We start from the raw sequence: 70,410 nt of genomic DNA, 5'->3' as shown, positions 1-70,410 counted from the left end.
GAAATAGTAGCGCCCAACAATTGTGCCAAGAAGGCAAGTTGAAAATGAACAATTATATGTTTGTCTTTTATCTGTGGATTCTAGGGAACCTGGATGGGGGCTGGTAGTGCAGTCCATTTCCAGAGCTTAGGCAGGGTAGCAAAGCTACACACAAGTTCCTCCAGCATCGAGTCTGCCTGCACAATGCCATGCTTCCTACCATGATGATTACTGAATCTCTGAAAGTGTAAGCCAGCCCCAATTAAATGTTTGCCTTGATAAGAGTTGCCTTGGTCACGGTGTCTCTTCACGGCAATGGAAATCCTAACCGTGACATACACCACAACTGGTGAAAATTATAAACGTTTTGGGCTTGTAGTCCCAGAGGATTGGAGTTCATGATGGTAAAGTGAAGGCATGGTAGTAGGAAGAGCTGACAGTTTACATCTCCAAAAACAAGTAGAAGACATAGGAAAAACTCAAGTCTTTTGAAGCCTCAATGCCTGCTCTCTGTGACACACTTCCTCTAACAAGATGACATCTCCTAATCCTTCCCAAACAGTTCCAGCTGGATACCAAGTATCTAAACATATTAGCCAACTGGAATCATTTTTTTATTGGATTTTTTTTATTTACATTTCAAATGTTATCTTCTTTCCTGGTTTCCTGTCCGTAAACCCCCTATCCCATCCCTCCTCCCCCTTCTTCTATGAGGGTGTTCCTCCTTCCCCAACCACCAACCCCTTCCCACCTCCCCGCCCTGACATTCCCCTATACTGGGTGGGGTCCAGCCTTGGCAAGACCAAGGGCTTCTCCTTCCATTGGTACCCAACAAGGCCATCTTCTGCTACATATGCAGTTGGAGCCATGGGTCTGTCCATGTGTACTCTTTGGGTAGTGGTTTAGTCCCTGGGAGCTCTGGTTGGTTGGTATTTTTCTTATGACATTGTAAGTCCCTTCAGCTCTTTCAATCCTTTCTCTAATTCCTCCAATGGGGATCCCACTCTTAGTTCAGCGGTTGGCTGCTAACATTCGCCTCTCTGTATTTGTCATGCTCTGGCAGAGCCTCTCAAGAGACAGCTATATCAGGCTGACAGGAGCCATTATTGTATAAGCCTCCACAGAGCCCAACCACCAGCAGCTGTCTCCATGACTGGTGTAGCCCTTATAATCTTACAGTAAACACTGCACTATTGAAAAGCAAACACTGACTAAAGTCAGCAGCAGGGTAAATGCCAAGAATGGAGCTGAACAACTACAACTAGAGGGCTGGATAATGAGTTAAGGGGCAAAGAATACTTTGTTTCTCTAAAGGATCCAAGTTTGGTTCCCAGCACCCATCTCGGGTGACTTACAAACTCATAACTCTAGCTAAAGGAATCTAATACCCTCTTCTGGCCTCTGAGGACATGTATACATACATGGCAGGCATTCACACATACACATAAACACAAAATAAAATAATGAAAGAACTGAGACTAGGATATCTGGGTGTGAATCTACCAGACAGAAAAACAACTTACCCTGCCAGTATAAGGCACTACAAAGAGGTACAGTTCTGCCAAAATCAGCACTCTGCCAGTAACACTGAAAGGTTTTCTGGTGGGTGGGTCTGCCACATCTCTTTAAAGCTGCCCCTTGGGAAACTGACTCCCTTTCTCAAAGGCAGCATGTGGCCTATTGATATCTGAACAAGAGAGCAAGGGTACCCTGACCTGGAAACTCTAATAGGAAGATTATGCCTATGGAAGTCCTCAGCTGAAAGGACACAAGCTGAATTTGACCCGTCTACTGAGCCTACCATTCCTCTTCCCTCAAACTGGTAAGCACAGGCGGAATCATGATATCTTACTAAAGGAAAAACTTTAGACATATAGATTCTATTTTTATAGGTGTGTGTGTGTGTGTGTGTGTGTGTGTGTGTGTGTGTGTGTGTGTGTGTGTGTGTTTCCCTCTATTGGTTTCTATGTGTATTTTAGATATATAGGACTTGGGAGGGTATTACATTTATTTCTATGCATGCACATGTATGCACACATGTCATAGCACACTTATGGAGGACAGAGGACAACTCATGGAAGTCAGTTATTTTCTTCTACCACTAACAATTCAAAGCAGGTGGATAGCATTGCTGAGGATGATAACAAATGCTATCCTTTGTCCTCCACATATACATACATAGCACATATGCACAAAAATAGACCTGTAGATATGGAGGTAGTGGTTTCACAACAATGTGATATGCTTAATACCAAAGAACTATACATTCAAAAATACTTGCATTGCTAAATTTTGGGTTTTGTATATTTCATATTACTTTGATTTCCCATTATTTGTTTTGAGACAGAGTTCATATAGCCCAGGCTAGTCTCAAACTCACTAAGGATAACTTTGAACTCCTGATCCCCTGTCCATTTCCTGAGTACTGGTAGATAAGCATGAGCCACAAAACCCAGTTTAGACAGTGCTAGGCTTCGATGCATGATAGCAAACACTTTACAACTGGGCCACATCCCAAGTTCTTGTTTGTCATTTTCATGTTGTATTGGTTTGTAGTGGAGTCTCATTTTATATCCCAGGCTAGCCTCTAATTCATTATATGGCCCAGAGAGAATTTGAATTCCAAATCCTTCTGCCTCAGTCTAATTACACATGTACACCACCATGCCAGACTCTCTACTATGTTTCTGAATGGGATAAAAAGACTGAAGTCATGAGTGCACAAGGAGATGCCTGTTGAGATATTCATAAAGCTACACATAATAAACTTGCCTACCCCAGAATCACTATGAGTACATAAGTAAGCACTGCTTTGTGAGACCATGGAATCTCTGGTGTCACTGGGCAATAGAAAACTCCTTTAGTGCTAGGAATAGCACTCAGGCCCTCCTGCATGACACTGTGCTATATGATTGAACCACCAGCTAGCCCTTTTAAGGGCTAATCTTGGTTGTCAGCCTAACTATAATAAAACTGGAATCGAAGCTGCTGAGTGCTCCTGTAAGGGATTTTCTTGATTAGATTATATGAAGTAGAAAGACCCACTTTCAGATACTAACCCAGACAAAAGGGCATGGAAGAAAAACTGCTTTTTGCCTGCTTGCTGTCAGTCTTACTGCCAAGTCCATCTACCTTGTTGCTAAGGCATTACTTCAACAATATGAGAACAAATTTCTATGGATTTCAAAGTAGAATACATTCCTCAGCTTTCCTTGAATTTTCCAGACTTTCAGTGTAGATTCAGACATTCAGCCTTGGGGACTGAGCAACTGCAGGATTGTTTGACTATCCAGATCACACCCTGTAAGACCCTTAATAACCCCTATATATTCACTGTATCAATCCTGTCCATCTAGAGAACACTGAATGATTTGCCTTCTACTATACCCTCTTTTTTTCTGTTTTCTGTTTGGTTTTGTTAGCCTTTTGGTGGTGGTGGTGGTGGTGGTGGCGGCGGCGGCGGCTGCATTTGTTTTGGAAACAGGGTCCCGTATCCTACACTGGCCTCAAACTTGCAGGATAGCCTCAGAATGATCCTGAGCCCCCCGATCCTGCCGCCTCCCTGCCCCCAGCGCTGGAATCATACATGTGAGTCGATGTTCATGGTTTTATGCAATGCTGAGAACTGTATGTGGGGCATGTTTCAGCATGCCAAGCAAGTACTTGGTCAACTGAGCAATATCCATGCAGTCCACAAGACAGTCTCTCTATAGGTAGCAGCTGCAAAAACTGTCTTCTCTGCTGTCTATTTACTTGACAATACTGCCTGTCCTGCCACAGGCATGGTAGGCAAAGAGGGATGCTGTCAATATTACCAGGAAGATAGTGAGTAGTCATCAACTGAACAATATCCTCGGCCCCATTACACATAAGTGACCCCACACATATGCAGTCGCCCACTGAAAGCAATATCCTTATGTGGTACGTGACTGCAGACACACACACATATATCCTACAACAAAAGAGCACAAAGCTGAGAACTGTCAGAAACAGGTGGAAAAGGGTTAAATCAGCAAATGCATAAAGCTGGGGTGTGTAGCCAAAGAGACCAAGTGGGCAAACTAAGCCCAAAGGCAACTAACACCCTAAAAGTTAGACAAGGGAAAGAGTGCCATCTAGCTTCTTCCTGCTGCATCCCACTGTGTTCTAAAGGGCTGGGGGAGTGACTACTATTCACTTCTCTCTCCTGATAATACTGACAGCATCCCCCTTTGCCTACCATGCCTGTGGCAAGATAGGCAGCATTGTAAAGTAAATAAGACACTACAAAAGACAGTTTTTGGGGTTGGGGATTTAGCTCAGTGGTAGAGCACTTGCCTAGCAAGAGCAAGGCCCTGGGTTCGGTCCTCAGCTCTGGAAAAAAAAAAAAAAAAAGGAAGAAAAGACAGTTTTTGCAACTGCTACCTATAGAGAGAATCTCTTGTGAACTGTAGAGACAAATCATATCTCAATTAAAAGCTGATGGCCTGTTAGCTGAGGCAGGAAACAGAAGGGGAATGATCTGGCAAAGAGAGAAACAAATTCTGAGATACAGTCAGGTGTAGGAGGAGCTTCACCTGGAACTCTGAGACGAAGTTCGATCCATGATACTTAGGAGAGGTAACCACCCACGTGGTACTCATAGAATAGAATAAATGGGATATAGAAGATACGAGCAAGTCAGGGAACAAGCCAAAGCTTATGGCCTAATTATTTATTCATAAATAATGAAGTCTCAGAGTTGTTATTTCTAAGAGCTGGGGTGAGGGTGAAAAAGCATGAAGTTACAGCCATTATCAACAGTGTAACTTGCACAGGCATGGCTCACAGGTGACTATCTTCCTGCTACTATGGGAACCAATTATTTCTTAACTGTGTGTCATGCTAGTTGGGACTTTTAGTGTCAGTTACATAAATTCTCATAATTTCATTGTTCTTTACACCATTGGATATGCATACTCCTCTTGATTATCCATTGTCCACTGTTGATGGATATCTACACTTTGTTGTGCTTAAATATACACTTAAAACAAAGCAATACTATTCACAATTTCAAGGATGTCCTTCAAAACTAACCCTTCCCCAGTTTCCACCATCTTACTGAGGCAAGGAAAAACAATTCTTCCCTCTCTTCTAGATGGTGCCACCAACAGACAAATGTGACAATGCAACCTTCAGTCCTCGCTCTGGATTTCAAATGTGAAATTCACACAATGTAGTTAATACAAGCTATGCTTAAAATTTAACAAAAGACTTTATTCATGACTGCAAAGAAATGGACTGGCATAGATGTCCATTAATAAAGAAGTGAACAATCAAAATTAGATGGAGCCTGGTGGCAACAGCTTTTAATTCTAGCACTTGAGGCTGAAACATGCAAATCTCGGTGAGTTTAAGTCTAGTCTACATAGCAAATTCCAGTATAGCCTGGGCTATATAGTAAAACACAGCATCAGTCAATCAATCATTCAACAAGCAAGCAAAAACTGGGAGTGTAAAACACAATGGATTTTACTCAGCTATAAAAAAAAAGGAAACCATGAAATGCACAAGAGAACTCACTATTGCTCTCAACAAAATTAAGCAAAGTAACTCAAACTCAGACAAAAATCACCTGCCTCATGTACAGAACCAGACATACACATATGTATATGTCTTTATACATGTATACATTCTGAATGTTTTAAATGCATATATAAGATGCAAAACCATCTTATAACATATACATATATGTATGTATACACATATACATATGTATATGGCTTAGTGTTGGTAGAAGCTTTGAAACTAGACAGGAGAACCCAACAGGAGGAAAGAACCATTAAGGAATCAGGGAGGTAGGGCAACTGGCCACCTGTACCATGAAATAAAAAAGATGGTTATGAGGGACTGAAGGTACATTCAGGATTTGGGACATGAGAGAAGACAGGTGAGCAGAATCAATAAAACAAATTTGGTTTGAAGTGTCATAATGAAACTATGTTAATTTAAATTATGGTAATCAAAATTGTTAAACCAAACAAATAAATTAAAAACTTAAAACTTAGCAAAGCAAGCTGGGGTGTAGCTGTTAGTAGAGCTGCCCAGCAATGTACAGTCCTGCGCTCCATCTCCAGCACCACATATATTGAGTGTACACACTACAATCTCAAGAATGAGGAAATGAAAAGAGGAGGATCAAGAGTTCAAGATTATACTCAGCTGTAGGACTACGCATTGGAACTGGAGAGACAGCAGTTGAGAGCACTGACTGCTCTTCAAAAAATCCTGAGTTCAATTCCCAGCAACCACATGGTGGCTCACAACCATCTTTTTGGTTTTTTTTTTTTTAAGATTAATTTATTTTATTTATATGAATATACTATAGCTGTTTTCACACACACCAGAAAAGGGCACCGGATCCCATTACAGATGGTTGTGAGCCACCATGTGGTTGCTGGGAATTGAACTCAGGACCTCTGAACGAGCAGCAGTCAGTGGTCTTAACTGCTGAGCCATCTCTCCAGCCCCACAACCATCTGTAATGGGATCTGATGCCCTCTTGTGGTGTGTCTGGAGACAGCTACAGTGTGCTCATAAATAAAATAATCTTTTAAGACAATGTATCAACAAGGTCAAGAGGACATCCTGTGTCAACCTGACCACTGCTGAGACACAAGGGCTACAGGGCCATGTGTATCCTGGGTTTTGAGGGTTCCACCCAGGCTCAAAGGGGTGCAGTTGTCCAGATTGCCATGAGTGGACTCTTCAGGTTCAAATCCCAGTTTAGAGCTGGGTGTAATGGCAAATGCCTTTACTCTATCACTTGGGAAGTTGAGGCAGGAAAATCAAAAGTTTTAGGTCAGTGTAGGTTATAGCAAAAGAATTAGAAAAAAAGAAAGAAAAAAAAAAGAAGGAAGAATGGAGCTAGGGAAATGGTTTCAAAGTTAAGAGCACTGGCTGTTCCTCCAGAAGACCCAAGTTTGATTCCCAGCACTCATGTAGCAGCTCACAGCCATTTGCAATTCCAGTCCTAGGAGATCTAATGCTGTCTTATGAAGAGCATGAGCACCAGGCACACGTCTGGTACACAGATATGTAGGCAGAAAACACATGTAAATGTTTCTAAAGGAAGGCTGGAAGATGGCTCAGTTCAAGTGTTTACCTTATAAGCCTACAGACCCACTAGAACTCACGTGAAAAAGCCATGCATGACAGCACACTTGTAATCCCAGCAACTTGAGTTCAAGCCTATGAGAGACACTATCTCAAATACAAGGTAGAATGCACCTGAGGAATGACACCCACCTAGAGTTGTCTTCTGACTTCCACACACACGTGCATACACATCCATTGCACACGCAAACTAGTGAAAACCCATGACATGCAATTTAAGGCCTGAACCTGAAAAGGTAAGGAGGACAGACTGCACAGGCTGGCTACACAGTGAATTCTAGGCCCACATGGACTAGAAAAAATAGATGTATACATACAGGTGTATAGATCTCAACTCAGATACTATGTGGTCCATGTAATTTAATTCCTCCACCTGTACTAATGAACACAGGGAATGGAAGTAGCCCTTCCTATTTCCTAGCAACTGTAAAATAAACACGAGGTGGTTAGCCTTCATGATGGGAACTGCTGAACTGTAAAACAAAACACTGGCACACAGTACAGTCAGGAAAACAGTGTGTTCATGAAAATACCAACACAAATATCACATATACAGCCACATGTGTCCCTCACTCTTGGAAAGCTGAGGCAGGAGGATTACTCCAGGTTGCAAGCACAGATTACAGTGAATCGAAATAAAAAAAATTTTTTGCAAACGCAAAAAAACCACTTCAGGTGTGGTTCTGCATGACTTTAACCCCAGCACTCAAAAGAGAGAGGCAAGAGGCATCAGGAATCCAAGCCGTCCTCAGCTACAGTGATTCAAATGCACCCTGTGATATGAAATCCTGACGGGGGTGCGGGGGAGATAGGACCAGGGATAGACAGTGCATCAGGTAAAGATGCTTGCTTCCAAGCCTGGCAGCCTGAATTTGACTCTGGGGATACATATTTGAAAAAGGAGAACCAACTCCTGCAAGTTGTCCTTTGACCTACACATAGCCACCATGGCATGCAAGCACACACATTCACACACACAAAATATAAATGTATAAATAATGCATATGCAGAGAAATGTGTGTGTGTGTGTGTGAGAGAGAGAGAGAGAGAGAGAGAGAGAGAGAGAGAGAGAGAGGGAAGAAGAAAGAGGAAAGAGGAAAGAGGAAAGAGGGGAAGAAGAGAAGAGACTTGTACATCTATTTGTATGAAAACTCCGGATCAGGAAGATCCCTAGAGACAGAAGGTGGATTAACTGCTTTGGAGTGGAGGAGGGGCAGGGGGTTGGACTGAAGAAGAAAGGGGATTGAAAGTAACTGCTAATGGAAATAGGGTTTCTTAACTTGCTTTTTTTGGTGGTGGTAGTGACAGCTGTTGTTGTGTTAAAGAAACAGGATGTATACAGTCCAGGCTAAACTTACCATTCTCCAGCGTCTTCCTGCAAAGTGCTGGGATTATAGGAGTGCACCACCAAGTCCCACAGGATTGGGGTTTCTTTAGGGTGATAAAAACCTCTCAAAACGATTCTGAGGTATGAGGTTGTGACCGCACAAAACTGTGAATATGCTAAATACCACAAGACTGTGAGGTTTCAAACAGTTAATGGTTAATTTTAAGTTACATGAATTTTCCTCTTCAACAAAGAAAAGGAAATAATGGTCAAAACAGGACAAGGATACTCAACAGCCCTCCCTGCCCTCTCCATCTTCCCATGCATGACCCTGGCACACCCATTCCTGGCTACCTTAATACCACTTACAGCCTTCACTCACCACATGCCCAAACCTGAACCCACATGGATAGCACAACAGAGCTGAACGTCTGAAATCCATCACTAGGGTGGGAATGGCACTCCAGTTGCCAAGGAATCCTTCCTGTTTACCAAAGTAGGCTACCCTTTACCCTAAGTATGAACAGTAAAAATAAAGGAGAAAAAGATCTGGCTAGGAATGTAGCTCAGCTGGTAGAGAGTCTGCATACACGAAGTGTAATCTGTATTGGAACTTAAAGTAATCCTCCTGCCTCAACTTACTCTTTTACTCTTACCACTCTTTTTTAAATTTTTTTTTTAAATCTGACCACTTGTTTTTTTTAAATCTCGCCACTTGTAATACATGGAATTACAAGAATGAGCAAGCACACCTGGCTGTATGTATACATTTGCATACACAAAGCCTTGGGCTCCATCCCCAGCACACCATAAAACCAGGCATGGTGGTACATATCTATAATTCTAGCACTGGGGAAGGGGGGGCAACCAGAAACTAGAGTACAAAGTCATCCTCAGCCATATAGGGAATTCAAGACCACCCTTGGTTACATGAGAACTGCTTCCAAGTAAGAGATCCTAACTGGGTGGCCTCTGCTTTGCACCTTGGGACTTCCAATGTTAAGAAAACACACAACTATTTAAGTCCAGTAAGCACATGAAAGAAGCCAACTCTCAGGTAAAAGATGAAACCAGCTGGGACAACCACACATTGCAGAGCCACAGCGGCCCAGATGGGGTGGAACTCAATAACCCCAACACTGGGGAAACTGAGCCAGAGAGATAAGGCGTTTGAGGCTAGCCTTATTATACACAGTGACACTCTGTTAAAAAGAAAAAGAACCCCACACCCGCGGATCCCGGCCCGCAGAAGCTCTCTGCTCCCAGACCCCGAGAGAGAGAGAGACCTCACCGCCTGGTCAGGTGGGCACTCCTGAGGCTGCAGAGCGGAAGAGACCACCAACACTGCTCACCCCTGCCCATATCCCTGGCCCAAGAGGAAACTGTATAAGGCCTCTGGGCTCCCGTGGGGGAGGGCCCAGGAGCGGCAGGACCCCTGCCTGAGACACCGCCTGAACCTGAAGGAAACAGACCGGATAAACAGTTCTCTGCACCCAAATCCCGTGGGAGGGAGAGCTAAACCTTCAGAGAGGCAGACAAGCCTGGGAAACCAGAAGAGACTGCTCTCTGCACACACATCTCGGACGCCAGAGGAAAAAGCCAAAGACCATCTGGAACCCTGGTGCACTGAAGCTCCCGGAAGGGGCGGCACAGGTCTTCCTGGTTGCTGCCGCTGCAGAGAGCCCGTGGGCAGCACCCCACGAGCGAACTTGAGCCTCGGGACCACAGGTAAGACCAAATTTTCTGCTGCAAGAAAGCTGCCTGGTGAACTCAAGACACAGGCCCACAGGAACAGCTGAAGACCTGTAGAGGGGAAAAACTACAAGCCCGAAAGCAGAACACTCTGTCCCCATAACTGACTGAAAGAGAGGAAAACAGGTCTACAGCACTCCTGACACACAGGCTTATAGGACAGTCTAGCCACTGTCAGAAATAGCAGAACAAAGTAACACTAGAGATAATCTGATGGCAAGAGGCAAGCGCAGGAACCCAAGCAACAGAAACCAAGACTACATGGCACCATCGGAGCCCAATTCTCCCATCAAAACAAACATGGAATGTCCAAACACACCAGAAAAGCAAGATCTAGTTTCAAAATCATTTTTGATCATGATGCTGGAGGACTTCAAGAAAGACGTGAAGAACTCCCTTAGAGAACAAGTAGAAGCCTACAGAGAGGAATCGCAAAAATGCCTGAAAGAATTCCAGGAAAACATAAATAAACAAGTAGAAGCCCATAGAGAGGAGACACAAAAATCCCTGAAAGAATTCAGGAAAACATAAATAAACAAGTAGAAGCCCATAGAGGGGAGACACAAAAATCCCTGAAAGAATTCCAGGAAAACATAAATAAACAAGTAGAAGCCCATAGAGAGGAGACACAAAAATCCCTGAAAGAATTCCAGGAAAACACAATCAAACAGTTGAAGGAATTAAAAATGGAAATAGAAGCAATCAAGAAAGAACACATGGAAACAACCCTGGATATAGAAAACCAAAAGAAGAGACAAGGAGCTGTAGATACAAGCTTCACCAACAGAATACAAGAGATGGAAGAGAGAATCTCAGGAGCAGAAGATTCCATAGAAATCATCGACTCAACTGTCAAAGATAATGTAAAGCAGAAAAAGCTACTGGTCCAAAACATACAGGAAATCCAGGACTCAATGAGAAGATCAAACCTAAGGATAATAGGTATAGAAGAGAGTGAAGACTCCCAGCTCAAAGGACCAGTAAATATCTTCAACAAAATCATAGAAGAAAACTTCCCTAACCTAAAAAAAGAGATACCCATAGGCATACAAGAAGCCTACAGAACTCCAAATAGATTGGACCAGAAAAGAAACACCTCCCGTCACATAATTGTCAAAACACCAAACGCACAAAATAAAGAAAGAATATTAAAAGCAGTAAGAAAAAAAGGTCAAGTAACATATAAAGGCAGACCTATCAGAATCACACCAGACTTCTCGCCAGAAACTATGAAGGCCAGAAGATCCTGGACTGATGTCATACAGACCCTAAGAGAACACAAATGCCAGCCCAGGTTACTGTATCCAGCAAAACTCTCAATTAACATTGATGGAGAAACCAAGATATTCCATGACAAAACCAAATTTACACAATATCTTTCTACAAACCCAGCACTACAAAGGATAATAAATGGTAAAGCCCAACATAAGGAGGCAAGCTATACCCTAGAAGAAGCAAGAAACTAATCGTCTTGGCAACAAAACAAAGAGAATGAAAGCACAAAAACGTAACCTCACATCCAAATATGAATATAACGGGAATCAATAATCACTATTCCTTAATATCTCTCAATATCAATGGCCTCAACTCCCCAATAAAAAGACATAGATTAACAAACTGGATACGCAACGAGGACCCTGCATTCTGCTGCCTACAGGAAACACACCTCAGAGACAAAGAAAGACACTACCTCAGAGTGAAAGGCTGGAAAACAACTTTCCAAGCAAATGGTCAGAAGAAGCAAGCTGGAGTAGCCATTCTAATATCAAATAAAATCAATTTCCAACTAAAAGTCATCAAAAAAGATAAGGAAGGACACTTCATATTCATCAAAGGAAAAATCCACCAGGATGAACTCTCAATCCTAAATATCTATGCCCCAAATACAAGGGCACCTACGTACGTAAAAGAAACCTTACTAAAGCTCAAAACACACATTGCACCTCACACAATAATAGTGGGAGATTTCAACACCCCACTCTCATCAATGGACAGATCATGGAAACAGAAATTAAACAGTGATGTAGACAGACTAAGAGAAGTCATGAGCCAAATGGACTTAACGGATATTTATAGAACATTCTATCCTAAAGCAAAAGGATATACCTTCTTCTCAGCTCCTCATGGTACTTTCTCCAAAATTGACCATATAATTGGTCAAAAAACGGGCCTCAACAGGTACAGAAAGATAGAAATAATCCCATGCGTGCTATCGGACCACCACGACCTAAAACTGGTCTTCAATAACAATAAGGGAAGAATGCCCACATATACGTGGAAATTGAACAATGCTCTACTCAATGATAACCTGGTCAAGGAAGAAATAAAGAAAGAAATTAAAAACTTTTTAGAATTTAATGAAAATGAAGGTACAACATACCCAAACTTATGGGACACAATGAAAGCTGTGCTAAGAGGAAAACTCATAGCGCTGAGTGCCTGCAGAAAGAAACAGGAAAGAGCATATGTCAGCAGCTTGACAGCACACCTAAAAGCTCTAGAACAAAAAGAAGCAAATACACCCAGGAGGAGTAGAAGGCAGGAAATAATCAAACTCAGAGCTGAAATCAACCAAGTAGAAACAAAAAGGACCATAGAAAGAATCAACAGAACCAAAAGTTGGTTCTTTGAGAAAATCAACAAGATACATAAACCCTTAGCCAGACTAACGAGAGGACACAGAGAGTGCGTCCAAATTAACAAAATCAGAAATGAAAAGGGAGACATAACTACAGATTCAGAGGAAATTCAAAAAATCATCAGATCTTACTATAAAAACCTATATTCAACAAAACTTGAAAATCTTCAGGAAATGGACAATTTCCTAGACAGATACCAGGTATCGAAGTTAAATCAGGAACAGATAAACCAGTTAAACAACCCCATAACTCCTAAGGAAATAGAAGCAGTCATTAAAGGTCTCCCAACCAAAAAGAGCCCAGGTCCAGACGGGTTTAGTGCAGAATTCTATCAAACATTCATAGAAGATTTCATACCAATACTATCCAAACTATTCCACAAAATTGAAACAGATGGAGCACTCCCGAATTCCTTCTATGAAGCCACAATTACTCTTATACCTAAACCACACAAAGACACAACAAAGAAAGAGAACTTCAGACCAATTTCCCTTATGAATATCGACGCAAAAATACTCAATAAAATTCTGGCAAACCGAATTCAACAGCACATCAAAACAATCATCCACCATGATCAAGTAGGCTTCATCCCAGGCATGCAGGGATGGTTTAATATACGGAAAACCATCAACGTGATCCATTATATAAACAAACTGAAAGAACAGAACCACATGATCATTTCATTAGATGCTGAGAAAGCATTTGACAAAATTCAACACCCCTTCATGATAAAAGTCCTGGAAAGAATAGGAATTCAAGGCCCATACCTAAACATAGTAAAAGCCATATACAGCAAACCAGTTGCTAACATTAAACTAAATGGAGAGAAACTTGAAGCAATCCCACTAAAATCAGGGACTAGACAAGGCTGCCCACTCTCTCCCTACTTATTCAATATAGTTCTTGAAGTTCTAGCCAGAGCAATCAGACAACAAAAGGAGATCAAGGGGATACAGATCGGAAAAGAAGAGGTCAAAATATCACTATTTGCAGATGACATGATAGTATATTTAAGTGATCCCAAAAGTTCCACCAGAGAACTACTAAAGCTGATAAACAACTTCAGCAAAGTGGCTGGGTATAAAATTAACTCAAATAAATCAGTTGCCTTCCTCTATACAAAAGAGAAACAAGCCGAGAAAGAAATTAGGGAAACGACACCCTTCATAATAGACCCAAATAATATAAAGTACCTCGGTGTGACTTTAACCAAGCAAGTAAAAGATCTGTACAATAAGAACTTCAAGACACTGAGGAAAGAAATTGAAGAAGACCTCAGAAGATGGAAAGATCTCCCATGCTCATGGATTGGCAGGATTAATATAGTAAAAATGGCCATTTTACCAAAAGCAATCTACAGATTCAATGCAATCCCCATCAAAATACCAATCCAATTCTTCAAAGAGTTAGACAGAACAATTTGCAAATTCATCTGGAATAACAAAAAACCCAGGATAGCTAAAGCTATCCTCAACAATAAAAGGACTTCAGGGGGAATCACTATCCCTGAACTCAAGCAGTATTACAGAGCAATAGTGATAAAAACTGCATGGTATTGGTACAGAGACAGACAGATAGACCAATGGAATAGAATTGAAGACCCAGAAATGAACCCACACACCTATGGTCACTTGATTTTTGACAAAGGAGCCAAAACCATCCAATGGAAAAAAGATAGCATTTTCAGCAAATGGTGCTGTTCAACTGGAGGGCAACATGTAGAAGAATGCAGATCGATCCATCCTTATCACCCTGTACAAAGCTTAAGTCCAAGTGGATCAAGGAACTCCACATCAAACCAGACACACTCAAACTAATAGAAGGAAAACTAGGGAAGCATCTGGAACACATGGGCACTGGAAAAAATTTCCTGAACAAAACACCAATGGCTTATGCTCTAAGATCAAGAATCGACAAATGGGATCTCATAAAACTGCAAAGCTTCTGTAAGGCAAAGGACACTGTGGTTAGGACAAAACGGCATCCAACAGATTGGGAAAAGATCTTTACCAATCCTACAACAGATAGAGGCCTTATATCCAAAATATACAAAGAACTCAAGAAGTTAGACCGCAGGGAGACAAATAACCCTATTAAAAAATGGGGTTCAGAGCTAAACAAAGAATTCACAGCTGAGGAATGCCGAATGGCTGAGAAACACCTAAAGAAATGTTCAACATCTTTAGTCATAAGGGAAATGCAAATCAAAACAACCCTGAGATTTCACCTCACACCAGTGAGAATGGCTAAGATCAAAAACTCAGGTGACAGCAGATGCTGGCGAGGATGTGGAGAAAGAGGAACACTCCTCCATTGTTGGTGGGATTGCAGACTGGTAAAACCATTCTGGAAATCAGTCTGGAGGTTCCTCAGAAAATTGGACATTGAACTGCCTGAGGATCCAGCTATACCTCTCTTGGGCATATACCCAAAAGATGCCTCAACATATAAAAGAGACACGTGCTCCACTATGTTCATTGCAGCCTTATTTATAATAGCCAGAAACTGGAAAGAACCCAGATGCCCTTCAACAGAGGAATGGATACAGAAAATGTGGTACATCTACACAATGGAATATTACTCAGCTATCAAAAACAACGAGTTTATGAAATTCGTAGGCAAATGGTTGGAACTGGAAAATATCATCCTGAGTGAGCTAACCCAATCACAGAAAGACATACATGGTATGCACTCGTTGATAAGTGGCTATTAGCCCAAATGCTTGAATTACCCTAGATCCCTAGAACAAACGAAACTCAAGACGGATGATCAAAAGGTGAATGCTTCACTCCTTCTTTAAATGAGGAAAAAGAATACCCTTGGCAGGGAAGGGAGAGGCAAAGATTAAAACAGAGACTGAAGGAACACCCATTCAGAGCCTGCCCCACATGTGGCCCATACATATAGAGCCACCCAATTAGACAAGATGGATGAAGCAAAGAAGTGCAGACCGACAGGAGCCGAATGTAGATTGCTCCTGAAAGACACAGCCAGAATACAGCAAATACAGAGGCAAATGCCAGCATCAAACCACTGAACTGAGAATAGGACCCCCGTTGAAGGAATCAGAGAAAGAACTGAAAGAGCTTGAAGGGGCTCGAGACCCCATATGTACAACAATGCCAAGCAACCAGAGCTTCCAGGACTAAGCCACTACCTAAAGACTATACATGGACTGACCCTGGACTCTGACCCCATAGGTAGCAATGAATATCCTAGTAAGAGCACCAGTGGAAGGGGAAGCCCTGGGTCCTGCTAAGACTGAACCCCCAGTGAACTAGACTAAGGGGGTAGGGCGGCAATGGGTGGAGGGTTGGGAGGGGAACACCCATAAGGAAGGGGAGGGGGGAGGGGGATGTTTGCCCGGAAACCGGGAAAGGGAATAACACTTGAAATGTATATAAGAAATACTCAAGTTGGGGCTGGGGATTTAGCTCAGTGGTAGAGCGCTTACCTAGGAAGCGCAAGGCCCTGGGTTCGGTCCCCAGCTCCAAAAAAAAGAACCAAAAAAAAAAAAAAAGAAATACTCAAGTTAATAAAAAAAAAGAAAGAAAAAAGAAAAAGAACATGACAGCGGATTGTTCGGAACTACCAAGTATTAGGTAGTCCTCTAATAAGAACCCAAGCACTCCAGGTAATTCCAGATCCCAGATGGCTGCATTTATAGCCCGGCATGGACCCTGGCACAATGCTGCCCCACTGTGGCCTGTGGCAGACAGACATAGTTCATAGTTAAAAGTAAAAACCATTTGCCCCTAACTAGCCTAAAAGCAAATTGAATGGATGGATGGATGGATGGATGGATGGATGGATGGATGGATGGATGGATGGATGGATGGGGTCTCAATATAGTCCAAGTTGGCTTGCAGTTAAGAAATCTTCCTGTCTTAAAGCTGAGGTTACAAAAGAGCTTTTCTCCCTACTGGAAACGGACTACTGTGGCTCTTCCCTCTCTTCTCCCCTCTCATCCTCCTCTCCTTCCCTCTCACCTTCCTCCAACCCACCCTCTGCAACACTCTGTTGGTCAAGATGAGGACCCAAGTGTCAGTCTACGGGGCCGAGGAAAGCCTTGTTCCCAACCCATCTCCAAGAGGCACTACCAGCAGGCAATGCTCACCACCCTGGCTGAAGCATCAACTGCTATTTCGAAAACCCAGCCACAACACACTGCTCTAATCCAGACTGTTCATCCACCTTCCCTTGCAAAGGATTGGGCAGGAGTAGGGTCGCAAAACCTAAGCAGTTCCCGCCTTCAGGAAGCCCTCCTGGTGTACACTCCCTCCTTTTGCACCCAGTATCACATTATCAGTGACCAAGTCACTGCCTAACAAACAGACATCAGAGCTCCAGGAATAATTCTTCTTGTTGAGATTTGTGTGTGCTAAGGTGGGTGAAAGCTTGTGTGTGTGTGTGTGTGTGTGTGTGTGTGTGTGTGTGTGTGTGTGTACACCTGAGTGTAGACATATATTTGAGGGTCCATATGCATGTTTATGCATGTATGTGCATGTGGATACCTCAGGTTAATGAGAGGAATCATTCTGGATTACTCTTCCATCAGTCAGTATCCTGCCTCAGCTTCCTGAGGCTGGAACTACAGGCAGGCCTCCACACTCACCTGGCTTTTACATGGGCTGTGGGGATACAAATTATGTCCGCATGCTTGTACAACAGGTGCTTTAATCACTGAGACATACCCCCAGTCCCTACCCTTTATTTTTTGAAACAAGGTTTCTCACTGAATCTTAAGCTCTCGGGCTAGACTATCTGGCCAGCAAGTCTCTGGGATCCTCCTGTCTTCATATCCATCCTCAATAAGATTATAGGAAAATTCAACTTCTGGGAATCTGAACTCAGGTCCTCCTAGTTACATGGCCTCAGAGCTCCAATACTCATCATAGGATTCAAGGTTAATAGAAGCCATAGAAACGCCAGGCAGGTCTCTCTGCCTGCCGAGAGCTGGGGGGAGGGGGAATATTAGGAATATGAGAATCTGAGAGGAGCTCTGTCTTGTTACTCAGACTTCATATTTTCTCATTTTCTGTATGTCCTCACTCAGGCATCAGTTCCCTCATGGGGGCAGCCCCTCCCTCCCTCCCAAGGCTAACTCATTGCTAGAAAGTAAACAACCTGTCCGCCTAGAGCAGAACTGTCTCATAAAATATCAACCAACTACATCTGGGGAAGAAAAGAGACAAGGTCTCCCTGTATAGCCCAGACATTCCTTGAACTCATGATCTTCATGCCTCAACCTCCCCAGTGCTAGAATTACCGGTATGCTAGCCTATTACTTCTAATTCTTCTACCTCCCCTTCCCAAGTGCTGGGATTATAGCCCTGCAAAAACAAGAGGATAGTCAAGTTCAAATCAGGATTGCCTAGTTCCCATGTCACAGAAGAAGCCATGCAAAGGAATGCCCAATAAGGAAACACTACCTCAGGTCTCCTCTTCTCCTATTAAAACCCAGTGTTAATGTTGAGCGTGGACTTAACACCCAGCCTCACTTTATAAGGGAAGCAGTGTACAGGGAAATGTCCAGGACACAGACTCATATTCTCTCAGCTTTTAAAAGGGATGCTCCCTTTTAAAAGGTAGAAAATGATCCAGAAGAGACCGTAGACTGCCCAGGCCAAGTGAAACAGAGGCTAGAGGCAGACAGAGGGGGTGAAGAAACTTTAATAGCTGCCCATCAATGTGAGCAGAAGGAGTGTTTAGATCAGGGTGGCCCCATTTCTTGGGAGCATCCTGGGACTGGCCCCTCAGTCCTGGCTATGGCGATTTTCCAGCAAAGCTCACCACATACAAAGGGAGTGTCTGACGACCTCCAGTCTCCAGGACCACATCTGAAGAAGTTTAAAAATCAAAGTTCTCTGTGGCCAAAAGAGCCCAGGTCTCGGAGCTGAGAAGCCAGTTGCTACCTGCATGTTCCACTGCAGCTTTGTTCCAGTCTGACTGTACTCAGGGCCAGGTGGGAACCATGTCCTCAGATCAAAGAGGTTTTCCTTTCTGACAGCAGCAGCGACTCCTTCACAGCCACCAACAGCCCTGTTGGGGGTAGATAACCCTGACCTCTGAGTCGTAGCAATATGAGAATGGTAGCTGAAACCAGGATGGCACTCAACACCCCTGTAGGGGACAGACAGATGGGTCAGGAGTGGGACAAGGAGAGTAAAATCTATCACAGACTAGTAAGTGGAGAGTCTATTGAGTACTCCCTCCAATAACCCCAAGCTCCTCACATGGGAAAGCCTATCTTACCAGCAGCTGCGATAACCCCATAGGCATTTGGGTTTCGGGATGGGTGCCCAGCAGAAGCAACTGTGACATTTCTGAAAGAGGTCTCTTTCTCCACAATCATAGAAGACATTGAGGTTGTGGCATTCTCCTCCTGGAATATCTTGTCAGTTTCTGTGTCGGTGTCTGCAATAAGCCCAGGCATGAGTAGTTGAGGGGCGCTCAAGGCTTAGCAGTACAGTACACAAGGTTTCCAGTGCCCAACTCTTAGAATTCATCCTGATCTAAAACAGAGTAGAGTTGGTGGGAAATCACTAATCTTGATGATGTCTTATTTACCACCACAGGGACGAAGGCCTGAGAAGACGCATGTGTTCACATCCTCAAACTAGTCACCCATGGGAAGATAACAAATGTCCTTAAGTAACTGCCAGCCCTCCCCACCCACACAGGTATACCAAGATGCCAGGGCACAAACCACAGCTGAGCTCATCACTGGAGTCAGGACAGTCTGGGTGGCCATCACAGCGCCACGTGTGTGGGATACAGACATCATCCAGTATGCAACGCAGCTCGCCCTCCTGACAGGGTGAGCGGCTACAGTTGAGGTTCTTGTCTGAGCCAGCGGAGCAACCACTGATGTTGTCACAGGAGCAAGGAAGGGCAGGCTGTGGCTGGCACTGCCTATTCTGAGCACATGGCTCAATTCCTGAAACACAGAGTCAATCAGGTTCTAAACAGCCATGCAAGAAAACGCAGTATACCAGGCATGGTGGTGCACACCTTTAATCCCAGCACTTAGGAGACAGAGAAAAGCAAATCTCTGAGTTTGAGGCCAGCCTAGTCTACATAGTGAGTTCTAAGGCAGCTATCAGTATGTGAAGAAACCCTGTCACCAAAAACAAAAACTAAAGGAGGAAAGCCCAGTGCTCTTATTGCCCAATCCCCTCTAAATCCTAACCTCTACAAGCTGCTAACAAAACTGAAAATGGTGTCTCATTACCTTAGCTACATTAACCCTAGCACTCAGGAGGCAGAGACAGGTAGATCTCTTGTGAGTTTGAAGTCAGTCTGATCTACATAGAGAGTTTTAGGCCATCCAGAGACATATATGATAAAATTTTTTAAAAAAGCCTCCTCAGGGCTGAGGAGATAACTCAGTGGGTAAAGTGCTTGTTGTACAAGCATGTGGACTGAGTTTGATCCTCAGTACCCAGTAAACACCAGGTGCATCAGGGCACATCCCTAACTACAAGGCTACGAGTACAGATGGGTGGCCCCTGGGGGCTCCTGGGTCAGCCAGTCTAGCTGAAATTGGACACTCCAATTTTAGTGAACATGGTCTCAAAAAGGTAAGGAAGAGAGCCACAGAGGATAACACCAGTGTCAAGCTCTGACCTACAAACGTGCGCGCGCGCGCGCACACACACACATTGACAACACTCCTGCACACACTTGTACCCAGACACACACTAAATAAAATAACTGTGTGTGTAAAGGCTTGCCCTATGTAAAGTCTCAACCTGCTATTCCTGACAATTCCACCTTCCAATACCTAGTCTTCCCATCAGGTTCTTCCTTTACCTGCTCAACCCCCTTACAAGTCTGCCTTAGACCCCCAGCTCTTTTTATTTTCCATTTGAGACAAAGTCTCACTATGTAGCTCTGGTTGGCCTGGAACTCACTATATACAACTGCTAGCCTCATATTTACCTGCCTATGTCTCTAGAGTGCTGGGATTAAAGCAATCTGAAGAGTCTAGACCCATAGACTCCACCTTGCCCTACTTACCCAGCCCTACTCACCCAGCCCTATAACCACAGCCTTTTCCTAATGCCCTAATCTCCGTAACTGGCACCCGTGAAAACGTCCAATCTCAGTCCCCTCTCCAGGAATGGCCACTTACTACACTCTTCCTCGTCACTGCCATCAGAGCAATCCCGGTCCCCATCGCAGCGCCAGGAGAGGGGCACACAGTAGCCACTGGTAAGACACTTGAAGGTGTCTGTTGGGCAGGAGCCAGCTCTAGGGCCTGAGAAATGAACATAAATGAGGCCTTGGGTGGGTGGGGGGTCCAAACCTAGGATACCTTCTAGGAGGATAGTTATGAGCTGCAATCAGCTAGAATGAAGCCATGTTCCAGGGTGCAGAAACTATACTGGTAGCCACCCTCTGCAGAGCCCTGTGTTTGGGGCCCTGAAGTTCATGAATGCCGCTAGTAGACAGGGCTAGTCTCCAGTCTCCTGAAACACTATGACCACACAGATTTGGTGACCAGAATCGGGACTCAAAAGCCAGGTCTCAGGGGTTGGGGATTTAGCTCAGTGGTAGAGCCCTTGCCTAGCAAGCGCAAGGCCCTGGGTTCGGTCCCCAGCTCTGGAAAAAAAAAAAAAAAAAAAGAAAAAAAAAAAAGCCAGGTCTCACTGACCCTTGAGACTATAAGGCTCCAAATGGCCAGAAAGTCTACATTGAAGACCACCAAGCTCCATGGTTTAAACAGGCTGGGAGAGGAATCGTTCCCCAACATGCTCTGCAAAAGGTTGGTGATCAAGGTCAGTGAGATCTACTCTAACCCACCTGCTTAGAAGGGGAAACTGAAGAGCCTGGGCAGTCAATCAGCTCCAAAGTCAGGCATGGTAGTGTATGTATGCAGGAGGTCGGAGGCAGAAGGACCCTGAGTTGCAGGCCAGGTAGGGCTACATAGGAAGGCCCTAATTTAAAGCATGGTGACCACACATAGTCAACAAGACCAATTGCCTCATCTCCTGAGTTCTTCCCAGGTTAAAACCCTCTGCATGAGGATGGCATTGTCCAGCATCAATAGAGGGAAAAGCCCTTGGTCCTGTGAAGGCTCGTTTCCCCAGTGTAGCGGAATGCCAGGGCATTGAGGTGGGAGGGGTGGGTGGGGATGGGCACATCCTCATAGAAGCAGAGGGAGTGGGGAGAGGGTATTGGGGGAAAGAGATAACATGTGAAATGTAAATACATAAAATATCCAATAAAAAAAATAAAAAAGCACTCTGCATGACTAAACATGTCACCAACTAGACCCCTAGCACCTAATCACCACCAGGACAGAATATCACAGTCCTCTCAACTTACTCACTCTGATCCCAGGTCCTCTCACATCCAAATCTAAATCCCTCCCTTCTCCATCAAACCCCCTCTATCCTAGCCTCCTCCTGGTAGTTTATCTAAGAGACTTGACTCACTTTCACCACAGGGCCTTTCCATGTGCCTTCCACAACCCAAAGTACTCCCCTATATTCATAGGAAGGAGGAATCAGACCCTTTTGCACATCAGGCAAACATTCTACCACTGAGCTATATACCCTAGCCCCAGCCCACCTTGTCCTTCCACTCTGCAGCTGTAATTCTTCTATAACTTTCAGATTTCAGTTTATATCTTGGGCAGTGTCTCATGTACCCCAGGAATCTCTCTCTCCCACAGTCCCTAACTATTAACATCCATCTATTGACTGAACACCCTCAGTGAAGGTCAGGTACATGGCCTCATGACCCTGTCCAGTGCCTGACGTGTGTGGACAAGAAGTCATGTGGGACTCCACATTGAGCCCAGATAAAAAATAAGCCTTTCCTGGACTCTGAACAGGGAAGCTAGGACTGTGTGCTGATCAAGAGGGGCAGGCATTGAAAATACCTTGTACTTGAACCAGCAGGAAGGAAGGAACAAAGTCAGGAAGGAGCCTTTAGAGCTTCCCACCACGCACACAGAGCCAGAACCTCCAAGACCCCTCCCTCCCTTTCCTTTAGTCAAATGCAATTATACTTGCATACCACACAGGCCAGGAGCTCGGGGGAGCTGAGGAACTGAGAGAACAAGCCCTGGCTACCATCCCTGCCTCCAGGCCTAACCTCCTCTCCCAGACTCTCTGGATTTTCTTGGAATGTGTCCAGAGCAGAGCAGACTCTACCTCGTGGGGACAATTAATCTGACAGAAGTCAGGATGACCATTATTTCTCCTCCCAATCTATTTCCTCATCTGTAAAAGAGGAATACTAAAGCCAAACATAATGTTGCTCAATTGTAACCCCAGCTCCTGGAAAGCTGGGAAAAGAGGACTGGACTGATTGGAGCTACAGAGCAGCCAAAAGTGGGAGGAGGGGCAGTACTCTACAGATCCATAAAACAGCCAAATAGAGTGGTCCATGACTGTAAACCCTGTGCTGGGGAGCCTAAGGCAGAAGTTGAAAACTCCCATCCAGCCTGTGTTACACAGTGAGTCCCTGTCTCAAAAAAATGGGAACCAGTGCCTGCCTTTAATCCCAGTATTTGGGAGGCAGATCCAGGTGGATCTCTGGGAGTTCAAGCCCAGCCTGGTCTACATGGCAAGTTGCTGGCCAGCCAGAGATACAAAATGAGACTCTGTCTCAAAAAATTCATAACATTAAAAAAAAAACCAAAACCTTGAAACAGTTAAGACCTATTCTCTTATAGAGTGGATGGTCACTGGTGGCCAGTGGTCACGATCGGGACCTCCTATTCCTGACAAGGACAGGTGCCTGACCAAGTTTGGGGTTCACAAGGGAAATACACTCCAGGGCTCTTCCTTCCATTCTCTGAGGCAGGAATCCAAGAAGAAACAGAAGCTCTGGGTGCTGAAAGAACAGCCACAGAACTTCAGGCTCAGGGCTGAGGGTTTCCAGAAGGCATACCTGCTGCAAGAAGGTGCCAGGTGAGAGGTCAAACGAAATCTGAAACATAAGCCTTCCAGCCCACGTTGGGCTGAAGGACAGTTTGGAGGTGACTTAGGGACAGCGCAGGAATAAGGGAGGAAGCTAGGCAGAACATAGGAGAAAGCAACCACGTAGCGGTCCCCCAACAAGAACAGAGGAGTAAATTCCCTCCACTCTCCCTCCCCACGCTAAATCCAAAAGCGCGTGCTGGGGGAGTGTCAACGACAGACGGGAGGCACAGCCAATAGTGAGACGATGTCAGCGCATGAGGGTGGGACAAAAGCGGTGTAGGAACGGGGGTTCACTCACCCGAGACTTGGACTAGGGTATGGGCCGGAGCCGAGGTTGGAGCCGGAGCGGCCTCGGGACCTGTTCTAAGACCCAAGAGCAGCCGCAGCACCAGGCCCAGGGCGGCTGCCCGCCCAGCTCCGCACCGCGCCATCCAACCGCTGGCTGAACCGCTCGGCTCCGCTCCAGCCGCGACTGCACAGAGGTGCGCTGATTCTCGCGCACGCGCACACAAAGGCAGGGGGAGTGGCGCAAGCAAGCCTGGGACCGTAAGTACCAGAATACAAGGGCACTCAGAATTTAGGGCTCCTCCTGGCTTTTTTTTCCTAGCAGCAAAATCTAATGGGTTTGGTGACCTAGGCCTGTAACTCCCAGATATTCTACAAGCTGAGGACTAGGATAACAAGAACAAACCCAACCTAGACTATTAAGGAGACCCTACATCAGAATAAAAATCACCAAAACAGGTCAGGAATTCGTGGAACAGTTTAGTAGAGCACTTGCCTAGTAATCAGGAGGCCCTAGGTTTACTCCCCAGTACCATGAAAATAATAACCACATCAACTTGAAATAATAAACTTCCAGGGCTATAAATGAACTGAGCAATTTTGACCTAAACTTCATATGCAGCCTACTGCAAGTATCGCTGCCCAATGGCCCTAATGAATATGGCAGCCACACCCCATGGACACTCCCTAGCAGGTCCCTCCTCTGGTGCCACCAAAGGATTTTATAATTTACTTACTTTAGCTTTATTGTCTTGATTGCCCCCTAGAATACCAGCGCAGGCGAGCCAGGATGTTGATTTGCTGACTGCTCTGCCCTTTGATGAATGGTGCATGCAGTGAGGGAATGATGGAACGAACCAATGAGGGAACAGTACTGGCTTCTAACCTGGACTGACCATCCTCTTAGATTCTATCCCAACCTCATTAACTTCTAGTTCTCAGACTTGAGAGACATTTATTCTAACATGGGGCTAGTAGATTGACACAGGATTGCAGCCTTAGGTTTTCTCATCCCACTTGTACAGCTGAGTGCATTAAGTCTGCTTCAATGTGGCTAGTGATTTTGTGGTGGTAGTGTTCTGCTAATCTGAGGTAACCGGAAGTGGCCTGGAGCTGGGGATCCTCTTGCTTTGGCCTCCTAAGTACTGGGGATATAGTCATGTACCAGCTTAGTGCTCTAATCTTCACATTAAGTTTTCCATAGTTCTACCTTAAGAGTCTGCGACACTACCTCCCAACCAGACTAGAGACAAGTCACTAACCTTCAAATGGTCGTTTCCCAGAATGTAGACCAAAAGATTACACTGAAGTCCAGGCTTTCACACAAAGGGTGCTGCTTGTAGATGGATGGCCTGTCTACCACTGTAAAATGTTAGAGGTTATAACTAGAGGTTTTGGACTATACTGTGTAAGTCTCACCAATTTCTGGAGAAAGCAATGATACTCAGGAACAGAGAGGGATGCAAACAGAAGTAAATAGGATTGTCCAGGGAAGGGTGGGGAACATCCTACTTTTGAGGATCAGAATCTTGGTAGGGTCCCATGTCAAGCATGGCCTTAGTAGGGACAAGGCCAGCAGGCATGGACCTCCACCAGTGTAGAGCTTAGGGCTTGCTTGTATAATAATGTGCATATTTTTACATTCCTCCTTCAAGGAATGTCCTCCATGTTAAAGTTAATGACTCCATGATAATCAGACACAGCAAGAATTAAGTCCAGGAGGCAAAGGTGTGGCTGTCTCAACAAAATGGTAATCACTAGTTTCTTGGGAACAGCCCTTAAGCCTATGGGAAAGAATTCTAAAAAACATGGGTTTAAAAATATATAATCTCTCAAAAAAAAAATAAGAATACAATATGAACTATTTGAGGTGCTTTACTAATCTAAAGAAACACAAACAGTTGTGCTGTGAGCTAACTCATCAGAAAGATACTAAGAAGATAGAGATTTAGAGAGTGGTGATAGAAAGAGATCCCACCCAGCTAAATTTGTTTTTGTTTTTAATACTTACAAAAGCAGACATATCCCTGAGTTCAGTGTTGGCCTGGGACAGAGTAAGGTTAGGCCCAGGTGTGGTAGAAATCCCTAGCTTATGGCCTATGCTTAACAGGCAGGCAGATCTCTGAATTCTTTTGCAGTGTTATTTAAAAAAAAAAAAAAGAAAAAAGGAAAAAAAAAAAAAAGTGTGCTTGCTGTCTCCTAATTAAGGGGCTGGGGTCAAGGATGCTGATTCTTAGGAAAATCAAAAGGGAACCTGGAATGACTGGATTGATATGTAAAATAAAAGACTGGGTCTATGATCTGCATGAGCTACTCAGAATTTTTTAGAATAGCAAAAGAGAACTGTTTGGAGAACTGGCATAAGCAGAACAGAGAGAGAGACAGAGAGAGACAGAGAGAGAGAGAGAGAGAGAGAGAGAGAGACAGAGAGAGAGAGACAGAGAGAGAGAGAGAGAGAGAGAACTCGAGAGCTGTCTAGAGACCTCCAGATTGCAGAACTCTCTAGAAAGCTGCCTTGAGCAGAACATAGGTTGTCAGCTTAGACCCACGATTGGTTCTCACCTCCCAGACACCCCTTCTCTCAGAGCCCCTCTCCAAGGTGAGGCTGGTCCTTATCCAGAGCAGTGGGCATACCATGGATTTATAGACAGCAACTTCCCAACTGCCTAGAATTCACCAGTTCTCAATGAGCCTAAGAGAGTGCATTATCTGTCCAAGATGACCTCCCAGAATTGCTCAAGGAACAGCCAAAATAGATAAAGAGGTGAGCCCAAACATGGAAGCTAACTTCTATAATCTCATAACTTGAAAGGCTGAGGCTGAAGGACTTCGTTAACCTCAAGGTCAGCCTGGGTTATTTAATTCCAAATTAGCCTAAGCTAGAGTAAGGACCTGCCTCAGAAAACAAAAGGACTGGAGATGGAGCTCAGTTGATAGAGTGCTTGCTTGCCTAGCATGCACCAAGCCCTGTGTTCAATTCCCAGCATCCTATAAACAAGGGCTGGGGGCACACACTAGTAATCCTGGTATTATGGGAGCAGAGGCAAGAGGATATTAAGTTCCAAGGTCACCCTCAAATACACAAAGAACTTGAGGCCAGCTTGGGCTACATGAGACCCTGTCTCAAATAAAAAACAAGAAAAGAGAAAAGAAGAAAAGAAAAACCAGCCAGGCTTGGTGGCACACACCTTTAATCCCAGCAAGCAGAGGCAGAAGTATCTCTGAATTGGGAGCTAATTGTCTACGTAAGTTCCAGGACAGCCAGGGCTAGACAGAGAAACACTGTCTCAAAAAAGCAAAGGGAGGGAGGGACAGAGGGACAGAGGGAGAGGGAGGGAGGGAGGGAGGGAGGGAGGGAGGGAGGGAGGGAGGGAGGGAGGAACCCCTTTCCCACACCACTCGTGCAGTTTCCTCAGCAATAAAACTACACAATTTTCAATCCCACATATTGCCTGAGGCCTCTAGGAATCCTCTGGCAACAGCCTCTGCACACAATGACCACTATTCCTCTCCCTTTTGACTTTCTCAATCTAGCTTGTCCTTTTCCCCAGCCAGAATCCAACCGCCTTAGTAAATCCTGCAGCTGTAGCAACTCTGAGACACGGACACCTTCCAGTCAGGGCTGTGACCTTTCTGCCCTTGCTCTCAGCTGCCCACCAGCTCCACTCTTATCTCCACCTTTCTTTTGATGCCAGTGTTCTGTTTGTTAGTGAGATAGGTTCTCAATCTGAAACCTAAAATCTGGCCTCAAACTGGCAATCCTCGTGCCTCAACCTCCTAAATTCTGGGGTTAGTCATGTACCACCACACTCAATTTAGTGTTTTATTTGTTTTCCACAGTTCTACCTTCAGAATACAATGACCTACTTAAGGGCTACAGAGTCATTCCACAGGACAAAAATGATATTCACCTACTAACTTATTAATACAGAGATTATAGGCATATACCAACAATACCCACCAAAACCCCATTTAAAAAAAAAAAAAAAAAGTGGGTTGACAAGATGGCTCACATGTAAAAGTGCTAGCCTCAAAAGGCTGAGACCTAAATTCCATCCTCAGAGCCCAAAATGACACACAGTGGCTCAAATCTAATCCTACAGCAGGCTGGGAGGCAAAGACAGCAGCCTCATGTAGACATTCTTGGGCCAACTAACCTGGAGTACACAGGATACCAAAAACAAAAGACCCTGCCTCAACAAGTGGAAGGGGAAAACCAATTCCCAAAGTTATCTTCTCACATCCACACATGCTGTAGCATGTACTCACACCCCCAACACATACAGTAATAACAGATCAAATCCAATCAATAAATACCAAGAAAAGACAGATTGGAAATAATGTGGTACTTAATGTATTTGTTATAAATTAGGTCACACTCTCCCCAGAAGGAATCCAAGGAGGAAAAGCAGTCATGTGGCCCTGGAAACATAGCAAGGTAGCCAACTCAGGGTCACAGGTACGGCTGGTCCCTTGACAGCTCCCACCTCTTCATGGGAGGAGCAGGTGTCACTGCCCTCTTAGTGGCTGCCACAGCAGAACTACAAGAAAAAAGACAAACTCCAGTTAGAGCCAGGCCTCCGAAGAACAGTGGGGAAGGATCTTTGGGTTTATTTGTTGCGTTTGTTTTTAATTTTTATTGAAAATAAATTTTTCATACAATATATTCTTTGATGAGTTTCCTCTCTCATTTCCTTCCAGATCCTCCCTACTTCCCAACTCCAAACTCCATGCCTTCTTTCTCTATGTAAAAAAAAAAATTTCCTGGCAAATTAAAAAAAAAAAGAACAAAAATCAAAATATAAAGAAAAATCTGTACACATACACACAAGCATACACAAAACCCATAAAAGTAAAAAGGCAGAAACTATAATATATAAGCAAAAGACCTATAAATAAAAAATGCCAAATAAAGCATTTGAGACAAACACCTCCAAAAATACTGTTTGTTTTGTGTTGGCCATCTACATGGAGACGGTCCTTAAGTGTAGTTTGTATGCCCAATGAGACTCCACTGGAGAAAACTGACTTTTCCTTTGCAAGCAGTTGTCAAGTTCTAGGTTAAGAACAGGGGCTCACCCTGTGTATCTGTTGCCATGACAACGGCCATACATTCCCAGTGTCCATTTGGTTTATTTCCCACCTTTACCTGCGAGCCATTTATGTCACAGTCTAAATAAAAGCAGACCCTTCCTGACCTTCATCTCTTCTCCTTCTCTTTCCCCCTTTGTCTCTGTGGCCCCTTTTGTTCCCTTCCCCCACAATAAACCTCTCCCATATGGAGCTGTAAAAAAAGGCGAACGAAAAGAATAGGGGTTCATGTCCCACTGGCTTGAGCATGTGCACACCCTATGCATGTTCTTCCACAGTCTCTGTGAGGTCATATATCAGTCCTGCTCTGTGCCCACTGGCTCTCTCAAATCTTTCAGCCTATTCTGCAAAATTCCCTGAACCCTGAGAGAAGAAGTTGGATGAAAACATCCCATATAGGACTGACCATTCCAAGGTCTCTCACTCTCTGTACTCAGTATTAAAGTTTCTGTGGTTCTCTGTATTAGCAGTAGGGCAGGACCTTAATTGCTGTAGTAATTTGACCTTTCTAATCCAAATTTCCCTAGTTTGTAAAAGTAGCTGTGCCCACCCTAGATCAAATGCCAACCTTTCTGGATATGGAGGGCAGAAGGCAGTTATCTCAGAATGCCCAAAGCCTCCCCAATGAAGTCCCTCAGAGGGTTATATGGTGCCTACTGAGAGCTGGCAGAGCTCAGGAAAAGCCTCAGTCATCCTACCCTGGTTCCCAGGTGCAGAACCCAGCCTTGAATACCTGGAATTCTCCCTTCCTACTTGTACCCAATGTGGATAGTCTCCTGAGCACAGTGCTGGGTGTTAGATCCCAAAGAAACCTGGGGCAAATAGCTAACTGAAATACTTATTACCATATCAGAGCCAATGATGCTGCCAAGCTCCCTTAACTCCAAGAGTCCTGGCTCCTCTCAGAACTTCTCATCAACCCCTAACCTAAACCTCTCCAGCCCCTGAAGCTTCACTTCCCTTCTCCTAGCTTCTCTTTCCTATATAACCCAGCCATTTCAGCCACACATTCTTTTAGCTCCATGTTCTAGGTTCTCTCCTGCTCCCCACTCTTGTCCCTCTCTTTTCTCTTTCTCTCTCACTCTCCCCCCATTTCCTCTCATGGCCATTTATTCTTCCTGTCTGGACCTGTCCAGATGCCTCTGGCTAAATTCTCCCCCAAATCTACAATAAAGACCTTCTCCTTAACCATACCTAGGAGCATACCTAGGATCTCATGTTCATTTACTGGTTAATGGGTATCCACTGTTCTTCCTCAGGTAGTTGGGTGCCACACAAACACTGCATGGCTGGTGCACAGAGGTACAGGACTGGTGACACAAGCTAGCCATTGTGCTGAAGCAGAGTATGGAATGTAAACAGGCAATCCCAGCATTTGGAAGGTTAATGCAGAATTCTGAGTTTATGGCCAGACTGAGCTACATAGAGAAACTTTATCTAAAAATACTAGGGGCTGGGGGATGGGGTTGAGGGCAGAGGAAGTAGGGTGTGTATACTTAAGTGCATGTACCTATAATCCCAACTACTTAAAACAGCCTAAAGCAAACAACTACATTACCTGAGTTCAAGTGTTTCAGGACAGCCAAGACAAAATAGTAATGGGTATCATCACTAATCATCACTATGTCGTGGCTATTCTTGGTTGTCAACTTGACATCTGGAATTAACAAAAACCATAATGGCTGGGCACACCTGTGAGGGATTTTTCTTAATTAAATCATTTGAAGTAGGAAGGTCTACTTCTAATCTGAATCTTTGAGTTGGGAAGATAAACCTTTAATACAGATATTTTAAGGTACGAATTTGAACCACACCTCTGCTGGCAGCCTATATAAAAGACATGGAAGGAAGTTATCTCTGCCTGCTTGTGCTCTCATTTCAAAGTCCATTCCTATACTGGCATTAGATCTCTTCAAGATGCTATGTGGAAGACATCCAGCCCCATGAACTGATTACTACTGGATTCTTAGACCTCCATTCATAGGTAGCCACTGGTGGATTAGCTGGACCACAGCCTGCAAGCCATTGTAATTTATTACAATCCCCTTTCTATACATAGAGAAATTAATTCTATAATTCTGTTCCTGTAGAAAACCTAATTAATGTACATGCCTTTAATCCTGGCAGAAGAGAATCTTCTGCTAATCTGTAAATTAGAAGGTCAGCTTCATCTACTTAGTAAGTTCTAAGCCAGCAAAAGCCATATGTAGCCACATAGGAGACTTGCTAGAAACAAAAAAAGGGGGGGGGGTCCTCAAAATTAAAAAAAAAAAAAAACAATTCAATCAGCAAGTTCAAACAAGCACCATCTGATTCCCAAACTGTCATGGCTGCAGAGAAAGAGAGAACTACAGAGGTTTAGAAGCACAGTAAGTCCGAGTGGAAAGAAGGTAAGAACATGTCACTGTGGAAGAGTCCCCAGGGGAGGGGAGAGCCAGAGCTCCCACCATCCCCTAAAAAACAAAAAGCTGCCTCCCTAGAAAGTGAAAACATCCTCAGGACCACAGTGTAGAACTTGAAAGAGTGAGGTAGCTTGACAAGCTGTGCACACTCTGGTGCTGGATTCCAGAAAAGCAAAAGGTGAAAGGGACAATCAGCATGTTCTACCTTATTGTCTAATGGGTCCTGGCCTCATCACCTCACAGGTGCCACAATACAAGTCTAATGTCACTGTTTTACAGATAAAAGAAACTGAGGCTTAAAAAGGCCAAAGAAACTGGAACAGCCAGGCACTATGGCAACACCCCTTTAATCCTAGTACTCCAAAGAGGCAAATGGGTCTCTGGGAGTTCAAGGCCAGTATGGTCTACATTATCAACCAGATAGTGAGAAAGCCAAAAAAGCCAAAAAAGAAGCTGTGGCACTGGCATACACATGTAATCCTACTACTTGAGTGCAAAGTAAAGGCATGAGAACTAGAAGTTCAAGGCCAACCTGGGCTACTTTAAAAAAAAAAAAAGAAAAGGTAAAACTAGAAATATAACTCGGTAATGTGCCAAAAACCCTAGGTTCAACCTCCAGCATCACATAAACCAAGAGTATAAGTACATCCCTGTCAATATTCGGGAGTTGGAGGCAGGGGGATTACGTGTTCTAGTTCTCAGCTACATAGTAAATAGGAAGCCAACCTGGGCTACATGCAATGCTGCCCCCCAAAAATAAAATAAATAGGCTGATGGCTAGGAGATAGTTTAGTAGGTAAAAATACTTACTGTGCCAGCCTGACAAACTAAATTTGAGCCCTAGAACCCAAATAAAAAGCTGCACATGGTAGTGCACATTTGTAATCCCACAAGCAGTTGAGAGGCAAAGAGACAGCTCATGGGCCAACCACTTTTAGTACACAGCACAAGAGGAGAAACGAACAAAACCTGCCTAAACAAGGAGAAAACCAACGCCCAAAAACTTCCTCTGACCTCCACATGTGCTGTAACAGCCGCACCCATTCTCTTTCTATCCCAGTCACGGTCTCTTCTCTCCTCCTCCCTCCTCATACACATGCACACTCCGCACACAAACCTCTTTATATATACAAAAGGCTGAGGGCTAGAGAAATGGCTGGGCAATAAGCAAGCTTACTACCCTTAAAAGACCTAACTTCAGGTCCCAACATACACATCAGGGCTCTCAAGAGTCTATAACTCCAGGGGGATCTAAGGCCTCTAGCCTCCAAGGGCACATGCATTCGCATGCACAGACCTACAAACGTGTAATTAAAAATAATAAAAGTAAGTTTTGGGACTGGGGAAATGGCTCAGCATGGGCTGCTCTTCAGAAGACCCAAGTTATATTTTCAGCACTCACATGGCAGCCCACACAACTATGTTATTTCACTGTAGTTTCAGAGGACCAGAAGACCTCTTTTGGCCTTTGCAAATGCCAGGCATGCCTGTGGTACAAAGATAGACTTGCAGGCAAAACATCCATATACGTAAAATAAAAGTAAATGCTTTTGTTTGTTCTTCTAGATAAGGTTTTTCTATGTAGGCCTGCCTGCCCCTGCCTTCCAAGCATTGGGATTAAAGAACTGTGCCACCACAACCAGAAAAAAAAAAAAAAAAAAAAAAAAAAAAACTTGAATGACAAGGCTGAGGAGTACCCCAAAACCTCCAGGTAAATTAGTTGTATGTCCTATGTTAGCCTCTCTGGGCATCAATTTTGCAAGAATTATCAGGAATCAAGTACAACACATACTGTATTCATCAGCTCATTAAGAGAGAGCTATGATCAAGAGACAAAAGCACAATGCACTTACTCTAACTTTACTTGGCTTTTCTTTGTGACTCCAGAATTGGTCAGTATCTCATTCTGTGTACATGTTTCTGTGTACAGGTGTGTGTGTGTGCACGTGAATGTGCATACTTGCAGAGTCTTTGTTAGGTCTGGAATTCTCCTAGGTTGGATGGCTATCAGGTCCAAGAATCTGCCTAACCCTGCCACCACAATGCTGAGACAAGTGTGTACTAGCAGGCTAAGCTGGAGTTACGAATTGTAAGCCAAGAACTCACCAACTGAGCAATTACCTCAGCATCTTTTTTTTTAAAGATTTATTTATTTTATGTATGTGAGTACACACTCACTGTCTTTAGACACACCAAATAGGGCATCGGATCCCATTATAGATGGTTGTGAGCCACCACGTTGCTAGGAATTGAACTCAGGACCCTAGAGGAGAAGTAAGTGCTCTTAACCACTGAGCCATCACTCTAGTCCCACTCAGCATCTTTAAAAAAATAATAATAATAACATAAGCCTCATGTGGTGGTGCATGCCTTTTTCCCAGCACTCAAAAAGCAGGAGCGGGTAGATCTCTGTGAGTTTTGATGCCAGCCTGATATACAGAGTGAGTTCCAGAATTAACAGACTATTACACAGAGAAATCCTGTTTTAAACAGAAGTGTCAAGAAGGTGGAGAGATCCCCTGTGTGTGTGTGAGCACACAGTCTACAGAAACCAAAGCTGTTATACAGAGAAATCCTGTCATTCATGAATAAATGAATGAATGAAGAGTAATAAGAGGTGGGAAGATGGGTGGGTGGGTGCGTGGATGGGTGGGTGCGTGCGTGGGTGGGTGCGTGCGTGGGTGGGTGCGTGGATGGGTGGGTGCGTGGATGGGTGGGTGCGTGCGTGCGTGCATGGGTGCGTGGATGGGTGGGTGCGTGGATGGGTGGGTGCATGGATGGGTGGGTGCGTGGATGGGTAGGTGCATGGATGGTTGGGTGCGCGCGTGCGTGCATACACATACTTGAGGAAAGAGGGCACAGGACCCCTGGAAGCTGGAGTTACAGATGGTAAGCCAATCTACATAGGTGCTGGGAACAGAACTCTGTTCCTCTCCAAGAGCATTAAACAATCTTAATCACTAGGCCATCTCACCAGCTCATTTGTTTGAGACAGGGTCTTGGTGCCTGTCTGTCTGTCTGTCTCTGTGGGGTGGGGGGTGTTTTGAAACAGGGTGTTACTATGTAGCCCCAGTAGGTCTGGACCTCAGTATGTAAACCAGGCTGGCCTCTAACTTTGTGGCCATTCCTTGTGCTGGGACCTCATTCTTTTTCTTTTTTTCTAAATGTATGGTAAGTCTCTGTGTATGTCTATGTGAGGTATATGTAAACCGGTACCGTTTGCATGTTTGGTACCTATACAGCCAGAACAGAGCATCAGATCCTCTGGAACTGGAGTTAAGGAAAGTTATGAACCGCCACATAGGTGCTGGGAACCCTACCATGTCCTCTGCAAGATCAACAAGTGCTCTTAAATGCTACATACTGCCAGCCCTTGAACCTCATTCTATAAACCATAATGAGAGCACTGTTAAATCAGAGCAGAGGAGGTTGGTCTTATAGATAGCAAAGGACTGAAAGAAGAGACTGGTCAGTTCATAGTTACCTTCCTTACAAAGGCTAAACCAGAGCTGGAGAGATGGCTCAGTGATTAAGAGCGCTGACTGCTCTTCCAGAGGTCCTGAGTTCAATTCCCAGCAATCACATGGTGGCTCACAAAGGCTAAACCAGAAGGAACTTCTTTATCATGCCAGTCAAAAACTGGTCTGCCAGGAAACTGACTGTGATCTTTCACCTGGTTTCTTAAAAGGCTAGATATACAACTAAGCTTCACTCGGTGGTTCAGACTTCTATGTAAATGCCTATTCTGTCTTGATCTGCTGGATCTAGTAAAGAAACTTATTCCAGACTATGGCCTCCTATGAACCTCACAGAATATTATTGTTATCCCCAATTAAGAAAAGGCACCTGAGAATGTGAACCAAGTAGGTTGTGAACCAAGTAGGTTTTCTCTTGAGTTCTTTGGCATTCTTTTATCATGATCATCATTTTTGGATTAATTTACTGGACCTGAGGGTATGCCATGACATCAGAAATCAACTTGCAGGCCCTGAATATCTGCTTCCCCCCACATGGATCCATGAGCTTAATCTCAGGTCATCTAGTTTGGCAGCAAGTGCCATGCCCCACTAAGCCATCTTACCTTCCCCAACTTGTTTTGAGACTACCCCTAACTATATCACACAGGCTGACCCAGAACCTACAAACTTCTTACCTCAGCCTGTCCTCACCTCCCCAACACTGGGATTACAAACACACTACTAGGCCCCTGGCATTTTTTAACGTGGGCTCTGGGGATAAACTTGGGTCTCAATGCTTACAAGACAAGTAGCTCATGAAGTAAGTTTTATTCTCAGCCCTGGCTTGAACTCTTGATTGTTCTCAGCCTCAGCCTCCTGAGTCCAGGGGATCGCAAGCCTGTCCACTATGCCCAGCCAATAAAACAGGATTCAGAAAGCATGTTTCTGCTTGCTAGGGAAGAAAAGCCAGTAGCAGTAGCGACTGTTGCAGGGTTCTGGGCAGGAAACATTGAGGACCCTTACCTCTCAGCTGTCTTGCCCGACACCAGGGCCTTTTGTGAGGACATGATGATTGAGGGAGGCACAACTTCCCGGCGGCCATCACGAGTACAGTAGTAATTGTTGGACAGCTTGTGACTGGGGCCCACAGGGAGCTTCGGAGGTGGCTGGGTCCTGAAGGGGGTGAAAAATATTGGCACTGAAACAAAGTGACAGCCCCTCTCACTGCCACAACTCATTTATAAATAAGACTGAGGATCTGGAGCTACAATGAAGGCTGCAAACCAGAGTCATGCCTTGCTACATTATCACATTATATACCTGGATCTGGGACCAGAAACCAAGCAGCAGACACTAATCTACATGTAAAAACTCTTCAAGCCAGGTTGCAGAAACATGCTCCACCCCAGTCCCTCTTAAGTCTCAAATATAGTTAGGTATGGAGATCCTTACTGAAGTTCCCAAGATAAGGAAGAGACCTAGACATTCTCCTACCCCCAACACAAAGCTAAGCTTAACAACAGCCTTCCTTCTACCTAAATATGCTCAGGAAAATCAGGTCAGAGTGCCAAGCTGTGACCACCCCTTATCCAACAACTGCAGAGCCCCAGATTCCCCAATTGAAGTGCCTTTCTCCCCACCCCAACCCCACCCCCAAAGGCAGGTAATAGAACTTTTGAGTTCCCTGTTATCTCAGGAACCCTTTGAACCACCCTACTGGTATAAAGGCTTACTACTCAAAGAACACCTTGCCCTGGGAGCTTGTCCAAGTTTCTGCCCTTCCTGCCACTGTGTGGTCTACTGCCAAAATTCCCAGTAGAGGAAGTGGAGGGGTTATGTGGAACAAAGCCCAGTCTGGCCTTGGGTTAATCCTGAGTTTACCAAGAAACCTAAAGCCTTAAAAGTGAACACTGAGCTACAAACAAAAATGGAAAATTCCCAGGGACAAAGGTGGATGATCATAAACAGTTGGCTTTTATTTGTTTATTTGGCCACATTTCAAATTTGGCCAGTCATTTTTACCAGGCAATTTTAAGTACTCCTTAAAAATGTAAAAGCCATTTATTTTTTTAAATAAGAAATATGGCAGGGTTAGAGAAATGGCTTAGCAGTTTACACTGGCTACTCTTCCATAAGACAGGGGTTCTATTCCCAGCACCCACATGGTACCTCACCACTGTCACTCCAGTTCTAGGGAATCTGATACCCTCACCCTGACATACACCAAGACACATGAAGTAGAGGCAAGAGAGTCAGTTTAAGGTCATTCTCAGCAACACAAGTTCCAAGTCAGCATGAACTACATGAAACTGTCTCAAAAATAAAACAAGAAGGTTAGAGAGTGGCTCAGCCATTAAGATTAACTGCTATACAAACATAAGGAACAGAGTTAAGATCCCAGCGCTCACATAACAAGCAGAGCATCCCACAAATGCCTGTAACTCCAGTCCCATGGGATCCAATGCCTTCTCTTGGCTTCTGTATGCAAACAGGACATCTTCAAACACATAATATATAAATAAATAATTTATATAACATATATTTAATAATTTGGGGGAGGTGTTTGGGTTTGTTTTGTTTTGCTTTGCTTTGCTTAGTTCTGAGATTAGATCTCTGGCTGTCCTAGAATTCTATATAGAACAGGTTGCTGGCCTCAATTTCAGAGTTCACTAGCCCCTGTATCCCAGTCCTAGGAGTTAAAGGCCTGTACTATGCCTAGCTTAAAATGTCCTAAGATTGCCAGGCAGTGGTAAAGCATGCCTTTAATCCCAGCACTCAAGGGAGAACAGGCAGGGACAAGAGGATCTGAGTTCTAGGCCAGCCTGGTCTACAAATTGAATTCCACAGCAGCCAAGGCTACATAAAAAGACCCTGTCTCCAAAACCTTAAAAAAAAAGAAAAAAAGATCTTAAAATTAGCTGGAGTACATTACATGCCTTTTAATCATAGTACTCAGAAAGCAGAAGAAGGCAGATCTCTGAGTACAAGACTATCCTTGTAAGCAAGTTTCAGGATACCAAGGGCTACATGAGAAACCCTGTCCTTAAAAAGAAAAAAAAAAAAAAAAAAAAAAAAACTCTTAAAATTAAAAGACTGAAGCAGGAGAGCTGAGTTTCAGGACAACCTGAGCTACACCACGATACCCTGTCTTTTGAAGAAAAGATTGGAGACTGGAGAGGTGGTATAATAGGTACCACTTCTTGCAGAAGGCCCACCCAAGTTCAATTCCCAGCACCCATAGGCTCAGAACCATCCGTAACTCCAGTTTCAGGGGATCCAACACCTTCTGGCCTCCAGGATACTGTATGCAAGTAGTGCACAGCTACATATGCACATAAAACACCCCCACACAAAACAAAATAAAAATTAAAAAAAAAGTGATGGCCAGCCAGATGGTTCAGCAGATAAAGGTGCTCGCCACCAAGCCTGATGACCTAAATTCAACCTCTAGGACCCAAAAGAACTATTACAACAAGTTTTCCTCTGACCTATACATAAACACACACAAGGCATAAACAATAAATCTAGTAATATTAAAAAGGAGTTATAAAGTTCTAAAATGACAAACAATATGTGAAAGTTAGAATTTGCCTGAAGAACATATATGCTAGGTTCACATATGTTCATCTGTTCACAGCAAAGTAAAAAAAAAAGAACATATGGGCTGGAGAAATGGCTCAGAGGTTAAGAGCACTGACTGCTCTTCCAGAGGTCCTGAGTTCAATTCCCAGCAACCACATGGTGGCTCACAACCATCTGTAATGGGATCTGATGCCCTCTTCTGGTGTGTCTGAAGACAGCTACAGTGTACTCATGTATATAAATAAATAAATCTTTAAAAAAAAAAAAAAAAAAAACACATGTCCAATGCCAAGACCCAAATGAACCACTAGAGGGCGCCTTTATCCTGAAGAAGCTGGCTCCTGCCTGTATTCCCAGTAAATCAGTGCAACTCCTTTCCCTACAGAAGTTCAAGCCTACCTGGCTATATATATTAGTAAGTTCCATGCCAATCAGGACTACAATGTAAGATCCTGCCTCTGAACAGGCTTAGTAACACATGCCCAGTCAATTCAGCATGTGAAAGGCAGGAGATCAGAGTAAGACCTGCCTCAAATAAATAAATAAATACTTTTTTAAATGCAGGCTGTATTTATCCCTTCCTGACAACATCCACGGAAGGAATAAAGAAAATTATGGAAAATTATGGCTGCTAAGATGCCTTACTGGATAGAGCACTTGTTACACTTGCAAAGAACCAAAATCTGATTCCTACATAGTGGCTCATAATTATCTATAACTCTAGTTCCAGGGGAATCTCACGTTGTCTCCTGAACTCACAGGCATCAGGCACATATACATAAAGTCATGCAGGCAAAACACTTACACATATATAAATATAAATAAATCTAAAAATGTTTTAAGAAAAAAAAATGAGGATAAGAATTTAAGCCAAGGGCTGGGGATGTAGTTCAGTTGATAAAAGTGTTGAGCATGTATGAAGGTGTCCCCAGCACCAAATAAACCTACTATAGTGGTATACTCCTGGAATCCCAGCACTTGAAAGAAGCAGGATCACGAGTGTAAGGCCATATACTCCAGCTACACAACAGTTCTGAGGCCAGATTGGGTGCTGTTTCAGACGCTCCCCCTTGGCATATGCTGGGCTTTGACATAGGGGCTCATTCTCAACCCAGCAAAGTGGGCTGGGGCCTCTTGAGTGCTAAAGCCACCAACCCCACAAACCAAGAACGTTCTTGTTTGTTGACATCCAAAAGTCTAAGGGCGTGGCAAAGATTCAACAACATATAAATTTGTTCAAAAATAAAAATGGCCTCTAAATGATCTTAAGCAATGACCTGGCCTATACAGGCCTCATTTTCTCTGTCAGTAGCTTGAGAACATAACATTTCATGTGTGTGGTCACAATGAAGACTGCAAATCTAGCCAAGATACCAACAAATAATGCAATCTATCTCCTAACTATTCCAAGACAGCCCAATGAAGTTAAAAGTAGATTTCTGCTCTCACAGCCTGACAAGAAAGCTCTCTGCTCAATTCTCCAAGGAAAGTTCAAGAGAACAACTAATTTAGGGTTGTTTTTTCATGTTTGCTTTTCAGGCAGGGGCTTGCCTAGAACTCACCATGTAGATCAAGTAGGCCTTGAACTCACAGAAATCTGCCTGCCTGTTTCCTGAGTGCTGGGATTAAGGGTTGTACCACTATGACCAGCCTTGAATCTGGGTTAGGTGGAAGAATGACAGGATGAGGGCAGCAAGCAGGGCCTGCTCACCGCTTGGCGATCTCCTGGTAGCGCAGCTGCAGCTTCGCCTGCAGGTCTTGCTGTGGGAGGAGAAGAGAGAGGTCAGACTCTAGGAAACCCCAGGATAGGGTTAGAGAACAGAATTAGCCAGTCAGAATAAGGATACAAGTCCTGCATATGAAGGGGATATGTGCCTCCGACTTAAGATTATTTCAGGCTGGCCCTGACCTAGGGCTACGGCTTACAGAACTTTACTAGTAAGTTTTCCAGCCTTCCTAAGTTCTAACCTAAAACGTCTCCCTTTTTTATCTTCTTTGGATATGGGTCAGTATACTAAACATGCTTACCCTAACATTATGGAAACTCTCACTTTCTCTGAAGATTCACCAATCCAAACAGTTGCTTGCTGAGCTCTAGATATACTTCCTTTCTTAGACCCTAAATTAAGATACAGAAATTTACAGCTTCCCCGGCCTCTGTTTTCTTCCAAAATCTAAAAACTGGCCTTCGACCTTCCGAAAATAGGGGCACAAGATTCAAAGCTGATACAGGGAGAAAGAAACACCAGTTCTGAGTGGAACGTGGAAGACAAATGAGGCAAGGAGAGAGAGATAGGAAAGGAGGAGGGGAGGGAGGAAGCTAAAACCGGACAATCTAAAGCCAAGGGAATTCCAAGAATCCGGTCAAAAAACATTTAGGACATTGAGTCTCTGTCTATTGGAAGTCACAAATTCAGGGATCCTGGACTCCGCACCGAACTAAGCAGATGTTAAGAGGGATAGGTTTCGAGGGCTTACAGAACCCAAAGCCTTCCCGGCCGGGGTCGGACAGTACACGCACCCCAGACGCCCAGTTCCGAAGCTTTTGGATAACGCGAGTAGCGGACGCCATATTCCTTCCGCTCCGAAGGACGCCGGTGACGATTCTGCCCCGAGGGTTCCTGGGTACTGCGTGCGGTCTCGCGAGAGCGGAAGTGAGGCGTGGTCCGAGCCGACTATAAATGGCATCCCCTGCTCACGTGACTCCTCTCCGCTAGATCTCCGCCATCATGGACACGAGTCGCGTGCAGCCCATCAAGCTGGCTAGGGTGAGGTGACTACGGGTGTTTAGAAGCCTGAATAAAGAAAGAAGAAAGCTGGACCTGTCGGGTTTAACTGTCTCTTCTTTCCTGTAGGTAACTAAAGTGCTGGGCAGGACCGGATCGCAGGGACAGTGCACGCAGGTGAGCGGATGGGAACTTTCCGACCACTTCCTGGGGTCCGGTCGGAGCGGGTCCTCCTAAATACCAGGCTTATTAGCTGGGTTTGGTGATGTTTAATCCTAACTGCTAGGTTTAGGAAGAAGGATATAACTTTGTCACAAACCTGGATAATTTACAATGTCTGTCTTTGAAAGCTTTGGTTTTTAGAAGGTGGAGTTGCTGGAGTTAATGTGTCAGTAGTGGACTTGCTTACCATACAAAGAACCTAAAAACTCAGTTCTGAAGTCACTCACACTAAAGGTAGTAATTTCAGGCGGTTAAGGAAGTTCACTGAGAGTTCCAGGCAGGCTTAGACTACGGAATGAGTGGGGCACGGTTTGTAGTGTGTTTGACTAGCATTAAAGGACCCGGCCCACCGCACCACATAAATCAAGAATGGTAGGATATGCCTTACATTTCAACTGCTCCAGGAGACAAGCCTGGGCTAAAGGTGCCCTTACCACTTGCCTGGTTTATACCCAGGTTTCCTGTCACAGCTACTTACTAATTCGGAAGCTTACAGATCAAAAGGAGGAAGGTTGGGAAGGAGTGTCGTAGGTGGTGTTGTAGTGAGATACCCTTTTTGTGTTCCTTGGATTCTCCCGGTCCTCCACAATACCTTCAGTAATGTGGGTGTGCAGTTCGTCTTAGGAGGCTCTGGCCCTTCCATGTTGTATGTTTGCACTGCTTGAGTGTGTCCAAAGATAAGGAGTGGTCAGATCCCCTAAACTGAAATTGTAGGTAGCTAGCCAGCTGTGTGGGTGCTGGGAAATGAAGCCTATGTAAGTAACAAATGCCAGTGACTGTAAGTAGCAGCATTTAATTCTTCTAATGGGCTTTAGGTGCGAGTGGAATTTATGGATGACACCAGCCGCTCTATCATCCGAAACGTCAAAGGCCCTGTTCGAGAGGGTGATGTGCTCACCCTGTTGGAGTCAGAAAGAGAAGCTCGGAGGTTGCGCTGACCTTGCTGCTGGTGGGTAAATGGCAACCCTTGGGATGGGCCACTTGCTGGGAGATGGGGAGAGGCACTCTATCTAATGCTTGGATCTGTTTACAGGGTTCTGGATATCCACTCCTTAGCCCATGGAATGACCTGCAACTGTTAAATAAAGCATTTGTATTCATTCTTGTCTAGAAATTGGTTTCTCCAGCAGCGTCTCAGCTTTCTAAAAGCTCCAGTGACCATGCACTCTTTGAAAGCCCTTCCATAGTGTGTTAGCTATGTGGTGGGATGTGTGTCCCTACTGCTTCCATTCATGCAAGATGCAAATTTATTAGAAAGACTTTTATTAGGAAGGATGTTTTATGAAGTGAATGGGTCGAGGGATCTGGCATTCCCCAGGCTTTGCCTCATCCTTCCCCTCAGCATTCCTAACAAGCTAGAGGGAGCACCTTCACAGGGTACCCTGCTGTGATTCAGAAGCTCAGGCAGCAGAGGGAAGAGTCTCCTACACTCCAGATGTGTAGGTAGCAGCTCACAGAGGTTGAGGTCCTGTATCCCTTTGCAGTGTGGCTGTGGGAGACCCTGGAGTCGACTGTTCCTAGAACAAAGAAAGGAGTCCTATAGGCAGAAGACTAGTTTCAGGCACCATGGGGGGGCAGGAGGCAGTGCATTTCAAGCTTCCCAGGTTTTAGAAGTATAGGATGAGCCCAGTACTTGGCTGTCCAGTGTCCTACACACAAGGTGTGCTCTCCCAAGCATGCCCAGCTGGTGGAGCAAACTAAGCCTCCAGGCTTGTATCTCTGGGATTGAATGACCACTTTCCTCTCTTAACAAGAAAACTTTACCAGTTACTTATGGTGTGCTTTTTATGTGTTTTATCCTAGCTTGGTTTGTTTCCTAACCTGAAGGTGTATTTACCTCCAGTTTTGCTAGTTAAACATCAAATAACTAGGATAAGTAATGCTTGCCAACCATCCGTGATGCAGGAGACCCCACACTGTTCCTCCCCCCTGCCCCACCAAATAGTATTTGAGGTTTGCATGAAGTGACTGACCTATTTGACAGTTTCTCCATCTTTGGTCTTTAAGAGGCTTCTGAAGGTGCTTAATATCTTTGTTTCTTGGGGACCACACTTACCTGGGAGTCATGGTGGTTTGATGTCAGGTGGGCATGGAGCAATGCAGCCACCTCATCCTGTTCAGCCTCCAGTGCAATGGCCAAGGCACTTGTGCCCTCCTGAGAAATAACAGGACATTTGGTCCCTGGGCTACAAAGGCACATACCACCACTAATTCCAGGCCCTAACTAGTGGCTCACATTGTCTAAGATGGTTAGGTCACAACCTGGCTGGGCCAACAACAACTGAACTGTATCAAGGCGTCCATACTCGCTGGCACACATGAGTGCTGTAGCCCCATCAGCATCCTGTACATTGACATCAGCCCCACATTCCAGCAAGGCAGCTACCATGTCCTGGTGACCATGGCTGATGGCCAGCATGAGGGCTGTCTGTCCAGTCTAAAATGAGGAAAAGAGGTCAGAAGTATTTTCAAAGTCAAAAGTGACACCACCTTACCCACCCATCAGGACTGGAAATGTCTATGCACCTGGCTAGCCTTGGCATTGACATCACCCATGCTGAAAAGTCTCTGGACCACAGCCATATCTTCCTCCTTTCCTACGGAAGTGAGTGCAGCCAACATGAGTGCAGAGTAGCCAGCTCTATTCTGGTGATTGACATCGCAGACCCCTGAGGGGAGAAAAGAGGTCAGTCACTTTATGTAAGCCTCAGATGCAGATTTTAAGGGGAACGGTGCTGGGTCTCCCCTTAAAGGTTGTGGGTAAGCATCTCTTATCCTAGACTGACCACAAGGAGAGGCCATGAACTTGTAGTACTGTTTCCAGCTCCCCCAAGATGGCTGGGCAAGAACTCTACCAGTTGATGGGACTACATCCCTTGTCCCTTAGCCAGTTGCATCCCTGTGTATACATATTTTGTGTGTGTGTGTGTGTGTGTGTGTAAGATCTGTAAATACAGAGATTGGAGAGACCCTAGGGTTCCCTACCTATCAGCTAGGTTGGCTGCCAATAAGATCCTGCAGCCTCTACCATCCATAGCCCCTGAAATACACCACTGGCTTACATGTACTCTTGCAATGCAAGTGTTCTTTCCTTATCCATCTCTCTTATTTTTATTTGCTAATTATCTCTCCTCAGTTCCATTCATGAATGCTTTACAAGAACAAGGACACAGACTTAAAACACTGGAGAATTTGCCAGATGTGTAATCCCAGCACTTAAAAGATTGAGGCTTGGCCACAAGTTCAAAGCCAGCCTGAGCTACATAGTTCTAGGCCTACACAGTGCCTTGTCTCAAAAAAAAAAAAAAAATAAGTAAAATTTAAATGTTTTTTTTTAACTTGGCCAGGTGACCATAGACAAGGACAGGCCATGAACTTGTAGTACTGTTTCCAGCTCCCCCAAGATGACTGGGCAAGAACTCTACCAGTTGGTGGGACTACATCCCTTGTCCCTTAGCCAGTTGCATCCCTGTGCATACATGGTGTGTGAGTGTGTCCCAGCACACACCTTTAAGCCCAGCATTTAGGAGGAAGAGACAGGCAGATCAAATCTATCTTAGTCTACAGAGCACATTCCAGAGCAGCCAGGCTGAACAGCCAGTGAGACTGTCTCTGGAAGGGAAAAAAAAAAAGTGTGATGTGAAGGCAAAATGGGGCTAGCAACTGAGCAACTAAAGGGTTGAAGGTCCCAACAAAGAGAATAACGAAATCAGTAACAGGATAGTGGTTGGTACCCCGTTTCATAAGCAAAACAATTGAGTGGTCACTCTAGGACAGTGCTAGTACACACTAGATTTGACAGTTATGAATAGCCACCTGAGTGTATTTGCCTCAGTGGAGGAATAAGATGAGGCAGAGTTTTCAGGCAGGAGACAGGGGAGCAGTACTCCAGAGCTTGATGATAGTCAGAAACCTAACCTAACCAGTGAGCAACACACACACCCCAGGGGATAGGGAGTGGAGCCCAAAAACTCAGGAAACAGTGAGGCATAGGTATATGCCTTTAATCTCAGCAGAGACAGGTGGATCTTTTCCGAGTTCCAGGCTAGCCAGAGCTACATAGACTCTGTCTCAGAGGAAAAAAGAAAAATGCCATGGCCTAGAGATTGAAGAATATAATATACCCAGGAAGGAAGGTGCTAAATTGAGGTCTCTGATCTCAAAGCTGGGTGTTATTGTGGGGGCTGGGGAGCTAACTCAGAACAGCTAAAAATATAGTAATATCAAAAGGCCTTTACACCCCTGTAATTTCAGTATTTGGAAGGCAGAAGCAACAAGATCACAAATTTGAGGCCAGGAAAGGACTAGATATCAAGATATGTCTGGGTGCATGGAGGGGTTAGAACTACTGCAGGCCTGAGGACCAGACTTGGATCCCCAGCACCCACAAAGAAACTGAACACCATAGCACATATCTGTAACTCCAAGGATGGGGAGATGGAAACAGGTGAGACTTGCTGGCCAAGCAGCTCCAGGTTCAATAGGAAGTTCAGAAAACAAAGTAGGGAGTCATAGAAGAGAATACCCAATGCTGACTTCTGGCCAAGTGAACAGTGATCCACCCACCAATAAAAACTTGAGAAAACCTCAATGGGACCCTCTGCCACTCATCTGTGTGCCTCAGTGACCCCAACCTTCACCTGCCTTGGCCCTCTTCTCCACAACTCTGACCTGTATCCAGTAGCAGGCTGGAAATGGCCAGATTCCCATGAGACACGCTGTAATGCAAAGCTGTGTTTCCGTTGCCATCAGCCAGGTTCACCACATGAGCCAGCAGCTCAGGCCCCAGGCTCTTCACCCCTCGAAGCACCCCAGCCACAGGTTCAGCCTGACAGCGTTTTTGGCTGGACACTCGAAACCACTCCTGGGCCACAAGACGTGCTGCATTCTGGCAGGACCAGGACAAAGTAGGCATCAATGCTGAGAAAAGATGGAAGGGGCCAAAAAAATGTGTGTGTGGGTGGGTGGGTGCGTGTGTGTAAAAGACCCTTTTAGTGACCCTAATAAGCAAGGAAGGCCAATGCTTTCTAAGTATGATGTCAAGAAACCAAGTGGAGAGCTGGGACCTTATCCTCTTCAAAAGAGAAGTCAGTAAGGTTCACATGCTCTGGAAAATAGGAGTGAGTACCCACTTGAGTATCCACTTGCTCTTGAAGCATCATGGGTGGGTCTGGGGCTGTTTACTTGAGGCTGTGGTTGGGCAGTCCAAAAAAAGGTCACAGCTCTCCTTGGGGTGGGGTATCACTTTGGAGAGGTTAGATCAAGGAAGGTCTTTCTAGTGAGAGGGGACCAAACTTAGTACTCCTGCTCTAGGAAACCCTGAACTTTGTCAGGGAGTAGAAGTCGGACCCACACTCACACCATCTCTGCTGGTGACTCCACGGGGCCGCATCAGCTGCTGATTCAGAGCAATGCAAGCCTCCCTCAAACGGGGGTTCAGTTCACACCTGCCAGGAAGGCCAGTCCAGACTCAGGATCCTCGGCAACGATGACCAAGAGGAAGGAGGGTATCCACACTCCAAACCTTTAGAGAAAGCTCACCTCGCTTCTCTCCCTGTCTTCTGCTCTGGATGCATCTCAAGCTCACAGTCCCCCGCATCTTGGTCATTGTGGGGGCCAGGAGTTCCAGCGTCAGATCCCCCACTGCTATCATCTCCTGACCCAGAAGAGCTACTCCTGGGGAGTTCAGCAACATCATCTTCATCATCACTGTTGCTGGCATCCTCACTGGAGGAGCTCTCATACCTAAGAATAGGATGGGAGGCCCTGTGGGCTCATTCAAGTGTGTTGAGGTAAGAGTGACATTTTAAGATGAGGAAATTAAGGGCTATCAAAGCAACTTTATGAGCAGAGAGGCAGAGCTGGGATTAATAGCATGTGTCCCTGTGGCTGCTATGATAAGAAAGGGAAGAAAGCGCTCACTCTCCGTTGAGGACCCCAACGAACTGCAGGCTCTTGGGTCCCTGACTGGATTGTGCACCTGGAGTACCATCTTTCTTCTTCATGATGGATTTGAGGATACCTGGCAGGGAATCACACGAGGGCACTGAGTTTGACTTCATCGGCCTGGCAGGCCAAGGTTCAACCAGTAGTGGAGGAGACTCACCAGCAGGGGCCATCTCGTCTCCAGCAGTGGGTCTGGGCTGGCTCTCTACTGGGAGCTCGGTCTGTGTGGTCTTCTCAGTGTAACCCAATGTAGTTTGAGTAGCAACCTCGCGAGACTGAGACCTGGTCACTATAGCCTCGTGGGCTTCCTCCAGCTCCCTCAATCGGCCCCGCAAGAGTTCGCTCACCCCTCGCTGATGCTCCAAGCTCGTGCGGAGCAGTTCCAGCTCACGCTCTGCAGCCTCGGGCAACCCCAGCAGCGCCTCGGTCACCCACGTGTCCACCTCAACGGTCTCAGGGACCACCTCCACCCCAGCCTCCCTTGTCTCGGGTACTGCCTGGGCATCCACCTCTCGGGTCTCAGGCACGACTTCGGTGCCCGCCTCCCGAGTCTGGGGTTCCCCATCGGGTGTCCTAGACGCCGGGTCGAGCACCTGCAGCGCTCCTTCGCTGCGCCTGGCAGCCAACCCGTCAGGATCTTCAGCCCGGGGGCTAGCCCTGGAGCGGACTCCGCGATCGGAGGTGGCCAGACGCTCGGTGAGGCGCCGAAGCTGGGAGAGCTTGTCTGGGCGCACCTCGATCTCTACATCTTGCTCTGGCTGCACGCGCCCGGCCAGTAGCCGCGCCTTCTCAGCGCGAAGCGCGCGCACCTGCTCCTGCAGCTCCGGCAGAGCGCGCGCCTGGTCCTCGAGCTCACGCAGGCGCCGCAGCGCCACGGCCATCTGCTCCCTCACGAGCTGCAGTTGGGCAGGACCCGGCGAAGCAAGGACAGGGCTGGGTGAAGCAAGGGCGGGGTTGGGGGCGGGGCTGCTGCGGCCCGACCCGCGCGGACTGCGCGTGGCCGCACGGGCGGGGCTGAGCGCGCGCTCTTGAGCCTGTGCCTGCTCCAGTCGTCGGCTGGTCTCCAAGAGCGTGTGCTCGACGCGCGGATTGCGCGAGAAGGAGCGGGGCGACAGCGGAGGTAGCGAGAGCCCTGGGAACGCCCCGGGAGAGAGTGCACCAGAAGCTCCGCCGTCGTCACTGGCCAGGGACTCGCTGGAGGTCCAAGCTCCTGGGCTCCGCGCTCCCGCGAGGCCCTTTCCGGACGCCCGCGGGCGGCGTGCGTGCGGGGGTCCTGGAGCTCGGCGAGAGGCAGGGCCACGCTCGATTTCCTCCACGTACTTGAGGAAGTCCAGGTCCAGGTGGAAGCCATAGGGCGTCTCCACAGAGTAGGGAGAGCTAGGGCTGCGGGCACTCCCAGTGGGGCCTGGGTACAGGGAAGGACCGCCCAGGTCTGTGGTATAACGGGCGTGAAGAGGGAAGAGGGGTCAAACCAAGAATCTCCCAAAGAGACTGAACAAATGTGTTTCCTGCTCCCTTGCCCCTGCAATGCACCTGTACCGCTGCCAAGGCTCAAGACCACACCCGAGGCATACCTGCACACGATGTTTAAGCACCCACTAAGTGACAAATACTTATAAACTTGGGACATTATAATAAGGCAATATCCGGGCCGCTTGTTAGCCATAAATAGACACTGTCATTCCAAACGATTTTCAAGGCACTAATACATGGTGAATTACAAAACCAACTTTGGCTCTCGCGTCACAGCTTCACAGGAAAAAAATTTCCTGTGGCAGGAACTTAAAAGATTGAGCCCTTCGTAATAAGGCGGAAGCAGCTGCAAGAGCAGAAGGTTCCAAGAAGAAAAACGGCCCATAGAAGACAGTAGAGGGGAGAGAGTGCTAAAGAGTCATAGATGGATGGAAGTCAGGTGTCTACAGAACGGTGAACGGAGGGAGGAGGGAAGAACTAAAGGATGAGCAGAGGGCACACTGCGGAGGTCTCCTAGGCAACCATGGGGAGTTGCAGCATTATTTATGGGGGCTGTCATGAGTGGGTTTTAAACAGAACCATTCATTACGTTGGCTAATAATGCTTTTGGAAAAAGCCACGTGGCTACTGTGTTAATAAAAAACAAAAGGGAATCGTTGAGCTCTATCGATTATATACAAGCACCCAATGTGCATCCCTGTGAATACATTTACCTCACTTTGTACACTCACCGGGAAGGTTCTGATTCAGGACAAACTTGGCCATGCTTCCTGGAGTAGCCACCAGAGAGCCTGAAAAATGTCATCCAGAAAAGTAAGGGTGTAAATCCAGTCCTGCCCCTTGGCTTGAACCTGAACACCACCATTGAAACTTCGAGCAAACAGATACAAGAACATTTTTCCACCTCGCCCACCCGCCACCCCCAGACTCTCCTACTCCCTTTACCTTGGAACTACTCTGCAGCAGACAGGTCCCAAGTGCTCTACCACTTTTGCTTTTGACACAAAATATTGCTACGTGGCTAACACTGGTCTCCAAATCACAATCCTGCCTGAGCCTCCCCAAGTTCTGGGATGACGAGTATGTGCGACCATATTTAGCCGAAATTTGAAGTTTATGAAGTATAAACACCCAAGTTGCAAAGCTGGGAAGCAGGAAGCAAGAAAGACATCAAGCAGAGAAAAACAAGAAAGCGGGAAGTACTCCAGACTTTGGAAACTGAGACACAATTAAGAGCCAGGCACAACAGTGCAATCCTTTACTACCAGCACTTCGAAGTTGAAGTAAACTCAAATCTGAGTTTAAGGCCAGTCTGGTCTACATAGTGAGTTCCAGGACATTCAGAACTACATAGTAAGACACTGTCTTTTTTTTTTTTTTTTTTTTTTTTCCGGAGCTGAGGACTGAACCTAGGGCCTTGCGCTTGCTAGGCAAGCGCTCTACCACTGAGCTAAATCCCCAATGTCTTAAGACACTGTCTTAAAAAAACAAAAAACAGGGCCTAGCAAACACAAGGCCCTGGGTTCAGTCCTCAGCTCCGGAAAAAAAAAAAAGAAAGAAAAGAAAAAAAAGTACTGACTGTTCTTGCAGAGGTCCTGAATCCAATTCCCAGGACCACATGGTAGCTTACAATCATCTGTAATGGGATCCGATGGCCTCTTCTGGTGTGTGTCTGAAGACAGTGACAGTGTACTCATATACAAGAAAACAAAAAACAAAAAACAACAACAAAAGGGGGGGTTGCTGGAGAGATGGCTCAAAAGTTAAGAGCACTGACTGCTATTCCAGAGGTCCTGAGTTCAATTCCTAGCAACCACATGGTGGCTCATAACCATCTGTAATGGGATCCGATGCCCTCTTCTGATGTGTCTGAACACAGGGACAGTGTGCTTATATAAATAAAATTTTTAAAAAAGTACAAGATAAGCAACTTAGACAGATCCTGTCTCAAAAAGTGAAAACAGCAAAGGAGGCAAAGCTGTAACCATACCTGAGGGGTTCAATGAGTACGACTCCTCAGATGACATAATGGAGGCTAAGAAAATGAGAATCTAGAACTGGGGACATGGTTCATTGGTATAGCACTTGACTAGCATACACAAGGACAGGAATTTGATCTGGAGCAGCACCGCAAAAGCAAACAAATCCTGGGCTAGAGATGTAGTTCACTTGGTAGAACGCATGAAGCCCTTGGTTACTGACTAGTGGTGTGTGCCTATCCAACACTCATAAGTGGCTATTAGCCCAAATGCTTGAATTACCCTAGATGCACAGAACACATGAAACTCAAGATGGATAATCAAAATGCGAATGCTTCACTCCTTCTTTAAAAGGGGAACAAGAATACCCTTGGCAGGGAATAGGGTGGCAAAGATTAAAACAGAGGCAGAAGGAACACCCATTCAGAGCCTGCCCCACATGTGGCCCATACATATACAGCCACCCAATTAGACAAGATGGATGAAGCAAAGAAGTGCAGGCAGACAGGAACTGGATGTAGATCTCTCCTGAGAGACATACCCAGAATACAGCAAATACATAGGTGAATGCCAGCAGCAAACCACTGAACTGAGAACGGGACCCCCATTGAAGGAATCAGAGAAAGGACTGGAAGAGCTTGAAGGGGCTTGAGACCTCATATGAACAACAATGCCAACCAACCAGAGCTTCCAGGGACTAAGGCACTACTCAAAGACTATACATGGACTGACCCTGGGCTCCAACCTCATAGGTAGCAATAAATAGCCTAGTAAGAGCACCAGTGGAAGGGGAAGCCCTTGGTCCTGCCAAGACTGAACCCCCAATGAACGTGATTGTTGGGGGGAGGGTGGTAATGGGGGGGAGGGGGAGGGGAACACCCATATAGAAGGGGAGGGAGAGGGATTAGGGGGATGTTGGCCCGGAAACCGGGAAAGGGAATAACATTCGAAATGTAAATAAGAAATACTCAAGTTAATAAAAAAATTTTAAAAAAAGAATATAAGATTCATAAAACCTAAAAAAAAGAGGTAAGAGCAGGAGGATCAGGAGTTCAAGACTGGCTTCAGTTACATAAAGTTTGAAGCCAGGCTGGGATACATAAGACCCTATCTAAGACCCTATCTTAGAAAAGTAGGTTGGAGAGAAGGCTCAGCAGTTGAGAGCGCTTGCTACTACTGCTAAGAACCCAAGTTCAGTTCACAGCACCCACACTGGACAACTCACAACCACCTGTAATTCTAGTTCCAGGGGATCCAACGTCCTCTTCTGGTCTCAGCCACCAGCCACACACATGGAGTGCATAAATCAATGCAGGCAAAACACTCATATGCACAAAATAACATTTTTAAAGAAGGGAGGAAGAAAGAAGAAAGAAAGCCAGGTGTGATGGTACACACTGTAAGCCTTCCACTCAGGAGACCAAGATAGGAAGACATATCAGTCTGGGCTACAAGGGAGGCTAAGTTGCATACTGAAAAACGATTTTGGAAAGAGAAAGAGCAGGTAGAGTGGCTTCCCACAATATGAACAAAGTCATATTTAATAGGAGAGTTAAGATCAAGCTTTAAATCCAGAACTTCAATCCCAGCAGAAGCCTGAGGATATCTGTGAGTTCTAGGACAACCAGAGGTACCTAGAGAGACCACGTCTCAAAAAGATAAAAGCAGTATAGGATGGGGATAGGGACGTAATTCCAGGCACTGCGTTGATGAAGCATACATAAGGACCTGTGCTCGGTTCTCAATACCCAGAATCCCCATTATACATGCAAAAATGGACAAAAAGGGAATGCTGAGAGGCTGGGACTTTGGAGCCCACATGAAAAGCCTTCAGGGAGCAGAAAGTGGCTCAAGTTGATTAACTACTGTATACTTGCCCTGAGTAGCTCCCATAGAATTCTGCACCGTGGATTATTGTTAACAATTTACAGAGCGATTAAGTCTGTTGCCTATGTGAAAAACCTTTCAGGTTAGGTTCTGTCCACCTTCTGTGGACCCCTTGTTTGTAGTGCCCACCCAAGCCCTTGCCTATGTAGCTTTACACCAAGCAGACCTAACCCATGTTCTTGCTAACCAACCCTCTGCTCCAAACAAATAAAAACCCAGCCACTCTTTCCAGCTTCTTGCATTCTGTATGGCCATCTAAGTACCAGACATGACTAGCTATTCAGAACCCATCAGCATGACTAACACATCAACATCACCCTCTCAATGGCTGGGAGAATCCCCTTGTACTCTCTGAGCCCCATCCTCCAACCCTCCTCCTCCTGTCCAACCTAAGGCTCTGAAGTCTTCCTCCCCATCCCAAGCAGCTGTTTCCTGTCCCCTCACACCGGCTACAAGGGGCAGGACAGCAGGTCACCATGGAGGACAGCCAGTGCCTCTCAGGGCTTGTTTTCAGGAAACTGCCAAGGAAGAACTGAGCTTTGGAAAAAGCCTGGACCATGGCTCAGGGTCTGAAACCGCCTTTCGCACAGCTGGAGTGCGATTCTGTGCAGTCTGCCCCCTGGTCCAGTAACCTGGTCATATCCAAATCCAAAGCATCAGACAGGGAAAGCAGCCCCAGGGTATTTCTAAGACTGGAACATCTCCAGGCCCAAAGACTGAACTGAGACATAGGGCAGAGATTACTAGAGTGGTAAATAAAAAGATTACTGTTTGCTTTTAATTTGGGTGTTTTGGGGGCTTTTTAAGTTTGGTGTTTCTGTGTGGGTGTTTGCCCATGGATGCCAAAAACAATAGATACCCTGGAGCTGCAGTCTACAGGTGTGAGCGACCAAGACAGCTCAAAGGACAAGAGCAGTACTCAATCTTAACCATTAAGTCATCTTCCAGCCCATTAGTTTTGTTTTGTTTTGTTTTGTTTTGTTTTGTTTTGTTTTGTTTTGTTTTGAGACAGGGTCTCAGGAAACCTAGGCTGGACTCCAACTCCTTGACAGTGAACTCCCCTAACTCCAGCTCCTGAGTGCCGAGATGACCCCAGTGGGTGACCATACCTTGTTTGTGCAATACCGAAGATGGAACACGAGGCTTCATGCACGCTAAGCAAACACTGTAATAACTGAGCCACCACCACGACCTCATCTTTTTTTCTCCCTTTTACATACAGGTCAGCTTCTTTTTTTTTTTTTTAAAGATTTATTTATTATATTTATTATATAGAAGTACACTGTAGCTGTCTTCAGACACACCAGAAGAGGGCATCAGATCTCATTACAGATGGTTATGAGCCACCATGTGGTTGCTGGGATTTGAACTCAGGACCTCTGGAAGAGCAGTCAATGCTCTTAACCACTGAGCCATCTCTCCAGCCCTACAGGTCAGCTTCTTTTCCTTCTGCTTTGTCTGTGTTTGAGACGACCTCCCTATGCATCTAGAACAGGCTGGCCTTGAACTCCCAGAACTTGTTCTGTCTCTCCCTCCTGAGTGCTGCCCTGTTTGCTTTTTTTGTTTGTTTGTTTGTTTTATTTTATGTATTTGTTTAAGACAGGGTCTCACTACACAGAGCTAGCTGGCCTGGAATTTGCTTCTGCAAATCAGGATGGCCTCTAACAGAGAGATTCCCCTGCCTCTGCTTCTGGAATGCTGGGATTTCAGGCATGTACCACTACGCCCAAATGAATGCCTTTTTGTTTCATTTGCCCTCAGCCCCACTGACAAGTGACTGGGTGAGTTCTGAGCTATATCACTAGCCCCCCTTTTAAAATTATTTTTACATTTTATTTTATGTTGGAGGTAGGTGGGTGCGTGGGTGGGTGCAAGGATGCCATGGGGTGAGAGTGGAGGTCAGAGGGCAGCTCTGTGGCGACAGCTCTCTCCTTACACCACGTAGATCCCAGGGATCCAACTCAGGACGTCATTGCATCAAGAACCTTTACTGGCCAATCCGTCTCGTCTCGTTGACCGCTAATCCCCTTTACTAAATTGCTCAAACAGGCGTTGAACTCACTCTGTAGCCTAAGGCAGGCCTTGAACTCTCTTAGCTCTCAGGCAGGCCCTCAACTTTCAATCCTCCAACCTGGACCTCTCAGGTAACTAGGATTTTAGGCACTTTTGGAAAGATTTCTTTTTCCCTCCCCTAGAACCGCAGGGAACCTGGGCCACTTATCAGCCTCCCAGCTCGCAGCAGTTCCCGCCTTGGGAGTAAGGAGTGTGGTGGGGCAAGCCAACACCTAGACTGCTACACAAGCCAATGCCTCCCGGAGTGCGGGAGGGGGGAGTGGGGCGTGTTGCTGCCCTCATCTCTCCCACACTGCCTGGCTGTCAAAGCTAAATCCGGATCCCCTGCTTGAGAGCCCCTCATTAGGCAGTCAGAGCTGAAGCCGCACGCCCCCACACCCTGCCCTGGGACTATTTCAGGACACAGAGCTGTGAAACCTAAAGGATAGGGCACAGAGCATGCAGTGCATACCTGGGGTCCTGAAAAGTTACGTCTTACTGATACAAGGCTCTACGTGGTGGAAGCCCCTTAAAGTTGGGACGGAATTCTCAGAAACAGCATGGTGAAGGGAGCTAGATGATGGCAGGACAGGGGGTCCTTGAGCCATCACACACACGTACACACTCACACACACCCCTCCCCAAACATACACAACCAGGTCAGCTTCGAAAAGACAGGGCAGTTTCCTACAGGAAAAGCCGCTGGGCGGTTCCATCCGCTACTATTGTCTGTAGGTCCGGGGGGCCATCCGTCCCTCCCTCCAACACCGTTTCCGTGCCATCCGCCCACTCCACCCCACTAAAAGAAACCCATTCCCAGGTCTCCAAGCCAACTCTGAGGGAGGGTCCCATAAGGCATCTGGGAGACTACGGCACAAACAAGATCCTCCGATTAGGTGCTGGATGGCCATGTGGTGGTGATCTGCTCAATCTAGGGTCCCCCTCCCCTACCCACTTTAAACCACCTGAGGTTCCCAATGTCCGAACGGTCACCATTACAGGACACGGCGCCCACCCCGTCGCAACACACAGAACCCATAGAAGGGGGCTAAAAGCGCCACACCCCTCCCGGACACTTGTATCCTCAGTTTCCTCTCTAGGACCCGCGTGGGTGACTTTACCTGAAAGCGAAGCCCCGGCCGCGCCCGCACCGCACCCGAGCCCGCCCCTTCGATGCTCGGGACGGGTTATCAAGGCTTTCACCCCTAACTGACGGCTTTTTTAGCCAACCAGAACTCGAATCTAACCGAATTATCCAATTGTAAGACAGAATGAGCCATCTGGGCGGGGACAGGGGGTGGGGACACGCCTGAGGGCGGAGCCTACAGTAGGGATCTGGGACTTAAGAGAACCTTGGAGTGGGATGCTGCCCAGCCAACTACCGCTAGAATCTGGCGGGTCCAGGGGTAAGAAGTTGAGGTTACATTCACAGGACAGTAGGGGGCTACAGGAGAAATCTAACCAAAGTATTCTAATGAGATTTATGTAACGAATTTAATTCCTACTGTCTTGTAGTCCTAAAAGCCTGGATCTTGCCCACCGCAGGAACTTTGCATATATTGTGCCACTTTAAGAAATATTCTCGGATGGGTTGGGGATTTGGCTCAGTGGCAGAGCGCTTGCCTAGGAAGCTCAAGGCCCTGGGTTCGGTCCCCAGCTCCGGAAAAAAAAAAGAACCAAAAAAAAAAAAAAAAAAAAACAAAACAAACAAACAAAGAAATATTCTCGGGGTTGGGGATTTAGCTCAGTGGTAGAGAGCTTGCCTAGCAAGCGCAAGGCCCTGGGTTCAGTCCCCAGCTCCGAAAAAAAAAAGAAAAGAAAAGAAATATTCTCTATATGTGATACTTTACTATATTTCCAAGTGTTCAATCTATGTGCCCCTGTGCCCCGCAAGAAAACAACAACAACAACAAAAACCGGAAAAAAAAAAACCTTAGCATAGCCTTTTCCTAGTCATTATCATTGCCATAGCAATGGTTTATTAACTAAATAGCAATTTTCATTAGTAGAAAGGCGAAGTTACTGCCATCACCCCTACTAGACATTTTAGGATTGGGGAGTTTTTTATCCACTGCCTCAGGCATACACTAGTTACTTAATAAATGTCTGTTCTGCTGGACATATGTAACTCAGTGGTACAGAACTTGTCTAGCATACCTAGCACAGTAGATAGGTAGACAGACAGACAGATGAGCAACAGATAGGTAATGTATAGATAACAGACACGTACCATGTGTACATAAAAACTTACAGAGATGATAGATCAAAAATTTGTCACAGGAATGGCTTAAAATTATATTAAGGTCAGTGAGATGGCTTAGCACATAAAGGTACTTGCTGCCAAATTTGAATATCAGTGTTTGATCCCTGGGACCATGTAAAGCAAAGGGAGATCCGACTCACACAAGTTGTCTTCAGACCTCCATATTGTGCTATATACATCAACCCATACACATATATACATACATTATATCAATAAAACTTTTTAAAGTACATTTAACTTTAACCCCTCTGGAGTGTGTTCTGATCAAAAGCTATTACAGTTTGTTGACTTGTTTATTTTGCTTGTTTGGGTTTTTTTCCTCTTAAACATAGTTTGATTGATTGCATGTCAGGCTAATGAGTCATTTACAGGGCAAAATCTCTGGGTTTTGTGCCTTTCAAGCCTAGGTTCATGTGAAGGAGTAATGAGTACTCTCAGAAAGAGAACATGGGATGCAAGACCCTCCTCTGTAGTGAGTGGAGAATTTAGGATTTGGGGGGACGGTCTGGAAGGCAGCTTTCAAGGTGACCCTTAAAGAAGGATACTCCAGGCAAGGATAAAAAGTATAAAACTCCCCCCACAGGGACCTTGAACTGGGTATGTCAGCAAGAAATGAGTTGGTGAGATAGCAGGGGGTTTGTTTGCTCCCAGTTTTGGGCAAGAGGTTAGGTTTTTTGTTTTTGTTTTTGTTTTTTAAATTTTTTGTCATTGTTTTGCTTTCCTGTGTTTTTGTTTTGTTTTGTACTTTGACTTTGTTGAACTGAGAGATGACCGTGAACTTCTGCTCCTTCAGCCTCCACATTCCAAGTAATGTGTTGAAACAAGATCTCATTACAGTTGGACAGATTAAAACCAGCCTTGCCATCTATCTGAGTCTGCAGTGATGCAAGCCTCTAATCCCAGCGTTCCAGAGGAGGTTGGAAGGGGGAGATCATGCGTTCAAAGGCAGCCTAATCTATGAGATTCATCTGTCTTTCCCAGTCTCATTTATTGTTTCATTACAGTAGCCATAACAGTGCTACTATCAGATACTACACTAATACATTTCTACAATGTGTGTGTGCGTGTGTGCGTGCACACATGCGCACGTGGTGTTTTCTATGAGTATAATGTGACTATATGCAAGGAGGTGATAGTCCACATGAAAAGTGGGGATAGTGTCAGGTCTTTTACCTTTAAGGGCTCTCCATTTTTGTTTTTGTGCCAAGGTCTCTCTCTGAAGATCACCAGTTTTGCTAGCCTGCTGGTTAGTAATTTTCAAGAATCCTCTTAGGGTGTCTATTCACCCTATTACTTACCCCTAGGCTGGAGTTACAACCACATACCTCCATGCCTGGCTATATTCCCAACCCCTGGTTTTCTCTATTTACAAAAAGCTCGATCTATTTTCATTGGTTGATAAGCTGAAGAACTATGTCCAATTTGCCTTATAAGTTGTAAAAATATTTTTACTGAATAATAAGTAGAGTGCGTGTCTAATATGTACAAAGCCTGATTCCTGACTCCAAGATCAAAACCAAAAATGTTTAACTGAAAAAATGAAGTATTGCACGGGGGGGGGGGGTTGTGGAGAAGGAGAGGGAGAGGGAGGGAGATGAGGGAAGGAGAGAGTGGGAGGGGGAGAGGGAAAGGGAGGGGGAGAGAAAGAGGGAGGGGAAGGAGAGTGAGAGGGAGAGAGAGAACTAGATCAGGAAGATAAATGTATAACTAAGGAGGAGGTTTTAACAATTTGCTACTTAGAAACTGATAGGTTATTTCTCCACCACTGGGTGAAATGAGACAATTAAAGCCAGATTTGAACATATAAAAAGGCAGGTTTATTGGAAAGCTGCTCTCAGGCAAGTTCACTGGCCCCAAGGACTGAGGCTAGGGAAGTCACCTTGGGACAGGGAGAGGAGGAAGAGAAAGAGAGAAAGGGTGTGCACACACAGAAAGAGAACAGAAGGAGGGAGTAGGGAGACAAAGAAAGAGAAAGAGGGAAGGGGAGGCAGACAGAGAGGGAGGAAGAAAGAGAGAGAAAGCAAGTATAAGGAGATATCTGGAGTACATAGGGAAGAGCCTCTGGGTGGGGGGGAGGGCAGCCCTGGGATGGAGTTAAGGGTTGGGGGCAGAGTATGCCAAGTAAGGACTGAGGGATGCTGGAAGAACCTGGGGGCCAGGTCTGCTTTGGTAGGTAAAATATGCACCTCAGCCCCTTGTCTGGAAGTCCTAAGCCAAACAGGAACACTTTAAAATATCTAAAGACTTTTGTTTTGTTTTGTTTTTCAAGACAAGTTTCTCTGAAGCTTTTGTCCTAAAATTCATTCTGTAAAGCAGGCTGGCCTCAAACTCAGAGAGATCCACCTGTCTCTGCCTCCTAGTGCTGGAATTAAACCACCCCCGCTCAGCAGAACTTTTACTTCTTTCTGTGGTAGGAAGGAAAAACAAATAGTAGATCACTGAGCCAATACCCAGTCCAATAAGCAATTTGTGGTTGTTTTAGAGACACAGCCTCATTGTGCAGTACAGGATGATTTAAAATGTGCGATTCTCCTGCCTAAGAGTCTTTTTGGTTTTGTTTTCATTTTTATTTCTCAAGACAGGGTTTCTCTGTGTAGCCCAAGCCTGGCTTCCTAGAAGCGTCTTTAATTGTTGTGACTTGGGGAAGAGTATATGTCTTAGTCACTTAGACCATGACCAAGGCAACTCTTATTTTTAAAAAGCACTTAATTTGGGGGCTTGCTTACTGTTTTAGAGGGCTAGTCAGTGATTGTCATGGTGGAAAGCAGATAGGCATGATGCTAGAACAGAAGCTGAGAGCTTTGTATTCATATCCACAGGCAGGAGAGAGACGGGGGAGGGGAAGAATGTGATTGAAAAGCCCAGCAAACCCAGCTCAAAAAAAAAGAACCAAAAAAAAAAAAAAAAAAACTTAAATAAAAATAAGATAAAGAAGGGGGCAAGAATCTGGAACACATGGGCACTGGAAAAAAATTTCCTGAACAAAACACTAATGGCTTATGCTCTAAGATCAAGAATCGACAAATGGGATCTCATAAAACTGCAAAGCTTCTGTAAGGCAAAGGACACTGTGGTTAGGACAAAACGGCATCCAACAGATTGGGAAAAGATCTTTACCAATCCTACAACAGATAGAGGCCTTATATCCAAAATATACAAAGAACTCAAGAAGTTAGACCGCAGGGAGACAAATAACCCTATTAAAAGTGGGGTTCAGAGCTAAACAAAGAATTCACAGCTGAGGAATGCCGAATGGCTGAGAAGCACCTAAAGAAATGTTCAACATCTTTAGTCATAAGGGAAATGCAAATCAAAACAACCCTGAGATTTCACCTCACACCAGTGAGAATGGCTAAGATCAAAAACTCAGGTGACAGCAGATGCTGGCGAGGATGTGGAGAAAGAGGAACACTCCTCCATTGTTGGTGGGATTGCAGACTGGTACAACCATTCTGGAAATCAGTCTGGAGGTTCCTCAGAAAATTGGACATTGAACTGCCTGAGGATCCAGCTATACCTCTCTTGGGCATATACCCAAAAGATGCCCCAACATATAAAAAAGACACGTGCTCCACTATGTTCGTCACAGCCTTATTTATAATAGCCAGAAGCTGGAAAGAACCCAGATGCCCTTCAACAGAGGAATGGATACAGAAAATGTGGTACATCTACACAATGGAATATTACTCAGCTATCAAAAACAATGACTTTATGAAATTCGTAGGCAAATGGTTGGAACTGGAAAATATTATCCTGAGTGAGCTAACCCAATCACAGAAAAACACACATGGTATGCACTCATTGATAAGTGGCTATTAACCCAAATGCTTGAATTACCCTAGATGCCTAGAACAAATGAAACTCAAGACAGATGATCAAAATGTGAATGTTTCACTCCTTCTTTAAAAGGGGAACAAGAATACCCTTGGCAGGGAATAGAGAGGCAAAGATTAAAACAGAGACAGAAGGAACACCCATTCAGAGCCTGCCCCACATGTGGCCCATACATATACAGCCATCCAATTAGACAAGATGGATGAAGCAAAGAAGTGTAGGCCGACAGGAGCCGAATGTAGATCGCTCCTGAAAGACACAGCCAGAATACAGCAAATACAGAGGCGAATGCCAGCAGCAAACCACTGAACTGAGATTAGGACCCCCGTTGAAGGAATCAGAGAAAGAACTGGAAGAGCTTGAAGGGGCTCAAGACCCTATATGTACAACAATGCCAAGCAACCAGAGCTTCCAGGGACTAAGCCACTACCCAAAGACTATACAAGGACTGACCCTGGACTCTGACCTCATAAGTAGCAATGAATATCCTAGTAAGAGCACCAGTGGAAGGGGAAGCCCTGGGTCCTGCTAAGACTGAACCCCCAGTGAACTAGATTGTTGGGGGGGAGGGTGGCAATGGGGGGAGGGTGGGGAGGGGAACACCCATAAAGGAGGAGAGGGGGAGGGATTAGGGGGATGTTTGCCCGGAAACCGGGAAAGGGAATAACACTCAAAATGTAAATAAGAAATACTCAAGTTAATAAAAAAAAAAAAAAGAAGGGGGCAAGAGAGATGGTGCCACAGTTAAAAGCACTTGCTGCTCTTGTAGAGGACTGAGTTCCCATTCCCAGTACCCACATGATAGTTCATTACCATCTGTAACTCCAGTTCCAGGGGATCCCATACCCTCTTCTGACCTCTTCAGCTACCAAACATGCAGGTGCTGCCCGTGCATACATGCGTAAAAATTATATAAAATAAAATGAGTAAGTCTAATTTAAAAAATTAAAAGAAGGGCTCGAGAGATGGCTCAGCGGTTAAGAGCACTGGCTGCTCTTCCAGAGGTCCTGAGTTCAATTCCCAGTAACCACATGGTGCCTCACAGCCGTCTGTAATGGGATCTGGTACCCTCTTGTGTTGTGTCTGAAGACAAATACAGTGTATTCATATACATAAAATGAATAAATTATTCTTGAAAATTTTTGAAAAAAAGAAGCCTGTTAGAAAGCTGCAGTAATCTTAGAGCTCATTAATGACCCCTCTCACACACAGCATTGCTCACACCCTTCGTGGTCATCATAAAAAAAGGGGGGGGGACCCTTTTCTCTGGAGTCTCCAGAGGGAAGTGGGAGGGAGAAGCCAACGTCAGCCACTCCAGAAAGTACATGAAGCCCTTGGAAGCACTTTGGGCTCTTTCACCAATTCAAGGACCTCATATATATATGCCAGACTACCCTCCACCCCTGTCTGGAATGCAGCTACCCCAAGGAGGCTGTGGTTGGCTCTCAATACTCAGATCTCCCAGCATCTGGGCTGAGGACACAGATGGGGCTTTCAAAGGACACAGACCACCAATTCGGCTTCCAGGTTAACCTGTACCCCCTCATCTCCCTGGGCAAAGAAGGTGCCCACATCCAATTGTCTCCCTCTCCAGAGAGTTCTGGAATTTATCCCTCTCCTACCTGTGGGAATAAAGGAACGCATCATTCCCACTGCCCTCCTGTTACCTTCCCTAGCTTTGAGCAAGTTTGGTTAGCGCACAGAAGATGCGGTAATTTGAATGTGCTTGGCACTATCAGGTGTTGCCTTGTGGAGGAAGTCTGTCACTGTGGGGATGGGCTTTGAGACACTTCTAGCCACTTGGGACACAATCTGCTCCTGGCTTCCTTTGGATGAAGATGTAGACCTCTCAGCTCTTCCAGCACCATGCCTGCCTGAATGCTGCCATGCTTCCCCCCCATGGTGACAACAGACTGAACCTCAGAACCTGTTAATCATCCCCAATTAAATGTTGTCCTTTATAAGAATTGCCTTGGTCATGGTGTCTGTTCACAGCCATAAGACCCAAACTAGGACAGAAAGGTTTCTCACAGCTTAATGATTTGGAAAAGTGGGATACCCTTGAGTTTGATAGAAGCTTCCTAGCCCCAGATGGGCTTTAAATCAGAGTTAGGATGGTGAACTTTCACGGTCACACAAAATTTTCACTGAGTTGGTGACAGCCAGTGTTTTGTTTCATGAATCCAAAAAATGGCATTCACATACAACAGGATGGGCTCAGGCAGGAGTTTGAGTAACAATGCCCAAGGTTGTCCTCTGACCTCCACATACATATACATGCACAACACACCTGTGCCTATGTAAACACACACATACACACAAAATAAGAAAAATAAAGAAATGAGCAAACTATTAAAGGCAACCAATCAGCCAGTGCAGTTGTTTGTGCCTGTAAGTCCAGTAGTTAGGATGCTGAGGCAGAAGGATCTCCGGGAGTTTGAAGCAAGCCTGGGTTACATAGTGAGCTCCAAACCATTGAGGGGTTTTGGAGTAAAAGATTCTCTTTAGCTATCAACCAACCAATCAACCAACCAACAAAGCCAGTTAAGTAATTGATTCAGGTAAGGCTCCATAGTGAAGCAAGCGGATGAAAGTTCCTGAAGAAATGGAACAGTAATATGGCTTCTATGTATGTGCCCTTAAAGATAGACAGTAATTACAAAAGAGAACAGCTGCCACCGTACTCCTTTCATAGAAGTCTCCTTTCACCAAGTGGTTATAGTAGGGCTGGAGAGCTAGAGAGCTAGCTCAGTGGTACTGGGTGCTCTACCAAGGGACCAGGATTCACTTCCCAACACCCATGTGGTGGATCATAATTGTATTGCTAGATCCAAGGGACCCAGTGCCCTTTTCCAGACTGCTTGGGCACTGTGCAAGCATATGGTACACATACATGCAGGCAAAACATCAATACTCATTGGGGTATTTAAGGGGTTTAAAAAAAACACTAACCACACTATTATGGTATTTGTGAAGAAATATCACATGCTCCTAATCACAAATTAAAAAACCTACTACTTTCAAATATATGCGCTTCTGGTAGTCCACACCCTATCATTCCTCATCCCAACAGCACTTGACTGATGGAGTCAGAGGTCCAGAAGTCACAGCCTCCCCCGTTACATAATAAGTTTGACCCTGTCTAGGGGGCAGTGGGGTAAGGAGGTAAGAGAGAGAGAGAGAGAAAGAGAGAGAGAGAGAGAGAGAGAGAGAGAGAGAGAGAGAGAGAGAGAGAGAGAGAGAGAGGCTATTCCCCATATGACCACTAGGTGGTGAGAGTTCCTTATTTAAAATTTCACTTAAACTTCAGGCTCTAGAGTTAGGGAGTTGGGGATTAGGGACAGGGGAAGGGCTGGAGAAATGCCTCACCAAGGAGAAGCAGGCTGAGTTCAAACTCCAGGAGTCAAAGAGAGGGAAAAAAAAACAACTTCCACAAGTGGTTCTCACACTGTGGCATGCAGAGGCCCACACTCAAACACTTGCACGCACATACGCCCCCCCCCCCAAATCAATATATATGTAATATAAAAATTTCTCATGAGTACAGATTCTGCCTGCATGTATACATGTACCATGCAAGTGTGTACATACTACCCAAGCATGCCAGAAAAGGATCCCCTCAAACTGGAGTTAAAGATGGTTGCGAGCCACCATGTGGACGCTGGGAACTAAACACACATCTTCTGAAAAGTGGCCAGTTCTCCTAACTGCTGAGCCATTTCTCCAGCCACAGTAAAATGTAATTTTTAAAAAATGGATCAGTTCGATGTCATGCTCAGTTACGTATCGAGCTTTGAGGTCAGCCTGGGCTGTAGGATATCCTCTCTCAAAAATGAAAGAAGCCAGCAACTGTGACTCGGTGAGCACAGGCAAGTGCACAGAGGCTTCCTGCGCAAACCTAAAGACCTAGATTTCTAGGGCCCACATGATGGAAGGAGAGAGCCTAATCTAGAAGGATGTTCTCTGACATCTCTGGGGTGGGCTTGGAGACCCTCCTCTAGCTGCCTGGGGATGCCCAGTCTGTTCCTGGCTTCCTTCAGGTGATGTAGAGCTCTCAGCTCCTCCTGCACTATGCCTGCCTGAATGCTGCCACGCTCCCACCCACCTTGATGATACTAGACGGAACCTCTGAACCTGTAAGCCTGTCCCAATTAAATGTTGTTCGTTATAAGAGTTGCCTTGGTCATAGTGTTTGTTCACAGCAGTAAAACCAGAACTAAGGCAGAAATTGGTACCGGCATAGTGGGGCATTCCTGTGACAACCTGACCATGTTTTGGGGAGGACTGTAGAAGGACTTTGGAACTTTGAGCCATTGGGATGTTAAGAGCTTCGTGGGATGTTCTGTAGAGGCTTGGAAGATAATGTTGAGAACAGTGCAGAAGATGGAGGCCTGGCTTGTGAAGATTACAGACTCTTATCAGGGCCATTGCTATTTTGATTGTGACGATTCTGTGGTTTGGTTAGCTGGAACTGAAGAATCGGCTGTGATTAACAAAATACCAGAGCTACTAAAGCAAAACCTTTGCATTGCTGTGACTATTGATGCTGCTCAGCTGCAGCTAAGAAATTAGTGGTGATTAAGAAGAGACCAGCATCACTGAGTTGAAATCTTCTAGGAAGTGTTTTCTGAGGAAACAAAGAGGCTGTGTTCCAGAGATAGCCAAGGTTGTATCTCGTGCTGTGGCTGAACTTGCTAGTGTGTAAGAATCACCTGGGAGGTACTGATTTTGAAGCATGAAGGGGTCATGAAAGCAGCTGAAGCTCGGCACTGTGAGAAGCCGTGGAAGGTGCACTGGTGAAGGTGCAGCCTCAGTTGCAACTGATGACCCAGGACTGAAGGGGTTATGCAAAGGAGTTGAGGTTTGGCACCATGAAGAGAGCCTGTGAGAGGCTATTGGGCAAGCCTAGTTGCAGCAGAAGACAGCAGCGTTTTGGAGATGCCAGTACCATGAGATGACCACCAAGAGCAGCAGCAGCAGTGAAGTAGAGGCAGCTGGAGTCTAGAAGACAAGGTGTGTGAAGAGTTGAAGAAGTGATCCAAGCTCTTGGAGGAGCCCAGAAGATCATGGGTGGACCCCAGACATTGGACAGTTAAGAGTTTGATTTTGATTTTGATTGTGACTATGCCCTGATACTTTTCCCTCTTGCAGGAAGAAAGTATTTTTAATGAAACCCACAGTTAAGAGACTTTGAATTGAAAAAAGACTTTGAATTTTAAAAAGCGATTGGCTATTTTAAAGGGATTGAAAGAATATATAAGAATTTGTAAAGACTGTGGGATTTTTAAACTTTTAGACCTTAGGGATGAATAAGAAAGTAAGGGTTGAAGCTTAATAGTGATATGTTTGTGTGTCAAGTTGACAAGGGGTCAATTGTACTGGCTGGTTTTGTGTGTCAATTTGACACAAGCTGGAATTATTACAGAGAAAGGTGCCTCAGTTGAGGAAATGCCTCCATGAGATCAAGCTGTAAGGCATTTTCTCAATTAGTGATCAAGGGAGGAGGGCCCAGTCGACTGTGGGTGGTGCCATCCCTGGGCTGGTGGTCTTGGGTTTTATAAGAGAGCAAACTGAGCATGCCAGAGGAAGCAAGCCAGTAAGTCACATTCCTCCATGGCCTCTGCATCAGCTCCTGCTTCCTGGCCTGCTTGAACTCCAGTCCTGACTTCCTTTGGTGATGAACAGCAATGTGAATGTGTAAGCTGAACAAACCCTTTCCTCCCCAACTTGCTTCTTGGTCATAATGTTTGTGCAGGAATTGGTAACAAATTGCTAACTTCTGTCTTAGTTACAGTTTTACTGCTATGAACAGACACCATGACCAAGGCAACTCTTATAAAGAACAACATTTAATTGGGGTTGGCTTACAGGTTCAGAGGTTCGGTCCATTATCACCAAGGTGGGAGCATGGCAGCATGGTGCAGGAGGAGCAGAGAGTTCTACATCTTCATCCTAAAGAAGCCAGGAATAGACTGGGCATCCTCAGGTAGCTAGGAGGAGGGTCTCCAAGCCCACTCCCACAGTGACACACTTCCTCCAACAAGGCCACACCTTCTAACAGTGCCAAACTTATTCAAACCATCACACACATACACAGTTAACTAATATAATAAAAAGTAAGAAAAAACATGTCTGTGTGCTAAAAGATAAAGACAGCAGGAGGTACAGGTCAGTGGTAGAGTGTTCACCAAGTGTGTGTCAGACTCTAGGTTCTACTCTTCATAGAGGAGGAAGGAGAGGAATTGGAGGAAGAAAGAATGTTCTGAACTAAAGAGACTGAGGGTTAGCCCATAAAAATGTCATAAATGACCCTGGATTGAACCAGAGTCTCAATATGTAGCTCTAACAGTCCTGGAACATACTATGGAGACCGTGCTAGCCTTGAACTCACAGAGATTTGCCTGCCTATTCCTCCCTGGTACTTCAATTAAGGATTAAAGGTGTGTTTCACTACATCCAGCTAGAAAAAAAATAATTATAATGCTTTAAGGGACAGAGAACCTGTTGCTTTGCAACTTATAAAATATTAAAGCAGCTGGCAGGCATAGTGGTGCTTGCCTTTAGACCTAGCACTCAGGAGGCATTGGTAGGCAGAGCTCTCTGTTTTCAAAACCAGCGTGATCCAGGATTGGCAGGGCTATATAGAGAGACCCCCTATCTCAAAATAAATAAAATATTAAAACTGGCAGTGTCTCAATTAATGATAACCCTGTCATCTTTGATATCCATTCCATCAGCATCAAGATCACTAGGAGTCGTCTCTTTCTCTCTTCTCACCCTTCCAAAGATGTTGGGTTTTGAGAGAAGGTTTTATGTATCCCAAACTAGCCTGGAACATTCTGTGGAGCCAAAGATGCGTGTTTGTGTGTGTGTGTGTGTGTGTGTGTGTGTGTGTGTGTGTGTGTGTGTGTGTGTTTATATATTTGGTGCTGGAGATGGAACCATGGGCTCCATGTATGCTAAGCAAGTGCCCTATCAACTGAGTTAGAGCCCTAATCCATATTCGAAGGATCAGCAAGTCCTTCATTTTCTGAAAATCTATCCAGTATCCAGCCATATCTCACCACCATGTGGTTCCTTCCTTGTCCAGCCTGGGCTAAGGAAGTCACCCTTTCCTCTCACCATTCTATGTGTTAGCCCACAAACCAGCTAGAGGGCAGCTCTTAACGTCTAAGTCTTGTCCACTCTTTGCTTAGACTATACTTGACTTACATATTAACAAAAGATGAAGTCCTATAGCCCGGTGTGGTGGCAAACACCTTTAATCCCAGCACTTGGGAGTCAGAGGCAAGGAGTTTGAGGCCATCCTGGTCTACGAAGTTCCAGAAGAAGCTCTACACACAGAAACCCTGTTTGGAAAAAACAAAAAAACAAAAATATCAAGTCCTTTCCTAGTACCTTTAAGGATCTGCCCTTGTGTCTTCCTGCCTTGACTTTCCCCCACCCCTATTTTTAAAAAGTTACTTATTTTATTTCTTTAGTGTGTGTGTGTGGGGGGGGGTGCATGCATGTGGATTCAAGTGCTATAACAGGAATGGAAGACGGAGAATTAACAAAAGTCAGTTCTCTCCCTCCATCATGCAGGTCCCAAGGATTAAACTCAGGTCCACAGGCTCGGTGGTAAGTGCCTTTACCCAGTGAGCCAGCCTGGCCAGTGACTTTTTCTCTCTGCACCGTTCACTCCTCTGCTCCAAGTACATGGCCCACCTTCCTGTTTACTCGGTGATCGTATGTAATCACGTCTGCCCCAGGACCTTTGCACTGGTGACTTCCTCCTTCTGGAATATTATTACACCAGATGATCCACTTGGCCAGCTCTTTCACTTCCTAACTTCCCTGCTTTTCTCACCGAGTCCATTTCTGGCCACTCCATTTAAAATTGGTGACATCCCTCCCACATTCTGTCTGTTCTTCTTTGCTTACTTTTCCTCCCTAGATCTGTAAACTTTCTCTTCTTCTAACTTGCCTTGCTGATTATGTCTTTCCTGAACAGTCATTATGATGGTTGCTATATTAAAGATCTTTGAGAAAAAAAAAAAGATTTTTGACCCAACGGATGGGAACAAAATGTAGCTCAGAGCAGGTGTTTGATGTATTAATAGTGAAACAAGGTGGGAACTGGTGAGAGGGCTCAGTGGGTAAAGGCACTGAGTTCAATCCACAGGGCTCACGAGGTAAGAAGTGGGAACTGACTCACCACCAATTGTCCTCCAACTACACATACACCTCACACATGTGCATACACAATTTGTTAATCAATGAAATACTGCAGAAAGGGGAAAAAAGGAAAGGGAGGGAAAACTTACTGTTCATCACTTACATACACCCCTTGACTATTTGACAGGTTCTAGGGACAGGTTAATCATGCATCTTGCCCAGGCTACATTGGGCATCATTGACTGCCCAGGACAGCTTGGCAGTCCTTCCTCCTGGCATATGTAAAGGCTGCTCACTGGTAAGCCAACAGGGGGCGCTAGAACCTGCGTTACAACCTCGAGAGACTTAGACCCGCTTAACATCTGAAGGAAGCTGTTTTTCCTCCTAGGAGAAACACAACAAAAATGTCTGGCAGCAGCTCAGTCTTCCTGACATAAAAACAATTTCTGGACTTCTGAAATAACACAGAGGATCAAGAAATGCTAACGCGGGGTTGGGGATTTAGCTCAGTGGTAGAGCGCTTGCCGAGCAAACGCAAGGCCCTGGGTTCGGTCCCCAGCTCCAAAAAAAAAAAAAAAAAAAAAAAAAAAGTGTGGACAATTATTTGACTTTCTGTATTATTTATATTTTCCAAGTGACTACTATTAAGTAGTTTTTGTATAGATGTTCAACATGCTAGCCATAATGTCATAGAGCTAGTGATCATTTTTGTTTGTTTTTTGTTTTTGTTTTTCAACACAGGGTTTCTCTGTATAACCTATAGCCCTGGCTGGCCTGGAATGTACTCCATAGACCAGGCTGACCTCGAACTCTTAGAGATCCTCCTGCCTCTGCCTTCAGAGTGCTGGGACAAAGGCGTGAGCCACCATGCCTGGCTTAGCCAGTAATATTTTTAACTTTTTTTTTTTTTTTTGGTTCTTTTTTTTTTGGTTCTTTTTTTTTTTTGGTTCTTTTTTTTTTTTGGAGCTGGGGACCGAACCCAGGGCCTTGCGCTTCCTAGGCAAGCGCTGTGCCACTGAGCTAAATCCCCAACCCCGTGAATCACATTATCAAATTCAGCTTATCACACTTGGCAGCAAGAGCCTTTATCTACTGAGCTATCTTGCCAGTCCCATTAACCTTATTTTTGGGGGTACGGAAGAAACTGTATGAAAGACATTCAAACAGCTATTAAATAATTGGAAAGATACTTTGCACTCAGATGAAAATGAAAACTGTGTGAGATGTCATTTTCTGCCTATCAGATTGGCAAATGACCAAAAAGTTAATGAAATAATTTGTG

The 70,410-nt window shown here is 45.2% G+C and overlaps 4 protein-coding genes across 9 annotated transcripts; 1 reads left to right on the top strand and 3 right to left on the bottom strand.

Moving 5' to 3' along the window:
- Positions 1–18,486: 18,486 nt before the first annotated feature.
- Positions 18,487–24,255, bottom strand: Cd320 (CD320 molecule). Of its 3 annotated transcripts, none has more exons than NM_001014201.3 (5): positions 24,070–24,255; positions 20,969–21,094; positions 19,541–19,771; positions 19,087–19,248; positions 18,487–18,954 (listed from the first exon to the last, which is right to left on the bottom strand). In NM_001014201.3, the coding sequence occupies exons 1-5, from the start codon at positions 24,200–24,202 to the stop codon at positions 18,812–18,814; spliced, it is 795 nt and encodes a 264-aa protein (NP_001014223.1). In that variant the 5' UTR covers positions 24,203–24,255; the 3' UTR covers positions 18,487–18,811. The 3 variants fall into 3 exon arrangements, with proteins under 3 accessions (NP_001014223.1, NP_001434659.1, NP_001380776.1); NM_001447730.1 differs by having other exon boundaries at positions 18,487–18,873; NM_001393847.2 differs by having other exon boundaries at positions 19,544–19,771.
- Positions 24,256–28,387: 4,132 nt separating this feature from the next.
- Ndufa7 (NADH:ubiquinone oxidoreductase subunit A7) lies at positions 28,388–41,176 on the bottom strand. The gene is made up of 4 exons (NM_001106772.2): positions 41,111–41,176; positions 40,301–40,350; positions 36,031–36,180; positions 28,388–28,597 (listed from the first exon to the last, which is right to left on the bottom strand). Exons 1-4 carry the CDS (start codon positions 41,159–41,161, stop codon positions 28,510–28,512), a joined length of 339 nt encoding a protein of 112 aa, NP_001100242.2. The 5' UTR covers positions 41,162–41,176; the 3' UTR covers positions 28,388–28,509.
- Positions 41,177–41,288: 112 nt separating this feature from the next.
- Rps28 (ribosomal protein S28) lies at positions 41,289–42,658 on the top strand. The gene is made up of 4 exons (NM_001105730.1): positions 41,289–41,357; positions 41,445–41,492; positions 42,353–42,486; positions 42,571–42,658. Exons 1-3 carry the CDS (start codon positions 41,319–41,321, stop codon positions 42,473–42,475), a joined length of 210 nt encoding a protein of 69 aa, NP_001099200.1. The 5' UTR covers positions 41,289–41,318; the 3' UTR covers positions 42,476–42,486; positions 42,571–42,658.
- Positions 42,659–42,783: 125 nt separating this feature from the next.
- On the bottom strand, positions 42,784–56,040 carry Kank3 (KN motif and ankyrin repeat domains 3). Of its 4 annotated transcripts, none has more exon segments than NM_001108989.1 (11): positions 42,784–43,054; positions 43,594–43,692; positions 43,774–43,974; positions 44,064–44,206; positions 46,209–46,425; positions 46,897–46,984; positions 47,079–47,282; positions 47,460–47,559; positions 47,644–48,915; positions 49,688–49,747; positions 55,996–56,040. In NM_001108989.1, coding segments are annotated over 10 exon segments (2,424 nt in total). In that variant the 5' UTR covers positions 49,722–49,747; positions 55,996–56,040; the 3' UTR covers positions 42,784–42,988.
- Between the last annotated feature and the right edge of the window lie 14,370 nt (positions 56,041–70,410).

Source organism: Rattus norvegicus, chromosome 7, assembly GCF_021556685.1.
Source record: "Rattus norvegicus strain SHRSP/BbbUtx chromosome 7, alternate assembly SHRSP_T2T, whole genome shotgun sequence".
Lineage (NCBI taxonomy): Eukaryota > Metazoa > Chordata > Mammalia > Rodentia > Muridae > Rattus > Rattus norvegicus.
Note: the sequence above shows the minus strand (reverse complement) of the source record. Positions and strands in the feature narration are given on the sequence as shown.

Coding starts and splice junctions, on each gene's coding strand:
- Ndufa7 (NM_001106772.2), bottom strand. CDS start 41,161: ATGGCGTCCGCTACTCGCGTTATCCAAAAGCTTCGGAACTGGGCGTCT. Junction 40,351..41,110: donor TTCGGAACTGGGCGTCTGGG/GTGCGTGTACTG, acceptor CTCCTCCCACAG/CAAGACCTGCAGGCGAAGCT. Junction 28,598..36,030: donor TCGGGCAAGACAGCTGAGAG/GTAAGGGTCCTC, acceptor TTTTTCTTGTAG/TTCTGCTGTGGCAGCCACTA.
- Kank3 (XM_087558450.1), bottom strand. CDS start 49,721: ATGGCCAAGTTTGTCCTGAATCAGAACCTTCCCG. Junction 47,560..47,643: donor AGACGAGATGGCCCCTGCTG/GTGAGTCTCCTC, acceptor ATTCCCTGCCAG/GTATCCTCAAATCCATCATG. Junction 44,207..46,208: donor CAGCCTGCTACTGGATACAG/GTCAGAGTTGTG, acceptor TTCTCCCCTCAG/GGGTCTGCGATGTCAATCAC.
- Cd320 (NM_001014201.3), bottom strand. CDS start 24,202: ATGGCGCGGTGCGGAGCTGGGCGGGCAGCCGCCCTGGGCCTGGTGCTG. Junction 21,095..24,069: donor TACCCTAGTCCAAGTCTCGG/GTGAGTGAACCC, acceptor TTCATTTCTCAG/GCCCTAGAGCTGGCTCCTGC. Junction 19,249..19,540: donor CAGTGATGAGCTCAGCTGTG/GTTTGTGCCCTG, acceptor GGCTTATTGCAG/ACACCGACACAGAAACTGAC.
- Rps28 (NM_001105730.1), top strand. CDS start 41,319: ATGGACACGAGTCGCGTGCAGCCCATCAAGCTGGCTAGG. Junction 41,358..41,444: donor AGCCCATCAAGCTGGCTAGG/GTGAGGTGACTA, acceptor TCTTTCCTGTAG/GTAACTAAAGTGCTGGGCAG. Junction 41,493..42,352: donor CGCAGGGACAGTGCACGCAG/GTGAGCGGATGG, acceptor AATGGGCTTTAG/GTGCGAGTGGAATTTATGGA.